We start from the raw sequence: 72,089 nt of genomic DNA on the forward strand, positions 1-72,089 counted from the left end.
ACGCTACCGCGAGACCACGAGCGGCGGACTCTAGCACCTGGGGCACGCCGCTTGGTCAGTACAGTAACAGCAACCTCATCAATAACTTCCAACTGTATAGGATGCCTTCCTCTTCCAGCTGTCACACCAAGATTACTCATGTTTTCCCATTTCATTATACATTCTTTAAACGGTTTAACGACATCGGACGCCTCTCCTAAGATCTTTCAGTCAGCGATACTCACTCAGTGCTACACTGTAATTGCTGCCGTCCCAGAAAACAGTTTCACTAACAGCGCATGGTTTCTCTTCTCCATAGCCGTAGCATACTGTTCACTTAAGTTGTTGTTAATGTGGTCTTCAGTCCAGAGACTGGTTTGATGCAGCTCTCCATGCTACTCTATCCTGTGCAAGCTTCTTCATCTCCCAGTACCTACTGCAACCTACATCCTTCCGAATCTGTTTAGTGTATTCATCTCTTGGTCTCCCTCTACGATATTTACTCTCCACGCTTCCCTCCAATACTAATTTGGTGATCCGTTGATGTCTCAGATAATGCCCTACCAATCCATCCCCTCTTCTAGTGAAGTTGTGCCATAAACTCCTCTTCTCTCCAATTCTATTCAATACCTCCTCATTAGTTATGTGATCTACCCATCAAGTCTTCAGCATTCTTCTGTAACACCACATTTCGAAAGCTTCTATTCTCTTATTGTCTAAACTATTTATCGTCCACGTTTCACTTCCATACAAGGCTACACTCCATAAAAAATACTTTCAGAAACGACTTCCTGACAAATCTATACTCGATGTTAACAAATTTCTCTCCTTCAGAAATGCTTTCCTTGCCATTGACAGTCTAAATTTTATATCCTCCGACCATCATCAGTTATTCTGCTCCCGAAATAGCAAAAGTCCTTTACTACTTTAAGCGTCTCATTTCCTAATCTAATTCCCGCAGCATCACCTCATTTAATTCGACTACATTCCATTATCTTCGTTTTGCTTTTGTTGATGTTCATCTTATATCCTCCTTTCAAGACACTGTCCATTCCGTTCAGCTGCTCTTCCAGGTCCTTTGCTGTCTGACAGAATTACAATGTCATCGGCGAACCTCAAAGTTTTTATTTCTTCTCCATGGATTTTAATTCCTACTCCGAATTTTTCTTTTGTTTCTGTGGTGTCACCGCGAGACACTACACTTGCTAGGTGGTAGCCTTTAAATCGGCCGCGGTCCATTAGTATACGTCGGACCCGCGTGTCGCCACTGTCAGTGATAGCAGACCGAGCGCCACCACACGGCAGGTCTAGAGAGAGCCTTCCTAGCACTCGCCCCAGTTGTACAGCCGACGTTCATAGCAAAGGTTCACTGACAACTACGCTCTCATTTGCCGAGACGATAGTTAGCATAGCCTTCAGCTACGTCATTTGCTACGACCTAGCAAGGCGCCGTATTCAATTGATATTTATTATGTAAAGCATGTATCATCAAGAGCGATATTCTACAATTGTGGATTAAAGTTAAGTATTACATCATGTACGTACTTTATTTGCAATTCTATAGATATTGTCCTGTTCCAGACCTCACACCAGTCAGCGTGTAATTAAACGCGTGCATTTCGGCCTCCTCTAGAAAAACAGTGTTGGCTCTTCTGCCAACACTACAGTTTCCTTCAGTGCTTGCTCAATATACAGATTGAATAACATCGGGGATGGGCTACAACCCTGTATCACTCCCTTCCCAACTACTGCTTCCCTTTCATGCCCCTCGGCTCTTATAACTGTCATCTTGTTTCTGTACTAATTGTAAATAGCTTTTCGTTCCCTGTATTTGACCCCTGCCACCTTCAGAATTTGAAAGAGAGTATTCCAGTCAACGTTGTAAAAGCTTTCTCTAAGTCTACAAATGCTAGAAACGTAGGTTTGCCCTTCCTTAATCTGTTTTCTAAGATAAGTCGTAAGGTCAGTATTGCCTCACGTGTTCCAACATTTCTACGGAATCCAAACTGATCTTCCCCGAGGTCGGCTTCTACCAGTTTTTCCATTCGTCTGTAAAGAATTCGTGTTAGTATTTTGCAGCCGTGGCTTATTAAACTGATAGTTCGGTAGTTTTCACATCTGTCAACACCTGCTTTCTTTGGGATTGGAATTATTATATTCTTCTTGAAGTCTGAGGGTATTTCGCTTGTCTCATACATCTTGCTCACTAGATGGTTATGGGTTGTCAAATGGGAGGGTGGATGTTACACCGTTATAGAAATAATCGACAACCAAGATTTGTACCTGGTGGTGAAAATTGGAACTAACATCTCTCCAGTGTAAAATGGTTCCGCATTAAAGCATTAGAAAATTTATCATGTTTCGTTGCCACACGATAATTACATTCCACACTGTACCTCCACGAGTAGCTGCAGTTCAATTATAATCACTCAGTATCTATGATTGTCTGTTCTACATCTGTGATTCTCCTTTTCAGAGATGTCCACTTTCCTCGACTGAGCTGTCTACGCTGTTGTTCCTTATCGCACTGTTCACATCACTAGCGAACTTAAAGAGAGTCTCGTCAGAACCTGACCCAGTGCTGAACAACGTCGGGATTGGTGCCAAACATGCACCGGATCTAACGCTACACTTCACTTTATACTCCACCCTCCCCCACCCCTCCCTCACAGCTATTGGAAAGCTTTCCACCGACTCACTGCTTCACAGTAATCAACCCCTATCACACGCCCTAAGCACAGTATAGCGGCGTCACCGCATAACGCACTTAAGCGTGAATTTGCAGCAGTGGATTGCAGCCGTATGCATGTCAGGGGGGCTTGTTGATAATACGAGGGTGGTTTGAAAAGTTCTCGGAACGGAATAGAAAAAAGGCACTTACGTCATTGAAACTTTTTTGATTTCCAGTGTAGTCTCCTTGTAGACTGATGCATTTGGTCCAACGACGTTCCAGTGCCTGCAGAAATTGTCAAGTGCGGGTATCAATTCTTCGCTTGAAGTGAATCTTCGTTCACCAAGAAAAATTTTCAGTTTTGGGGAGAGATGGAGGTCTGACGGAGCTATACCAGGTGATTAAGGGGGATATGGCAACAATTCATTCCTTAGTTCGTGTAACTTTACCATGGCGACGGCAAACGTGTGCTGGCGCACGTCAAGAGTCGCGGCACCCATCTTGCAGATAATTTTTACATTTCTAATTCTTCAGTTGACATGTGGCAAGATGACATTTGGCAAGGTGAGCAGTTTCACACACTTTCAATTGGCGATCCTCCATGACCATTTTGCGCACTTTTGCAATGATTTCTGGAGTAGTGACACACCTTGGCCGACCACTGCGCGGATCATCATCTAAGCTCTCCCGACCAACTTTAAATTCATTTGCCCATTTCGCAACAGTTGAATATGAAGTTGCAGAGTCCCCCAGTGTATTCAGGAAATCGGCATGAATATCCTCTGCTTTCATACTTTTCTTTACGAAGTACGAGTAATCACCGCTGGAATCTCGATTTTTTCCATCTTCGCAAATCACTACGCCGGAACATCAACAGAGTCGCGTCACCGCCTTAGTTCTCTTCCAAGAGCACTGACGTGGCACTTGTTTACAGGCAACAGTCCAATGAATATCACGTGAACAACTCGTTGCACTAGCGCTGTCCTCTCGTGGTGATTCCGAGAATTTTTCAAACCAGCATCGTAACTGTGTGCAAAGTGTGTCCTGCCGACATGGACGCTAGAGCTCCCGAAATGGCCTGCTCAGCGGGATTGCGAGTAAAGCTTACAGCAAACCGCCGTCAGAGCCAACTCACTTCTGCTAACTTAATTGTGTCAGTACGTGACTTGAAGAGGCACTTTCACAAAACGTATGCGCGCTACCGAGTATAAATAGGGGGCAGTGAAGTAATACTCGTTGCCGCCGCCTTCACACCCCTCCCCCCCCCCCCCCCCGCCCATTCGCCGGCTGGGGTGGCCGAGCGGTTATAGGCGCTACAGTCTGGAACCTCGCGATCGCTACAATCGCAGGTTCGAATTCTGCCTCGGGCATGGGTGTGTGCGATGTCCTTAGGTTAGTTAGGTTTACGTAGTTCTATGTTCTAGGGGACTGATGACCTCAGAAGTTAAGTCCCATAGTGCTCAAAGCCATTTGAACCATTTGAACCCCACATTCACCTTCTCCAGTACGCCGATGACACAGCCTTCCTTACCCTCGCCCCCACCCTGCAACGCTCTCAGCACCTTCTCCAATCCCATATTAACCGGTTCACCACTTGGTGTAACCAGTGGCTGCTCAAGATCAATCGTTCCGAGACCCGGACGATCATTGTAGGCAAAAGCACCCCTTTCTTCCGTCTCCTCGATTTCTGTCTCACCATCCTCGGCTGTCCTATCAGCCTCACCCCCACCCTCAAGTACCTTGGTGTCACCCTTGACCGTCGCCTTTCCTGGAACCTCCATCTCCGAATGATCCATGCCGAGGCACATTCCCAAGTCCGCCTCCTCAAGCTCCTTTCTGGCCGCAAATGGGGTCTGGAGCCCTCCACCGTCCTCCACACTTATAAAGCCCTCATCCGCCCCATCCTCTGCTATGCCCATCCCACCTGGATCTCCGCCCCGAGCGGTCTAAGGCGCTGCAGTCACGGACTGTGCGGCTGATCCTGGCAGAGGTTCGAGTCCTCCCTTGGGCATGGGTGTGTGTGTTTGTCCTTAGGATAAATTAGGTTAAGTAGTTTGTAAGCTTAGGGACTGATGACCTTAGGAGTTAAGTCCCATAAGATTTCACACACATTTGAACATTTGATTTGATCTCTGCCCCTCGCAACTGCTATAAGTCCCTCCAAATTCTTGAATGCCACACACTCTGCCTCACCTATTGCATCCCTCTCCCATCCACCATGCAGATCCTATAAGACTTGATTCCCTTCCCACACCTTCTACTTTTCCTCAAATGGATACGGATCCTTTACACTCCCCACAAGATTGATGCCCCACACCTGCTTGTCTCTCCCATCCTCGCCCATCCCCGCCCACTGCTGCGCCGGTATTCTTGCATCCCACCTGCTTTCCATCTTCACACCCTCCATACCCTTTCCAAAGGTGGCTTCCTCCAACTCCCCCTCCCTGATGACATCCTTGTCCTGTCCATCTAACCCTCCTACCAGCTCTGACTGTCCCCTCCTGTCCCCCCTTTTTCCCCCCAGGGCTCCTTCTCTCCCTCCTCACCTTCCTTTCCCCCCCTCCTCACTCCCATGTCTCCCACTTCCAACCCTTTCCCAGGGCTTCCCCCCTCCTCTCTCCTCTCCCATCCTTTCTGCTTTCCCTTCTTTCTCCCACTGGCTCCACCCCCCTTCCCGCCCTCCCACCCACCTACCTCTCCCTTTGACCTGGAGGCAGGCCTCCCCCCCCTTCATCAGTGTGAGTGCTTCGCCGATGATTGTCGCCAGTGTTTTTCGTGCGTCAATGTCTCTCTGTTTGTGTACAGTGTCTTCATCAGTGTTTTCTACTACGTTTATGTGTCCACCTGGATGTCTTCATCTGTTCAACTGGTGCCACCCCTCATTACAGTGCCTTCCGTCGAACGACTTCTGATTTCTTGTGCAGTGTTCATCTTTACCATGTTTTTTTATGTTTTCTATGCCTTCCGTGTATTTATGTTGTGTCTTTTGGCCGAAGAGCGGCGTATGTATGCCGCTGCCGGCCCCCCTCAGCTGAGGCATGAAATCACAATAAAGGAAAATAAAGGAATACTAGTGTCTTTAGCGTCACGACGGTGCTGTGCCACATGAACCTTCCGACGGAGGGCCACCGCTCGACCTCTTGAGTTCGCAATGGACTTCGAGCCAGCCAATAGCGGGCCGCACCAGGACTTCCAGCAGCATTGTCGACTCCTACCGGGAGAAAACGGGGGTAGGGAACGGGGCTGCATCCCAGATGTTGCAGGGGACATCTTCCGAGCAGTATCCGCCTTCCGTCGTCGCGGATAGTAGGTTAGCATGGCGCGAGTGCCACTTGTCACAGGAGGCGTGCGCGAAACCGTCATCGAAGAGTTCGCTATGAGGTAGCATGTCTCGTCTTGGCTGTCGCAACCGGGCCACGGCCAACGGGGCTGTGTCCTCAGTAAAGCAGAGCGACCAAACCACCGAGTGAGCGGAATTCGACGAGAGCGCCTCGACGGACAGCCGTACAGCCTGAGGCAAGAGCAAATAAAATGTTTGCAGACTGCCGTAGCGTCTCTCTGCAGCCTTTGGCTATCCTATGCCCCACCCCACAGCGCCCACTCTAGTAACCCCGTACCTCTGCTGACTTCGAAAGCTAATCAATTCTCTCTGATGAAAAATTGTTTACGAAGTTACAAAATTTGGTTAAGATTGGCACTACCTTTCCTAATTTGGGATTTAGCTGTTATAGTTTCCTTAAATTCATGCTTGGTATTATTTCTTAACGTTAGTTCCCGCCTGCGTGTACAATGAAAAAGGGTTTCAGTTCTGTAAGGTTTAGTCCTTGCAAGGGTTATTGTATCCAGTCAAGTCACATGTGTACCTTGTAACACTCCTGAACCTTTAGTTGTAGTGTGAAGTGTGGTTTAATTCTACTGCTATATGAGCTATAGGTATTGGAATCTCACTCACAGAAGAGTTTTGCGCTAATGATTTGTGAACAAGCCATTTTTTATAATTACCGTGCTCATTGCAATTAGTCTTTTTGAAACCCTCTTACTGTGTTTGGTGATAGTGGCTATAAGAAGTGTTGAGAATAAACTGTCACCACTCCCTGCACACAGGTCATGTTGCTGCTACGCCACCGTAAAAGTACTATCCTGTGCTGTTGACACCACAGCCTGACTTCTAAGTGGAGTATCGTTGTCCCAGATTTCTTTCCAAGGTCGCTCTTAACTCGTCTGTTCAATATTAAGAAACAGTTGTAGATTGCAGATTGTACTTTATCAACTCAAGAACGACGCGTTTGTCCCAGGTAGAGCATCATCAGGTAATCTGAAGATATTAGGGGGCGAAGACATTACAATAATTCCGGCGTGGTCGCATCCTGAACTACTATAAAAGCAAAATAAGATTCAGAAACCGACCGAAAAAAATTACAAAGAGAAACGTAACGTAGCTCACGTTTAAAAAAAAAAAATCAGAATTTTTTCTGCGTGAAAGCATCCGCCGGGAAGGTATGATACCGAATAAAACGTACTAAAAGGCAAGCAGAAAACTATCATGCCTGAACCCGGTGACTTTTTTTAAAATATTTTTTCGATATGAATTGCCTTTCAGTACGTTATATTCGCTGTCATACCTTCTTGATGGATGATTTTTGGCAGTAAATTTCTGAATTTTTAACGTGAGTTACGTTACGTATCTCGTTGTAATTTTATTCGATCGGTTTCTGCAGCTTATTGTGCATTTGTAGTAGTTCAGGAGAGGACCATGCCGGATTTTTTGTAAAAATCATCGTCCCTTGTATTTTCAGATAACCTGCTGGTCCCATATTCGGGCGAAACTCATCGTTTTTGGGTAAGTAAAGAACTTGTGTAACGTATGACTTTTTTTTTTATAAATAGTAGCAATAGATGGTTGTTGTACCACCACCACCACAACGTGGAATGGAATAAATAATTTTTCGTGTGGTTAAGCTACGACACGCCTCATGCGGTAGTGCGAGAAAAGGGCCAAAGTGTACTTTCCGTGCAGAACTAGCCACAGTGCTTGCGCCATACGTGAAACGCATGTAATATGATTTTAGAGGACCCTCTAATGTAACAGTACGTGTCTTACATTAAATCGTTTGAGGAGAGGTAAAGAAGATTCAAATATAAGGTTTCATAATCGTGGTGGTCGTTATAGGAGGGAAATAACTCATTTGTAAATTCCTTTCTTCTATGGAGAACGTAGCCGTTACAAGTCGTGCATATATCCAGATCTTCTTCTTCGTCTTCTCCTTCTTCTGGAAACATTTCTGCTCATGCAGGTGGTTGACTGATTCTCTTCCGAGCTTCCTTTTGCTCTCACAGTCTATCATTCAGATCCTCCTAGCATTGCAGGCCGGTTCACAACATCCTTCACCTGGTCTCTCCATCTTGTTCGTGGTTTTCCAGTTGGTTTTCGTCCAAGTTCTCTCCATTCCAGGGTTCTTCTCAGAAGTCCTGCTGGTTCCAATGTGGCTTTATTATATAAGCCTTTCACTGCCCATAATTTCTTTTAGGGGATTGGTCCTTAGAGTATTTGGTATAGTTTCCTTGCTCTTACCCAGGATCCCTCGTACAAAGCGCATCTCTGTTGCTTGTATTATGCTCAGATTTTTCTTCGTCCAGGTCGAAAATTCTGATCCGTTGGTCAAATCAGGCACATGGCGTGACTTGTACATCATGGTCTTTACTTTGGCAGGTATTTTTAAATTTCTAATTATGTCCGTCGACCAATAATAAAATTTCGAACAATTTTCTATACTCTCCAAAATTTCATCATCGATGTTTCCCTTTGTGGATAATCTATTTCCTAAGCACTCGAAAGAATCAACTACTTTAATAATTTTTTCCACTGCAACTTACATCCTTCATTTTTTCATTTTTCCTGTTGATTTTCATTAATTCACTCTTCGTTGTGTTTGTTCGCAAGCCTGCTTCTTCAGCTACTCTCTGTCAGGTATTCAGTTGTTCTTCCAGTTTCTGCTCAGTTTCTTCCCAAATCATCACAGCATCCGCATATGTTTACATCTGCTGTTCACCCTTGTCGAACTTTCCTTATGATGTTGTTCATGACTATATTAAAAAACACTCCTGAGAGCACACTTCCTTGCCGAACCCTTCTGCCCATTATAAACGATTCTGGTTTTCTACCGTTTATTATAACACAATTCAAGCATTTTTTGAACGTGTTCTTGACTCTTAGTTGCATTCCTTTTGACGATTGCAGTCTATTCAGGCTTTCCTTCGAAAGGTGTGATAAGCCATTTGAATATCTACAAATGCAGCTAGAATGTCTTTTGCAAATTCCCATTTCATTTCTACACCCTTTCTGGCTGTAAATATTGCATCTATAACTGATCTTCCAGATATAAATACTTGTTGTTCTTCTCTTAATCGTGGTTCTGTTTTATTACTGATTTTCTGTAAAATTATCTTTTCATAAATCTTCAGTGGCAAAATAGTGCCATTCTTCCGTAATTTTCACAGAGCACCTTGCTACCCTTCTTAAAGATAAGCACAATAATTGCCTGTGTACAATAATCAGGAATGTTAACATGTTAATACTATCCTCATTGTTGTAGGTCATGAGGTTTTGATCATTTCCACCGAGATGTCTACTCCGGGAGCTTTGCCATTTTTCATTTCTGATACGGCTTTCTTTACATCCAACATCAGCAGATCTCCTCTTTCTGTTCGTCGGTGATGGTAATATCTCTCTCGTTTGCCTCTATCTCAGCGCTTGTATTTATTTCGTACTATCCTTCATATAGTTTTTGGAACCATACTTCTCATATTTTCAAAACTTTTTCTCTCTCCTACACTCGGTTTCCTTCTTTGTTGAGGACTTTTTAAGTATTCTCTTTTCGCTTCCTTCTTTTATCTTATGTGCAACCGCGCTGCTGCTACGTTGGGAGGTTCGAATCCTGCCTCGGCCATGGATGTGTGTGATGTCCTTAGGTTAGTTAGGTTTAATTAGTTCTACGTTCTAGGCGACTGATGACTTTAGATGTTAAGTCCCATAGTGCTTAGCGCCATCTGAACCTTATGTGCGGTATACATCTTCTTGTCAGCCTTAAAATTCTATTTTGTAAATTTATCACTAGACATGTTCTTAGCCATTGCTGTCAATTTCCTTGCTGGTCTGCTTAGTAGTCTCCATTCCTCTCTGTTATGTTTCGACTTGTTTTTGGACCATTCTCTCCTCGTCTTACTCTTCTTCTTGACAGCTTCTGCAGTTCTCTCACTCCACCACGGAGTTATTCAGATAACAACTGGAATTGAAACAAAACAAGAGATCTGCCACCCCACTTGACAAAATTCAGTACCAGTTGTCGGCGTCAGAAAACAAATTGCAGTGCGGCTTACAAGACTCCCCTCGCGGACGGAACACTAGGCCCGGGCACCGTATAAAATTGTCCGACCTCTTACAGCGCGTTACAGATGGCTGATAGCTGGCACGAGGGCAATTCGTTCTCACCCCCACTACACGCTTTTCCCACGCCGCGAGGGGTGGGGGCAGCAAGTTCCCCGCGATTTAGTGGCCTGTGTGGGCGGGACCGGGGGTCGTTTCTCAGCCGCCCTGCTGCCCCCCTGCCGCCCCCAACAACGCCTGCCCCCGACACACCGAGCTGCCTCCTGCTGGAACTACCACTGGCCCACAACCGCGCCCCAGCGTCGCTTCCAGCGGCGTAGAAAATCTCAGCCTAGCAACTCTCCCTGTATAGGCTCATCCGTCTTCCTATTACACGAAACTGGAGCTGTACTTGTTCCACAATGGGTTTCATAAATTAGGAACATCAGTAACTCGTGAAATTATACAGTAATTGAAATTAAAGTTCTGTGTACTGGTTCCACGTGCGTTCTGGTTTCAAAATCTCCGATTTCCTTTTACACAAAATAGTTAAACACAAAAATTTGAAACTTCCGTCATTTCTGTGCATAATCTCAATGTAACTGTTCTCGCTTTCCACGCCCTCGACGTCTTGATTCCACGGTCACGGCGAATGCTGCTGAAGGAGAAACACAAAAATTTGAAACTTCCGTCATTTCTGTGCATAGTCTCAATGTAACTGTTCTCGCTTTCCACGCCCTCGACGTCTTGATTCCACGGTCACGGCGAATGCTGCTGAAGGAGTCTGCGTTGACCAGTGGGGAAAAAAAAACAAAAAAAAAACTGCTGCAGTAGCAGCACGACCAGAGAATGTAAAATCAGGGATGTGTGATTCATCACTGAAAAAAGCCAAAAATCGCCGGGAACCGCCTCAAGTGAATGAAGAGGATAACGCACTTCCAAGTTGTTTTCTTGAAGAATGCGCAGTGTCACGTTCGCACGATGCGGTGGTGCGTTGCTTCGGAAAGGCTGGAAGCAGCTTGTTCTTAAGAAAATGAAAGGAGGGACAGAGACTGACAGAAAGAGAACAGATTGATAGCTTGCTGTTGTCACCGTCGTCCCCTCTGGAAGATAATGCGTAACGATTACGCCAGTGCTGTCCCAAAAAACGTTTTAGTGGTAGTGTCTGCGTGTGCTACATCTGAGCTGATGCGCTCCATTTTAGGTAAGAAAAAAAAAAAAAGAAAGACATCCCTGTTTCATCTATCGTCAAATGGCTCTATGCACTATGAGACTTAACATCTGAGGTCATCAGTCCCCTAGACTTAGAACTACTTAAACCTAACTAACCTAAGGACATAACACACATCCATGCCCGAGGCAGGATTCGAACCTGCGACCGTAGTAGCAGCGCGGTTCCGGACTGATGCGCCTAGAACCGCTCGGCCACAGCGGCCGGCTCATCTATTGTCACAGTTGAAAAGAAACTCCCATTCAGGCAGTCATCACGTGTCAACATCACGTGGCGAACTGCACCGCTCATAGACTTCGTCTGCATTTGTGATACCCTGCAGGAGGACATTTACCGCACTTTCAGGTCATTTAGGATATAGCGTGGGCAGATCCCATGGAAACGTCGTCTCAATTGTTGATCTTGCAAAACAGTTGTCTCCACTCGCGTAACCATATTGTTGCACCGACTGTTCCGTGTCCCATATTGTTGTGGTTCGTTGTCGCGTGACGTTCAGTCTTCTTTGACTTTTCGCAACAACGAACGCACATTCTGCACATTTATAACATCATTATCACTCTTCTCTCTAGAGTGCCGATGAATTTCAGTGCGCGTCACGCTACAAAAGTAGAGAAAAAGAATCATTACGTGCTTGTCATTTAATTACAATATCGCCATATTTAATATCAAAATACACTACTGGCCATTAAAATTGCTACACCACGAAGATGACGTGCTACAGACTCGAAATTTAACCGACAGGAAGAAGGTGCTGTGATATGCAAATGATTAACTTTTCAGAGCATTCACACAAGGTTGGCGCCGGTGGTGACACCTACAACGTGCTGACATGAGGAAAGTTTCCAACCGATTTCTCATACACAAACAGCAGTTGACCGGCGTTGCCTGGTGAAACGTTGTTGTGATGCCTCGTGTAAGGAGAAGAAATGCGTATCATAACGTTACCGACTTTGATAAAGGTCGGACTGTAGCCTATCGCGATTGCCGTGTATCGTATCGCGACATTGCTGCTCGCGTTGGTCGAGATCCAATGACTGTTAGCAGAATATGGAAACGGTGGGGTCAGGAGGGTAATACGGAACGCCGTGTTGGATCCCAACGGCCTCGTATCACTAGCAGTCGAGATGACAGGCATCTTATCTGCATGGCTGTAACGGGTGGTGCAGCCACGTCTCGATCCCTGAGTCAACAGATGGGGACGTTTGTAAGACAACAGCGATCTGCACAAACAGTTCGACGACGTTTGCAGCAGCATGGACTATCAGCTCGGAGACCATGACTGCTTTTACCCTTGACGCTGCGCCTGCGATGGTGTACTCAACGATGAACCTGGGTGCACGAATGGCAAAACGTCATTTTTTTCGGATGAATCCAGGTTCTGTTTGCAGAATCATGATGGTCGCACCCGTGTTTGGTGACATCGCGGTGAACGCACATTGGAAGCGAGTATTCGTCATCGCCACGCTGGCGTATCAACTGGTGTGATGGTATGGGGTGCCATTCGTTACACGTCTGGGTCAGCTCTTGTTCGCATTGACGGCACTTTGAACAGTGGACGTTACATTTCAGATGTGTTACGACCCGTGGCTCTACACTTCATTCGATCCCTGCGAAACCCTACATTTCAGCAGTATAATGCACGACCGCATATTGCAGGTCCTGTATGGGCCTTTCTGAATACAGACGATGTTCGACTGCTGCCCTGGCCAGCACATTCTCCAAATCTCTCACCAACTGAAAACGTCTGGTCAATGGTGGACGAGCAACTGGCTCGTCACAATACGCCAGTCACTACTCGTGATGAACTGTGGTATCGTGTTGAAGCTGCATGGGCAGCTGTACCAGTACACGTCATTCAAGCTCTGTTTGACTCAATGCCCGGGTGTATCAAGGCCGTTATTACGGCCAGTGGTGGTTGTTCTGGGTACTGATTTCTCAGGATCTATGCATCCAAATTGCGTGAAAATGTAATCACGTGTCTGTTCTAGTATAATATATTTGTCCAATGAATACCCGTTTATCATCTGCATTTCTTCTTGGTGTAGCAATTTTAATGGCCAATAGAGTAACTCCTAACTCTCGCCGCAGCCTCCAGCGTTCACTATGTCGTACAATGTTACACGGGCAAAAGACTTGTTTTAACCCAAACTGCATGCTCATATCTACTGGCAGTCCTGCGAAAGAAAATCAGAGGCGTTATGGCTCTGAGCACTATGGGACGCAACTGCTGAGGTCATTAGTCCCCTAGAACTTAGAACTAGTTAAACCTAACTAACCTAAGGACATCACAAACATCCATGCCCGAGGCAGGATTCGAACCTGCGACCGTAGCGGTCTTGCGGTTCCAGACTGCAGCGCCTTTAACCGGACGGCCACTTCGGCCGACCCAGAGGCGTTAGAATTTGTATGTAACCCGTAGTGATATATTGTTAGTAGACATGCCCCATCTGTGAATACCAAACAATGGCATGTATAAAATAGGAAACGTGCCTTATCAGTATATTTGTTTGATGAACTATGATGAAATGCGTTTGGGTAAATTGGTGCCAGATGTTCCACATCCGGATGTTCCTATGTGCGCTAATAACCTCTGACACATTCGTTAACCAGAAGAACGAGACAAGCAAGGCTTGAGGTTACTACATGTGGTAATCACAATGACAAACAGGTTTTCTTTTAGCAACGATAAGAGCGAATGCTTTCGTTTGAGAACGGGTGCAAATGGGCTCCAGTTTTAAGGTGGTACCACTAATTCATTTTGTAACATCACAACTTTGCACCAGAGTTTCTTTTATTTCTTGAATACCTCGTACACGTTTCAGATCAGAATGCAACCACACTCTCAGCGTCCACTACAGGTTAACTCTGCGCACTGTAAATGAAAGGGTTTTGTTCAGTCTTATCGCAGCGAAGGACACAGTTCGAGGACAAAAAGCATCGTGCAGCATAATGCGAGAAGCCTGTTCATTTGAGTCCTGGCAGTACACATGTGACAATCGCTTGTCACCCAGAGCTTTCGATTAATAATGGGGTAGCTACACTTCTGTTCAATTTGATATTTATTGCAAGTGCAAGAGAAATGTCTGAACTTTCTCATGTCCATGAGAAATATTTGAGAGAGCACAAGCGCAATGGAATGGGCAAGAAAAATGGTCGGGCCATTTTCAATGGAACCACCCAGACATTTGCCTTATTCAACTAAGAGAAAACCTCGATAAACCGAACACAGAATGGTTGGAGGGGGATTTGCACCGCCATCTTCTGGATACAAATCAAATGTCTTACTACTATACCACCTCTCTCAGTGTTTAATTTTGAACTAGCGCATGAAACTTTTTATTCCATTATGCTGGCAGGAAGATTAACTAGTGTGGCTGACTAACAAGCATTTATATCACTGTTTCTCGTTTGTATAATTTGCAACGATTTCAGGTGCTTTACTATTAACACTGGTGGTCATGTCATTTTGGGTCAGTGCACGTTTTGAGGTCAGCCCTCTGGTAGCATTTATTTGTACTGCAAGCTGTTGTTTAACGTTGTTACCAAAAATCTCGAAAAGGTCTTGACCGATTTTCCTCACACTTTTATGCCATACTCTAATAAACGCACGGACGGACACATGTTACATAGTATTTAAATGTAAATGCTATAAAAGTACATACGAGGTGTGGCTAGAAAAAAACCGGACTAGTACTGGTGAAACAATAAAACGAATGCAATAAGGCTGAAAGTCGCGTGGCCTGTCACGTGACTCTCGCTCCGCCTACTGCTCGAGTTTCATCTGCCTCCTGCACTCAGTCCGCCCGTGGCGTCTGTTTTAAGTAGTTGACGTTTTGTCTGTGCGTCGGAAAATGTTGAGTGTACAGAAAGAACAGCGTGTTAACATCAAATTTTGTTTCAAACTACGAAAATCTGCAAGTGAAACGTTTGTAATGTTACAACAAGTGTACGGCGATGATTGTTTATCGCGAACACAAGTGTCTGAGTGGTTTAAACGATTTAAAGATGGCCGCGAAGACACCAGTGATGACACTCGCACTGGCAGACCATTGTCAGCAAAAACTGATGCAAACATTGAAAAAATCGGTAAACTTGTTCGACAAGATCGCCGTTTAACAATCAGAGCAGTGTCTGAGTTAACAGGAGTTGACAAGGAAAGATTCTTCATGAAAGTTTCAACATGAACAAAGTGTGTTCAAAAATGGTTCCAAAGTGTCTCACAATTGAACAGAAGGAACGCCGAAGAATGATTTGTTCTGACATCCTGGAAAACATTGAAAGTGATCCCACCTTCTTACAAAATGTTATTACTTGAGATGAATCGTGGTTTTTTACTTACGATCCCGAAACTAAACGCCAATCGATGCATTGGAAAACTCCTGGTTCTCCACGACAAAAAAAAGCACGAATGTCAAAATCGAAATTCAAGGCAATGATGATTGTTTTTTTTTTTGACATCAAAGGGATTGTGCACATTGATTGGGTACCAGAGGGACAAACAGTGAATCAGCATTACTACATTAGCGTCCTGGCTACCCTACGTGAGCTAGTACGGAGAAAACGGAACGATTTGTGGAGAAAAAAGTCATGGATCCTTCACCAAGACAATGCCCCAGCTCACAGTGCGTTGTTAGTGAAGACGTTTTTGGCAAAACACAACATTTCCATCTTAGATCATCCACCCTATTCACCTGATTTGGCCCCATGTGACTTTTTTTTTCCCTAAAGTCAAGTCAGCTTTGAAAGGAACTAGATTTGAGACTGTTGAAGCAGTAAAAGAAAAAGCGACGGAAGTAATGTATAGACTTACCGAAAATGATCTGCAGCATTTCTATGAACAGTGGAAAATTCGTATGGAGCGGTGTAGAGACCGAGGAGGAGAGTACATTGAAGGAGATAACATGAAATTGTAAATAATTGTAAATAAATGTTTTTTCCAGCATCAGTCCGGTTTTTTTCTAGCCGCACCTCGTATGTACTATACAAATGGGAAAGATTGTTAGAAAAAATATATGAATGATCTATAGCATGCAAATCATGCATTTCAGGACACAAGTTCATTATACGTTTTTTGTTCCATATCCTCTCAAAAAAATGGCTCTGAGCACTATGGGACTTAACTGCTGAGGTCGTCAGTCCCCTACAACTTAGAACTACTTAAACCTAACTAACCTAAGGACGTCACACACATATCCATGCCCAAGGCAGGATTCGAACCTGCGACCGTAGCGGTCGCGCGTTTCCAGACTGTAGCGCCTAGAACCGCTCGGCCACCCCGGCCGGCTATCCTCTCATCGATCAACCCCTAGAGATTGTACTCATGTATGCAGGGTGATTCTTTTCGTTGAGTGCAAACTTGTAGGGGTTGATTGATGAGACGATACGGAACAAAAAAACTCTAATGAAATTATGTCCGGAAATGCATGGGTTCCATGATACAGACTGCTCAATCATACTTTGTTACAGAGACGCGCTGTGCCATGCAGCCACTGTTACAGTATGCATGGTTTCCTCCTAGAGGGTGGTACTGTTCCTCACGCGTCATGCCCTAGCACCCTCTCCTACCATGGTAATTGGTACTGTAGTGTCCGATTCACTTCTCTTTCTGTCTCACCTTGTAGTGGATGTGATACAGCTTAGTACACAATGGTTCTGTATTCGAATCGAGAGCTTGCTGACATGGTGTTTATTTACGGATAGGCAAATGGCAACGGGCGGTGGGCAGCAAGTTGTATCAGGAGACCTCTCCCCGTCGACAACAACCACAGCATTCAATGTTTGCAACAGTATTTCGCCGTTTGTCTGAGACAGGGCCATTTCAGGGAGCAGGAAATCATGAAGGACATACCTGAAATGTTGGGACACAAGACTTGGAGGAAAATGTGATCAACACTGTAGAAGGTGACTGCCTTGTCAGCACCAGGCAGTTGGCCCGCCAGGAGAGGGTAAGCCAGACGACCGTGTGGAACATTCTCCATGACAGTTATTACTACCCTCACCACTTACAGCGTGTGCAGGTCTTACTAGGACAGACTTTCCACACCGGGAGTACTTTTGCCACTGGTTCATTCACCAGGCGACCACGATTCCGAGATTTGTGTCATCTGTCCTATTCACAAATGATGCCACTTTTACGCAGAGTGGTATCTTCAACTTTCGTAACAGTCATCTGTGGGATAGTATGTCGAACCCCTATGGTACGGTGACAGCGAATCATCAGTATCGGTGCAGCCGGATTATGTGGGTCGGGATAACTGACGCTCGTGTTTCTAGTAATTAGATTGTGACTATTGGTATAGAAAGTGCTGTTTAGTTTGTATCTGATTTCGTGTGGCGGGGTTGACATTAGCTGGCAACAGGGTTAGACCAAACACTAGGCGTAACCGTGCATACGTGGAAAATTACGAGAGCGACGAACAGCTTGAGAATATTCCTGGATCGTTGGTAGGAGGAAATGTAGTTACTGAGGCTGAACAAACCACGATCCCACCGGATAATGTAGGACCGCAGGCTGATATTTGTCAACAGAATTTACAATCGCTGGGGGGACAAGAGACGGTCGTACCCGCGCGCGAAACCAGCTGCGACAGATCAGACGAAAGTGAACATACGCTGCTGGAGCTAGTGAATCCAAGCGGTATGCTTGGAGTGCTGTTCCAGAGTTCGGAAATAATGGAACAGCAGAGAAAAAAAGAGCAGGAAATAATGGAACAGAAGAGAAAAATAGAGCGCGAGGAGGATGTCCAACGTCAGACTGAGTTTTTTTGAAAAGGTTGAGACTAACATAATCGCCAAAGTGGACACGATGTTAGTGAAACTCGAACAAGCGGTAATACAGAAACTTAATCGTGCTCTAGATAACAGGGATCAACGTCTATTAGAAGACGTTAACAAAGAAATAGAAAAGGTAGAGTCTGAAGTATCTGAAGTTAAGAAAACTTTGCAGGATTTACCCGACAAAGTAAATAATTTGGCCGGAGAGGTATCTGAGGTCAAAAAGGTGCAGGAATCTCTAGATACCAAGGTCAAGCAATTAACTAAGGGCATCGAGGAGATTTCTTTAAATACTGAACGAAAGGTAGAAGCGGAGGTGAAATTAGTAATGCTTGACCAAGTTAGACATAAGAGACGTGAAGGTACGAGCATAAATCACGAACCTTTAAGACTCGAGATTATAGAAAAACCATTGAGTGACTGTATAATAGGATCACGAACTGTGTCGCTCCTAGTCCAAGCGGCAGTAGTTCATGTAATGTGCAGCAGGGCGGAAACAATGTGTCAAACCGAGACGCGTACGGAAATTCACCAGCAAATAATGTGACCGTTGGTACATATGCACCGAATACATGTAGAAATAATCCGTTAGTTGTTCGCAATGAAGTACCTACTCTTGATACCCTAAAACAGGAAGAGTCATTGTTGAAACACAGACAATCTCAAGTATTTTCCGAAGAAAAGAGGTCTGTTCATCCGGTAATATTCATAAAGAGTTTTAAGAATGTGTTACCTACATCGTGGCAGGAAAGGCAAAAGATACAGTTTGTTATCTCATATATTACCGGAGATGCAGCATTATGGGCGTCAGAGGCTGCAGATAACTGACATTCTCTTAGTGAGTTCGAGCAACATTTTTTGGCCAGATTTTGGTCAGTTAGCATACAAGAGGGACTACGGAAACAGGTATACAATCCTCAGATGTACAACTGCAAGCTAGGAACGTCAGAAAATACTTTGAGAAGTATGTAAACAAAACAAGGTACTGGTCAGAGCCGATCGCCACACGCGACGTGCTTAGGATATTGAAGTCCAAGTTGTCTATCACAATACGCAGAGAACTGGTATGACTTAGAGACATTCATGTTGGTCGTGGATTCTTTGGATCTGATACAAGAGGAATCCCGACAACAAAATAATAACGATGAGGGAACAAGTAATAACTACAAACATAGGAATAACGGCTCTGGTAATCAAAACCAGAATAATAACTGGGCACACGAATGTGGTTGTTATAATTATGAGAAACCAAATGGAAATAGAAGAAATAGTATGTCGCGCGGTAATAGCTCTCCCAGTACGAATAGCAACGATATGATGAGTAGGAAAAGGAGGAATGAGGAAAATTACGGAAGTAATTTTCAGCCTAAAAGTACGAAACAAGGAGGTGGCCACTGGCGGCAAAATACGGCTGCTAACTGGTCGGCACCGTCAAATAGGAACAGAGAGTCCCGATCAATAATGTCGAAGCTATTCCCTTGCCGTCGAATATTTTATCAGCATGGGTTAATAACCCAGGAATCACACAGAATAATACGAACAGACAGCACAATGTGCAGATAGTAGAGGTTACCGAGGACAAACAGCCAACAAACTACAGGGGGTCGATGTAAGCCTTCGGCACCCGACCTCTCTGAGCGGAAGCGAAGGCAAACTAGAAAAGGACAATAATCAGATTGCTATGCTGCGGTATAATGATGGCCAGGATTTACGGGAGGAATTAATTACCGAACCTCATAAATGTTCTGACCCACAAACTGAGATCGTGCAAGCTGCGGTACACCTAAAAGTAAATGGTGTACTCTCGAAAGTTTTAATTGACACAAGAGCGGCTGTGTCGGTGACGTCTGAAAGTTTCTTCGGTGTTATTAATGAAAAGAAAAGACTGCCTATATCGCCGGTTCAAAATTTCGTAATTACGGGGGCACTAAAGGGGAAGTCACAAAATGTCAAAGCCCAGGTGCAGGCAGGAATGGAAGTAGGAAATGATGCGATATTATGCACATTGCTCATTGTTAAGAATTTAACTGCAACTTGCTTCCTGGGATGGGACATACTGAGGGAAAAAAGCGCTATGATCGACATCCCTCAGGGCTTGTGTTTCCTACGAACGCCTACCAAAAATTTGCAATTACCATTGATTAAAACATTGGCAAGGCACAATAGGTATTGTTGGTGGTCTGCACACATAGAGGTGGAACCATTTCTACTTAGTATACACGGTAATGTACCACTGAAGGCGTACCCTGAAATAAATGAGCAGTGTGATGAAGAAATAGGTAAAATACAACAAGAGATTCAATTGAAGATTAGGGAGTCAGAATATTTAACGCGGGAACAGCAGCATGAGCTTTCTCGATTATTGAGTACATATACAAGCACATTTTCGGAAAAACTCGGAATAATTCAAGGATATATATATATATATATATATATATATATATATATATATATATATATATATATGATTTGCAGGTATATCCGCTTCCGCACCAGATGTTCTGTCATGCTTCCTATTCCGTGCAGTGGAGTGAACGTGAAGCTGTGTGGAAGGAAATAAGGAAAATGCTGGATTGGGGAATCTCTGAACCTTCCCTTTCTCCCTATAGTAGTTCCTTACTAGATGTGGGAAAAGCGGATGGTAGTATCAGATTGGTACTTGATGCTAGGGACATCGATAAAATAATAACACCGGTAAGAACAAGATCAGAAAACCTTGACGAACAAATACAAAGATTTCACGGAGTGAAGTTTCTTTCAAGTATCGATTTGAAACTGTCATATTGGCAGGATCACTTAACGGAACAGTGCCGAAAAATATACTGCATTTATCTTTGGTGGAAGGATGTACCAATTTCGTATGCTTCCCTTCGGTTTGAATGTTAGCGCGGGTGTATTTATCTCAGCATTAGACCCCGTGCTATGCCCAGCATTGTTGGATCAAGTAACGCTCTATGTGGACGATGTGTTGATTGCCACAAGTACCTGGGAGAAACATTTGACCCTCATTAAGCGAGTTTTAGATAAATTCCTACAGGTGGGCGTTACAATTAATTTAAAGAAATCAACATTTGGGTGGCACCAACTAAAGTATCTGGGATATATCATATCACCAACCGGTATTTCTCCCGAACCAGGGAAATCAGAAGCAATAAAGAGTATGTCGCACCCCACGAACCGGAAACAACTGAATACATATCTGGGTATCGCTTCCTTTTCTGGAAGGTTCACACCAGCGCAGTTGATGAACAGTGCCGCCTTACTGTCATTACTGAGAAAAAATAATCAGCGGTGTTTACCGATCAATGCAAGCGCGATTTTGATCAAATTAGAGAAGCCTTGTTAAATTCTATAATACTGCACCATCCAGATATGTCGAGATTTTTGTATTGCGACAAATGATTCTACTACGGGCCTGTGGGCGTGCTTATTTCAAGTGGACAACTGCTCAGGAACTACTGAAATAAAGATTATTGGTTTCGCTAGTCGTGTTCTGTCACAATGCGAGCGAGCATACTCAGCCACAGAGCTAAAAGCTCTGACAGTAGTCTGAGCTATCCGCAAATATTATTATTATGTATATGGAAAGAAGATACTAGTGTTTTGTGATCACCAAGCACTTAATTCCCTATTGTCATGTAAATTGCTACATGTTCTATTAGCTCGGTGGGTTTTGGCATTACAGGAATATCTATTTGAGATATGACATGTGAAAGGAAGTAAAAATGTGGTGGAGGTTGCATTATCGCCGCTACCACAAGATATCGTGTTGTTAAAGGCGCACCCGAAAGCTTCGGTATTAAAGAAAACAAATCGGAAATGCCAGATGATCTATACAGGACGTTAGAGAATAATGAGAATTCCGAATGAAGGTTGCTATATTCTTGGGTATCCCGAATCAGGAAAAATACGCGGGTTATACCCACACAATGATTTAAAAATGTACGTACAGGGAAGGATAAACAGTTAAAAATAATATTGGTTCTTGAAATGTAAATAGTAAAATACTTTAGTGAATAAGGAATTTTTATATTCATGTGTTGTAAAATAGTTTGTACTTGTATAATAAGGAATGGCCTTAATAAGATCTTCAGTCTTAAGAGTGAACCTAACTCAGAAACAAAGTAGAAGTAGAATGAAATGATTGCATTAAAGAATTAAATAAGAGACAGCTTTCAAGTTCATGAGTGTATAGTAGGATAAGAATTTATTTTGTAATTTTGTGCGATCAACCAGTTTGCCTAAGTAGGGGAATAGTGATATAATGATGTGACCAAGTACTCACAGGAGCGCATATGATGTGCCAATGTGTAGTTGTGATGATGGATTGTTTGCTCGGAGTGTGAAAGTAAACAGGCATGTTTTAAATACTTAAGAACACAATTGAGATTTGTGTAATAGTTTTGTTTCCTCAAGAAGTGACCTTCAGCCATGTAGTTGCATGCGACCGGGGGGCACTATTGAGAATTAATGGAATAGAAGTTCTCGTGTGGAGAAAGTAACTTCATGGCATAAAGAATTATACGCGAGAAAGCATGAAATGTACACATGCAGTTGAGACCTGGTCTTTGCGCAGACGGTTCCTCACTTAAAATCTAAAATAATTAAAAGTGTGGATCTGTGATGAATGACGAATAACTCAGATGTAACTGCCTGAGGATTGATAGCCTAGATGACCAAAGGTCTACTATCGGCACGAAAGGTTGAGGAAAGTCCATGACATAGAATGTAAGCAATTAACATCAAATCCTAATGTGGACTAAATGTTAATCTCGTGACTTCTGAAACTAAAGGATGTAATGTTAACGACAAAGCCTTTATAGCGAACAATGTTGCGATAGAAACAATATGTAAAGCAATTCAGTTTGCAAAAGCAGCAGCGTGTGCTATGAAAGTGAAAAAAATTCTAGCAAACGCTCAAAGAGATTGACGTAGTAATTTGTTTCTTAGTGTATTAAAATTATGGCTGTGCAGCAAAGGAGTCTCCACGGAACAATATGAATATGAATATCGTGTGAAGCTTAAATGTTTTACACTGTGGACACCATAGTGAATGTGTACAAATGGTGAATCTACCCTTTGACACCAACCATGGTGACAGGGTAGATAAGCTTAGTGTATTATGCAACTGTGTACGCGCGTGTTGTGAATACCAGTACAGAGTTGGAACTTGTGTAAAGTGACTACATGAGTTTGCAGGACGCTCGAAGAGTTCCAAACTTGACTAGCCGTGAAACAATAGATGGTGTATTCATCCAAGGGATGAAATAGAAATACATCGTGTTCCGAATACTGGACTTAAGGTTACTCGGAAACTTAAATACATTCCAAAACATTAAAACGAAGATTCATGTGTGAATATCGACTGAGTGGAACATTAATAATTCTCTTTTTCCACTTAACTAGTCTGTTAAGTAAACAGTTAAAATTAATGCTAGAATGGGTTATTTCATGTTGACGTGTCTGTCACTGACAGAGGTGAAACAGCTGATCGGAGAGCCAACGACCGCCGCACAACAGTCGCCTGTCCGTACGCGGTGGAGGGGCCGCCTCGCAGCTACGTCACTCGCAGTATCGTCGCAACACCGTCTACGTCACACCGGCGGCGCAACTGCTAAAAAATCGGCGATTGACAACGGATATTACGGGTGATGAGTGGGCATGTGTTGTTGTTAAAGGTCTCATTAGTACCATTAGAAATATGTCTCCCTCTATAAGTCAAAAGGTGCTCAGATTAACATCTCCAAGATTGTTTTTAATTTTATGTATGTAACCAGAATTTACTGTGTTTTTTCCGATTATTTTCTTTGATGTGATTTACTTGAGGAATATTCAGTCAACATATCATTGCCTTGTGATTGTTAGAGACATTGGATAAATGTGACCATACAGTCTGAAGACCCTGGGTTTGGTTTTAACTCCCGGTTTTTCCATTCCCGTGAACCCAAAGGGGGGTTAACTTATATTATTATCCAGTGAGAATTGTCAACACCTTTCCGGACTGAAACATCTACCACACGAGTAGGGAAGTGTTGTAATTACCTTTTCTTACGATTAGGAAAAGGACATATGTGTATTGCTATTAAGCGCAACCTATATTCGAAAATTGATTTCACAAACATGTATTTGTAGTGTTATGAAAGAGTCGAACAGTACTGTGGTATGACTGGTACACTTTAACAGCCACTCCAGGGGGTGGACATACATGTGAAATGTATAGATTACATGTTTTTACGATTAGTATTGCATGAGTAACTTGCGATTTTAACCAAGGAACAATATACTATGCTGCAATGTAAGCCTATTCCATGGGATTGAGATTCTGTATTTGAACTCTGACCTCTTTTGTCATTACTAATTTCCCTCCTATCTTATGATCTGGACGCGAACCGTAAGGAGCGTTTAACGAAGGTTCATCTTGCTATATCGGCCAATGTAATTTATTAAAAAAACTGAAAATAGAGATGTTTGTGACTTAAAAAATTGTGTCCGTGTTGAAATCATTTGTAATCTTAAAGCTTGCTTATCTAGAGTAGACATGGGCCTTAAGAGAACTTCTTCAAAATGGTTCAAATGGCTCTGAGCACTATGGGACTTAACATCGGAGGGCATCAGTCCCCTAGAACTTAGAACTACTTAAACCTAACTAACCTAAGGACATCACACATACCAATGCCGGATACAGGATTCGAACCTGCGACCGTAGCAGTCTCGCGGTTCCGGTCTGAAGCGCCTAGAACCGCTCGGCCACCGCGGCCGATAGAACTTCTGCATTGTTAGGCACCATATTAAAAAAATAACTAACAACTTTCTTTTAGCTCATCGTAGAGACGTGCCGCCGGTTAGAAAACTAAAACTTTCTGTCAGATTCTACGAACCTGGCGGTCGCTGCAAATAATTTAATAAGATTCACTTTCAGATTTTCTCAAAGTTGCGAGATAACATCCCAGTCAGGAAAGCCTGGTCACAGGATTCTAGTTTTGATATAAGATTTTATTTGCAAAAGCTACGCTTGTTATCTTATATTGGGAATGAAGACGAAACCACGATTTTGAGTTACGGAATTTATTGTTGTACAGTGAAGGGACTGGCTGCTATAAGCACACGACTTTTAACTTGACGTCGACTAGGCATATATTGAGGAATGTCCGTGGTGTTTTGATAGTTAAACAAATGAGTATTTACAATTCCGTAACCCCTGAGAACTGAGCTAGTTTACTGAGTGCTTATACGTGTCGGGCTAAATTAAACAACATATTGGACTGTTAATAATATTTCTATACTAATTATTTCTCTTTTATGCTGAGCCATTGCATTAATGTGTGTTTCTTTTTTACTTAAGTTACGGCTCATATTCATTCTCTTACATTACACGGATAGTAAAGAAAAGGAGTCACAACTATTTTTAATTTATTACATTACATGCAGTGATATACTGTACCCATTCATAGAAGAACTTGTTAAGTGAAATACTGAACGGTTATGTTCAACAAGATGGCGCAACTGTGCATACAGCTCCCGTTTCAATGTCACGACTTGCTGATGTTTTTAGTGATTGTATAATTTCACAGGGACTTTGGCCTCCACGCTCGCCGGACCTAACACCAACTGACTTTTTCTTGTGGGGTGCAGCGAAAGCAACTATTTATAAAAACCGTCCAAAATCCATCGATGAAGCCGGCTAGGGTGGCCGAGGGGTTCTAGGCGCTACAGGCTGCCTCGGGCATGGATGTGTGTGCTGTCCCTAGGTTAGATAGGTTTAAGTAATTCCAAGTTCTAGGGGACTGATGACCTTAGAAGTTAAGTCCCAGTGCTCAGAGCCATTTGAACCATTTTTTCCATCGATGAATTGAAAACTGCAATGTCCACTTTCACTGCTTCTGTTCCTGGGAAATGTTACTGCTTGTGTTTGGAAACGTGCTTAGACGTATTGAATTATGTATTCAACAACAGGGGGGACACTTTTAACATGTAATGTGAAAATTTTGTAAGTAAAAATGAATATTCAATAAATTAATAACTTGTATTTTACTGAGTTTCATTTCGGTATATTCACTGCGGCATATGACACTGCGGAGAGACTTTTTGTACATCCTCTATATTTACGTTGCTCTTAAATTGTAATACCGAGATATGTTCAATATCCTTTTAAACGTGATTTATGGGCGAATAGAACTACTAATTCTTCAACCACTACTACTACTACTACTACTACTACTGCAACTGCCTGCTGCCGGCGCTGCCATTCAGAGTTTCCAGTTTCCCAATTTTGAAATTTCACTGGGTTCTCCTGATCGATGGCTGATATAAACAATAGCTCATTCCTTCACGCTTACTATTCAATCCGTCCTTATGATAATTAATTGGTATAATCGTGGCGCCAAAATATATTTTGTATGATCACAAACCCACTGAGCGCAAATTTAACAAAAGCTAGTGCCTTTACGGTTTTACACTTCGTACAATTCATGGTTATTGTTGGCCTCATAAAAGGCATGTGCGAATGGACATCCTTTTACAGCGTTTCGCAATTCCCATTTACCACCAACAAAATATCATGTACTTGATCGTATACCCTGTTGTCAACAGATTACAGTGTCCCTCGCGGTTCTGCAAATTGCTGCCTGGAAAGCCAGATCCACGGGGACGTGCTTTGAGCTACAACCTGGTTCTGTCCGTTAACATGTGGCGATGGATAATCACGAGCAGTGTGGGCCCTATAATGCACGTTGTCTTCGCGAGTTTGTAGCTCTGAACTGCTTCGTCTCCATCTTCAATAGAATCCTTTTTTTCCTTCTCTGATCATACTGGTTTCGTCTTTTGTAGTCTTTGTTCGTCATGCCTTCAAGCTAACTGTTAGATCCGCAGTTGTGGAAGTTCTTCAACCTTTTCATCTATGTCTTCTACCTTTTAATGACTATTGGTGTCACAAGTTCTTGCCATCTGAGGAGTTACGTAAAGTACTGTTGAGATCCAAGTACCTGCTAAAAAGTCCTTGAGACCTGATACTTTGTAACTCTGAAATAACGATATAGAAGGAGTATATTGCAAATGACCGTTTCATTCAGAGTTATCAAGAGATGAAACTTTTGCCACATTAACATGTGTTGTGGGCCAGGGTATGAACTCGGAATTTTGCGTTCCAATAGTTTAGCGGGGAAATTTCTATGTAGTATGGAGATAGGTAGTAGCAGAATCGAAGATGTGAAGGAATATTGTTAATTCGTGCTTAGATACCTCAGACGGTAAAATCGTAGCCATGGTAACGCAACGTTCTGGATTAGGGTCCAGTCCAACACAAAGTTTGAGTCTATCAAGAAATTACAAATAAGGCATACAATCCACTGCAGCGTGAAACATTCATTCTAGGTACCAAGGAATGACTGCTCGAGTCTGTGGTGCGTATTGCAGACATCAACCACTCATAATCTCCATGTTAACAAAGCCACTTGCATCCGATTTACTGCACATTCAGTTCGCTGTTATCACAGCGCCAAGGCAATACGACTTCTTTCACTCACGCCCTGTCTGAGCTAACAGTGGCCACCTCTTATCGCCCTGTGGGTGTCCTGTCACGGTTACCTTTGTGCTGTGCCGCGGATACGGTTCTGGAGCCAGATAAAGTATCTTTTTACTGCGTTGGCCCATCTGCCGATCTGTCCCTACAATTTAACGGCGCTTTCCGCTTCGCACTGGGAGATAAACTTTTCGGTCGCGGCCCTCCACATCCGCAATTTGCAGAGTGTTTTGTGTTTGGCTAGCGTGAACTTACTCGCCTACCTCCATCTGCAAATTTTCTGGTTGTTACCGTCGATGGGAAAGTTCTGTTTGCTCTCGTTTTTGTTTGTTTGAGCTATGCGCCCAGCAATCGTATCTTGTATTTCTATCTTCTACTTCGCAACTTTTGTGCGTATTTCCCTCGCTAAACTATTAACTCCGTCCGTCAATTTCTTGGCCGCTTCGTGCATCTTCCTGTAACTTCCATCTGATTCATAGCGCATTCCTTTTAGATTTTCTCATGTCATATGCCTTAACGGAAAAAAATCTGTCGAATCAACACTGATTAGGCAAACAACGATCGTCTGAAACTCAGTTCCCTCTGTTCATCCACGAAACTCTCACGGCAGTAGATTTCGGCGCCCAATTTATGCTGCGTTCCTTGAGATCCTGAACTCGTTTGATACTGTCTCAAAAAATACGCAGAAAGAGCATACGGAATTACAGGTCAGTTGTGTGATTGGGATTAAGAGTTCCTAGCAAATAGAACACAGCATGCCAAACTTGTTGGAGAGAAAATATTCAAACCTAAAAATAAATTCGGGTGTACGCGAAGGATGTATAAAAGGGCCACTAGTGTTCGAAGTATACAAAAATGCATTGTGTAGTGTAGGAAGCTATTATGAAGCCATTGACTGATGATGCTGTTGTCTGTAGACATCTTGAAACGCTAGAAAATTGTAGCGAAAAGCAGGAAGACCTGGACAGGACCGACAGGGGTTGGTAATTGAAACTCAACGTAAGCAGATGTAACGTATTGTGCATAAAGAAGCAGAGAGGCAAGTGGTTGTTGAAGGGTGAATGTTTAAGTGGAAAGTGATTTGCAAACAGAAAGTGCGGAAGTTAGCCAGTGTGGAACTCTGTAGTCTACTGTAAGTTTCGTGTGACAAAATATTTTGCTGGGTCACCACCCAGTTTAATTGAAATTTGGAAAATTTAATGTAAGACCTGAATTAATCCCTGAATTCTTAAGCATTAATAGCGCGTTAGCATTTATAAAAAGAGCCAAGTGAATAGATGGAATGAGCATACGGGAACAATGTAAGAACATATGTTATAACAGATAATTCAGAGCAAGGAGGAACTTAAGCCTCAGCAAAAATCCTTAGTTAATCAGGCACAATTCTAGATTAAGTCCTGCCTTTTGCGCTTCAGAAACAACAGGTTGGATGTATTACAAATAATCTTACAAAGGGGGAGGGGTTTATTTGAGAAACTTTCATCACAGTTTAATATAGTCTGTCGTAACGGCAGACACTGAGCCGAGCAGATGCGCCAGCAGCGGTAGCAGAGCACCAGTTGTGTGATGCACAGTAATTTAGTTTAGTACTTTTTTCTTTTTTTCACGTGCTTTCGCAAAGGAGTGTATTCTACTGTGTAGACTAGTGGTTAACAAATTACATTATTTTCTATTTTTGAGTAAATCTTTGTACATATCCTTGTGTAAGGTGACTTCCTAGTGTAATTCCCCCACCACCAGACCGCCAAGTCACGCCTCTAAGTTTAAATCTCGTGCTGGTACACAGCATGTGGTTTAGATCAGTTATTCTAGTTTCCATCCGTACCTAGTGCAGTAGCTTTCCGGTAAGCAGAGTTTCTAGTAACAAGTACATGTATATACATCTGCTTCAGTAGAGAAATTTGTTTCTGTTCAAGAGTTCGCCTTCTCAGAGCACAGTAGGAAATCTGCAGAGCAGTTTTTAGTGTTTCTTTATTGGCACCGTCATATTTTGCGTACATTCGAAACTCAGTATCGCCATTTGAGATCTTATATCTATTTTTACACATTGCGATATTGTTAAGGACTGTCCTTGTTATGAGCGGACACAAGGAGAGTTGGCTGCTGTCCGTAAACCGCAGGAAGCAGCACTGGCTACCGTCGACACGCTTCTGGCTAATGTTCCAAGTTGCGGCGACATCGGGGCGCTGGAAACGAGACCTGTGACACCTTTGGTGCTGTTGGAATCCCATAATGACCCGGGTGTCGCTGAATTTTTTGATACATAACATCTGGCCAGTCTGTCCTCACTCGAGAGTGTGTGGCAGACAGTGATGGGTTCGCGTGTCACTGGGCGGTAGGCGAAAGAGGGAGCAGGTCGCGCGGCTGGCTCCCTACGTCTTAGCAACAGGTATGAGGTGATACCCACTGTTGATAACCGAGCCAGCACGGGATACCTCTCCTGTTGGGCCAGCGGCCGATTTTCTTGCCCAGTCCGGACAAGTGCAGAGGGTGGATATGCTTATTCTTTAGATCTCCAATGTTAGGAGAGTGATGGGACCCCCCCTGGAAAACAGCATGTAAGGCGGGAAGGAATGCCAGTGTGAACTCGGTATGTTTCCCGGGAGGGGGGTTATCCTCCGTGTTGTGGAAGAGGCCCTGCCTGCGGCCATTGAACGCACTGGGTGCAACCGGCTGCATATAGTGGCACATGCTGGCACGAATGTCACTTAGTTTCTGAGGGCATCCTCGGATCCTTTCGGCGGATGGCCGATTTGGTGAAGGAAGGTGCAAGGTGCAGGCTAAGCTGTCTATATGTAGCACCGTAATCAGGGTTCATCGCGGTCCTCTGGTTTGGAGCAGAGTGGAAGGTCTAAACGAGAGGCTCAGACGACCTTGCGACGGTACTGGAACCGAATTTCTCGACCTCCGCTAAAGGGTACAGAATTTTAACGTTCGCGTGGACTAAAAGCAGAAAGTGGTTACTACGATAGTGGAGCGCGTGTGGGGTGCACATGGCGTTTTTCTTAGGTTAGAGAAACCCTCCCTTGGTAACAAAGACAGTTTCAGACAGAGAAGCTTACTATGATTTTAGTAAACTGGAGAAGCGTACAAGAAAAGATCCTAGGGTTATAACGCCCAAATAGTATTAGGAAGAGAAAGTTGGTTGAAACCAGACGATAATGACAACGAAATCCTTAGTTCAAATTGGAATGTTTATCGTAAGGCTAGGTTAGTCGCTAATAGTGGTGGCGTGTTTGTTGCAATAAAGAATTCGACAAAATCTAGCGAGGTTATCACGGATTTCGATTGGGAATTAATCTGGGTGAAGTTAAGTATCGGTCAGAAAGAGTAATTGGATGCTTTTACGAGTATAGACCACCTGGTTCAGGAGCCCTAGTGGTAGAGCGCTTCAGACAAAACATGCAGAATAACGTTAGTAATTTTCCTGATCATCATCTTGTGATAGGCGGTGACTTCAACTTGGCAGGTACAGAATGGGACTGTTATGCTGTCAAAACTGATGCCAGAGACAGGGATTCGTGTGACATTGTTCTGGATCTCTTTGATGTCTTGTCCGAAAATTACCTTGAGCAGACAGTTTGAGAACCAACTCGTGAGGGTAGCGTCTTAGACCTCCTGGCAACAAACAGACCTTAACTTTTCGAAACAGCTGACGCATAGGAAGGTATCAGTGATCATAAGGCTGTGTTAATATATATGACAACGGGCATGTCAAAGAATGTTAAGATAGGTAGGAAGATATTTTTGTGTAGCCAAAGTGATGAGGACGAAGATGTGGCAAACAAATGGAGAAAAATTCAAAGGAATCGTGCAATATGCCCTAGACAAGTATATTCCAAGTAAGGTCTTAAGGGATGGGAAAGACCAAACATGGTTTAATAGCAGTGTTAGAAAACTGCCACGTAAAGAAAGAGACTACGATCGCAGCTTCGAATCCTGCCTCGTGCATGGATGTGCGTGATGTCCTTAGCTTAGTTAGGTTTAAGTAGTTCTAAGTCTAGGGTACTGATGACCTCAGATGACAAGTCCCATGGTGCTTAGAGCCATTTGAACCAAAGAAAGAGAACTTCATGCCAAATTCAAGAGAAGTGAAAACATAGCTAACAAACAAAAGCTGAATGAAGCGAAAATGAGCGTAAAGAGAACAGTGACAGAAGCGTACAGAAGTACAACTTTGCCAACCGAACTGAGCAAAAATCCTAAAAGATTTCGGTCGTAAGGAAACTGAGTTAGTGGGTCAAAATCATGTGTTCATTAACTCAATGACCATACAAGCTCCGAAACGGAAAACGGTCTTTCGAAACTGTTTCACCACGGAAGATTGTACACGGTCCCCCTTATTAATCGTCGTTCGAACGTCGAAATGGCAGATATTGAGGTAACCGATTGCGGAATAGGAAAACAACTACAATCGCTTATTAGTGGAAAGGCGTTATGACCAGATGGCATACCTATAAGATTTTTAAAAGATTATGCGAAAGATCTTGCTCCTCTTCTAGCAGTAAGTTATCGTAGATCGCTTGAGCAACGAAGGGCACCTAGCGAGTGGTAGAAAGAGCAGGTCATTTCCCTTTTTAACAACGACCGTACGACAGATGCACATAATTATAGAGTTGTATCATTGACGACAATATGTTCTAGAATTATTGAGTTTTATGCTCAAGAATTGTGACCTTGAAGAAAGAAAATCTCCCCTATAGGAATCAACATGGTTTCCGCAAACAGAGATCCTGTGTAACTCGGCTAGCTCTGTTCCCCCATAAGATCCACAGCGTCGTAGACAATGGCGCTCAGGCTGACGCCGTGTTCCTTGACTTTATGAAGACGTTTGACTCCGTCCCGCACTGCCGTTTAGTGAAAGAAATACAACTACAGGAGCAGATTTGCGACTGGTTTCAAGACTTCCTTGCATACAGAACTCAACACATCACTCTTAACGGCACAAAATCGACAGATGTAAAGGTAATTGTCGGTGCCCTATAAGGCTGTTCGCAGATGATGCGGTTGTCTATAACAAAGCAGCAACACCAGAAGATAGTAAAAGTTTGCAGATTGACCTCCAGAGAACTGATGATTGGTGCAGACTCTGGCAGTTGACCATGAACGTAATCTACTGCTGCACAGCAACACTATTGATGACAAACCGCTGGAAACAGAATCTGCCGTAAAATATCTGCAGTAACTATCCAGAGCAACCTTAAGTGAAACGACCACAATATATATATATATATATATATATATATATATATATATATATATATATATATACACTCCTGGAAATTGAAATAAGAACACCGTGAATTCATTGCCCCAGGAAGGGGAAACTTTATTGACACATTCCTGGGGTCAGATACATCTCATGATCACACTGACAGAACCACAGGCACATAGACACAGGCAACAGAGCATGCACAATGTCGGCACTAGTACAGTGTATATCCACCTTTCGCAGCAATGCAGGCTGCTATTCTCCCATGGAGACGATCGTAGAGATGCTGGATGTAGTCCTGTGGAACGGCTTGCCATGCCATTTCCACCTGGCGCCTCAGTTGGACCAGCGTTCGTACTGGACGTGCAGACCGCGTGAGACGACGCTTCATCCAGTCCCAAACATGCTCAATGGGGGACAGATCCGGAGATCTTGCTGGCCAGGGTAGGTGACTTACACCTTCTAGAGCACGTTGGGTGGCACGGGATACATGCGGACGTGCATTGTCCTGTTGGAACAGCAAGTTCCCTTGCCGGTCTAGGAATGGTAGAACGATGGGTTCGATGACGGTTTGGATGTACCGTGCACTATTCAGTGTCCTCTCGACGATCACCAGTGGTGTACGGCCAGTGTAGGAGATCGCTCCCCACACCATGATGCCGGGTGTTAGCCCTGTGTGCCTCGGTCGTATGCAGTCCTGATTGTGGCGCTCACCTGCACGGCGCCAAACACGCATACGACCATCATTGGCACCAAGGCAGAAGCGACTCTCATCGCTGAAGACGACACGTCTCCATTCGTCCCTCCATTCACGCCTGTCGCGACACCACTGGAGGCGGGCTGCACGATGTTGGGGCGTGAGCGGAAGACGGCCTAATGGTGTGCGGGACCGTAGCCCAGCTTCATGGAAACGGTTGCGAATGGTCCTCGCCGATACCCCAGGAGCAACAGTGTCCCTAATTTGCTGGGAAGTGGCGGTGCGGTCCCCTACGGCACTGCGTAGGATCCTACGGTCTTGGCGTGCATCCGTGCGTCGCTGCGGTCCGGTCCCAGGTCGACGGGCACGTGCACCTTCCGCCGACCACTGGCGACAACATCGATGTACTGTGGAGACCTCACGCCCCACGTGTTGAGCAATTCGGCGGTACGTCCACCCGGCCTCCCGCATGCCCACTATACGCCCTCGCTCAAAGTCCGTCAACTGCACATACGGTTCACGTCCACGCTGTCGCGGCATGCTACCAGAGTTAAAGACTGCGATGGAGCTCCGTATGCCACGGCGAACTGGCTGACACTGACGGCGGCGGTGCACAAATGCTGCGCAGCTAGCGCCATTCGACGGCCAACACCGCGGTTCCTGGTGTGTCCGCTGTGCCCTGCGTGTGATCATTGCTTGTACAGCCCACTCGCAGTGTCCGGAGCAAGTATGGTGGGTCTGACACACCGGTGTCAATGTGTTCTTTTTTCCATTTCCAGGAGTGTATATATATATATATATATTCCTGGGGTCAGATATATATATATATGGAAAAGCAGATGCCACACTCAGATGCAAAAGAAAAATCTTACGTAAATGTAACTCATCCACGGAGAAAATGGCTTATAAGACGCTTGTTCGACGGATTCTTGATGAATACCAGATCGGACTGACAGATCAAAGAAGAGCGGTACTTTTCGTCATGGGACCGTTTAGTCGGCACGGCACGACAGCTTTACAGAGATGGTCAGCGAACTCAATTGGCAGACATTACAAGAGAGGCGCTGCGCATCACGGAGAGATTTAGTATTTGAACTTCGAGAGAGCACTTTCCGGAAACAGTCGGACAAGATATTACTTCCCGCACCCCCGCCCCCCCTCCCCACCCCAACCCACATGTTTCTCACGTAATGACCACGAGGAGAAAATTCGAGAAGTTAGAGGCAATACAGAGGCTTACCGACAGTCATTCTTCCCACTCGCTATTCGTGAGTGGAACAGGGTTGGACGCCTCAGTTACTGTTACAAAAAGTACCCTCCGCCACAACCAATAGGTGGCTTGGGGAGTGTGATGTAGATGTAGATGTAGAAATAAAACATCATATGAAAATTTCATACAGTAATTTTAAACTATGTGTTTTCGTTGCCTGTTATTTGATTATTCAACTCACTTATTACTATACTGAGTGCTGAGATACATTGCAGTGATAAATGAAAAGAAATCCTGAGGCGACCATGGGAGGAGTTCACACAAACATACACGATTCACACACACAAGAATACAGATAAAAGTACTTTGCCCATCACCGTAAATCAAAGGCTCAGAGGTTCATCCTTAACACTATGGTTTAATTATTATGAATACGAATACTATGGAACACTTTCCGACAAAGAAATTAATCGGCATCATCTTCCAGATGAAGCGAAGGTACGCTGGCGTGAAACAACCGCAGATGTCTTAAATATTCAACAAAATTACTAAGCCTTGTAAAAACTTCAAGAACACAAAATATGTAAACCGTAGAGATTCATTTGTTGTTGTTGTTGTTGTTGTGGTCTTCAGTCCTGAGGCTGGTTTGATGCAACTCTCCATGTTACTCTATCCTGTGCAAGCTTCTTCATCCCTAGTACCTACCGCAGCCTACATCCTTCTGAATCTGCTTTGCGTATGCATCTCTTGGTCTCCCTCTACGATTTGTACCCTCTACGCTGCCCTCAAATACTAAATTGGTGATCGCTTGATGCCTCAGAACAGGTCCTACCAACCGATCCCTTCTTCTAGTCAAGTTGTGCCACAAGCTCCTCTTCTCCCCAATTCTATTCAATACCTCCTCAATAGTTATGAGATCTACCCATCTAATCTTCAGCATTCTTCTGTAGCACCACATTTCGAAAGCTTCTATTCTCTTCTTGTCCAAACTATTTATGGTTCATGATTCACTTCCATACATGGCTACATTCCATACAAATACTTTCAGAAACGACTTCCTGACACTTAAATCTATACTCGATGTTAGCAAATTTCTCTTCTTCAGAAACGCTTTCCTTGATATTGCCAGTCTACATTTTATATCCTCTCTACTTCGACCGTCATCAGTTATTTTGCTCCCCAAATAGCAAAACTCCTTTCCTACTTTAAGTGTCTCATTTCCTAATCTAATTCTCTTAGTATCACCCGACTTAATTCGAATACATTCCATTATCCTGGTTTTGCTTTTGTTGATGTTCGTATTATATCCTCCTTTCAAGACACTGTCCATTCCGTTCAACTGCTCTTGCATGCCGTTTGCTGTCTCTGACAGAATTAAAATGTTATCGGCAAACCTCAAAGTTTTTATTTCTTCTCCATGGATTTTAATACCTACTCCGAATTTTTCTTTTGTTTCCTTCATTGCTTGCTCAATATACAGATTGAATGACATCGGGGATAGGCTACAACCCTGTCTCACTCCCTTCCCAACCATTGCTTCCCTTTCATGTCCCAAGAATCTTATAACTGCCATCTGGTTTCTGTACAAATTGTACTTAGCCTTTCGCTCCCTGTATTTTACCCCTGCCACCTTCAGAATTTGAAAGAGAGTATTCCAGTCAACATTGTCAAAACCTTTCTCTAACTCTACAAATGCTAGAAACCTATGTTTGCCTTTCTATAATCTATTTTCTAAGAAAAGTCGTAGGGTCAGTATTGCCTCACGTATTCCAATATTTATACGGAATCGAAATTGATCTTCCCCGAGGTTGCCTTCTACCAGTTTTTCTATTTGTCTGTGAAGAATTCGCGTTAGTATTTCGCAGCCGTGACTTATTAAGCTCATAGTTCGGTAATTTTCACATCTGTCAACACCTGATTTCTTTGGGATTGGAATTATAATATTCTTCTTGAAGTCTGAGGGTATTTCGCCTGTCTCATACATCTTGTTCACCAGATGGTAGAGCTTTGTCAGGACTGGCTCTCCCAAGGCTGTCAGTAGTTCTAATGTAATTTTTTCTACTTCCGGAGCCTTGTTTCGACTTAGGTCTTTCAGTGCTCTGTCAAACTCTTCACGCAGTATCATATCTCCCATGTAATTTTCATCTACATCGTCTTCCATTTCCATAATATTGTTCTCTAGTACATCGCCTTCGTATAGACCCTCTATATACTCCTTCCACCTTTCTGCTTTCCCTTCTTTGCTTAGCACTGGGTTTTCATCTGAGCTCTTGATATTCATAGAAGTGGTTCTCTTTTCTCCAAATGTCTCTTTAATTTTCCTGTAGGCAGTATCTATCTTACCCCCAGTGAGATGAGCCTCTGCATCCTTACATTTGTCCTCTAGCCATCCCTGCTTAGCCATTTTGCACTTACTGTCGATCTCATTTTTGAGACGTTTGTATTCCTTTTTTATATTTTCTTCTTTCAATTAAATTCAATATTTCTTCTGTTACCCAAGGATTTCTGCTAGTCCTCGTCTTTTTACCAACTTGATCCTCTGCTGCCTTCACTATTTCATCTCTCAAAGCTACCCATTCTTCTTCTACTGTAATTCTTTCCCCCATTCCTGTCAATTGTTCCCATATTCTCTCCCTGGAACTCTGTACAACCTCTTGCTTAGTCAGTTTATCCAGGTCCCATCTCCTTAAATTCCCACCTTTTTGCAGTTTCTTCAGTTTTAATCTACAGTTAATAACCAATAGATTGTGGTCAGAGTCCACATATGCCCCTGGAAATGTCTTACAGTTGAAAACCTGGTTCCTAAATCTCTGTCTTACCATTACATAATCTATCTGATACCTTCTAGTATCTCCAGGTTTCTTCCATGTATACAACCTTTTTTCATGGTTCTTGAACCAAGTGTTAGCTATGATTAAGTTACGCTCTGTGCAAAATTCTTAACCCCAATCCATATTCATCTACTACGTTTCTTTCTCTTCCTTTCCGTGCTATCGATTTCCAGTCACCCATGACTATTAAATTTTCGTCTCCCTTCACTATCTGAATAATTTCTTTTATCTCATTACACATTTCATCAATTTGTTCGTCATCAGCAGAGCTAGTTGGCATATAAACTTGTACTACTGTAGTAGGAGTGGGCTTCGTGTCTATCTTGGCCATAATAATGCGTTCGCTATGCTGTTTGTAGTAGCTTCCCAGAACTCCTATTTCTTTTATTCATTATTAAATCTACCCCTGCATTACCCTTATTTGATTTTGTATTTTCACCTGACCAAATGGCTTGTCCCTCCTGCCACCGAACTTCACTAATTCCCACTATGTCTAACTTTAACCTATCCATTTCCCTTTTTAAATTTTCTAACCCACCTGCCCTATTAAGGGATCTGGCATACCACGCTCCGATCCGTAGAACGCCAGTTTTCTTTCTCCTGATAACAACGTATTCTTGAGTAGTCCCCGCCCGGAGATCCGAATGGGGGACTATTTTACAGCAAGGCCGTTTTGGTTAGTGTTACAAGGCCATATCAGTCAATCATCCAGACTGTTGCCCCTGCAAATACTGAGAAGGCTGCTGCCCCTCTTCAGGAACCACACGTTTGTCTGAACTCTCAACAGATACCCATCCGTTGTGGTCGCACCTACGGTACGGCTACCTGTCTCGCTGAGGCACGCAAGCCTCGGTTCGTGGCGTGGGGGGACAGATTCAGAGAGCAGTAAAATATCATGCGGAAGTAAGAGTAAAACTTATATAAAGTGGTGCTGAAGTTAGACACAGTGAAATTACCACCACGTAATACCAAGAAAGCTACCAAATTTTAAAACCTGAACATAATGAAAAGTAGAAAAAATAGTAAACATATACACGAGAAAAGTTCACACATACATTTCAGTGAAAAGAGAAGTCAGACAATTCAAGAGTAACGAACTTCCTACACCACATATTCTGGATTACGCAAAGCAAGGACGAAAAACTTAGTAAATAAAGAAGGTATACTCGTGACGAATTTCTGAAAAATATAAGAATTCGACTATCGAACCTGAAGCAAATAAAATACGATAGTTACAATAGCCACATGCCATCACACATTAACACACTAACCAGCGCCAAATCGCTCTTATGACTATCGTCTTCATTCACCAAATGTTCAGTTCCGACTGACGAGAGCATGCTCTCCCTGTAACGAACTTCCCCAGGTAAACGAAACAGACCAGAGGAGTCCTTTCCACCTCCTACTGTCGAGTGACCACCGAAAGTGTACAAATCTCTTTGCCTTGGCCGAGAAAGTTACGTCGCGTATACTGTTGCTACCACAGCTGGTAGCGAGATGCTGTAATGCTACCAGACAGAAGGCAAATTGAACATACACTCACTCACTCACTCACTCGTATGAACTATAAAGAGGGAATAGAAAGTTGGAAGCACAAAATGTATTGGGTACTTACTGGAAATAATGTAGCTCTATATCACTGAATGGTAACAAACACGAAGTACAAAACTAAATCACAAATGATGGGTGCAGTAGTTCCACAATGCATTTCCATGTAACCTCTCAGACTCTTTTCAACGAGTCATTCACACACAAACACACACATGCGCGCGCACACACACACAACATCCACATAATACGTATGACTGCGAACGTAATTGGAAATTACCGTAAACAGATTACAAATATTTGATTTTACTTTTGCTTAAAGGGATACATAGAAAGTGTGCAGAAAATGACAGCGTCATTCGTCGTTCACATATATTAATACGTGTAGATAACAGTGTTTGTGCTATCCACTTTTCCTTGCTATCGCCTTAACCTTTTGTCATTGTAAAGTGAAATGTAAAGCAGAAAGTGAGACTGTGTTATTGGCAAAGGGCTGGAAACAATTGTAAGTAATGTAAAATTTACGCACTGTGCAAGTAATGCGCCAACAGTCATATAACAACGTATCATTAGTACTCTATGAAAAATGGGGATGAATAATTTTTCCTTGTTTTTCAATTTGTAGAAGAGAGAGGAAGGACTAAAACCTTTTTTGAGAGTAACGACTAAGAATACACATGAAGTCATTCGATCCACCGTAATCATTGATTGTGGCCCCGACGATTGAATAAAATTTTCTTGAATAACGAAGAAAGACGTCGTCTTGTGGAAGACTTTAGTAATTTTTCTCCTATCAGTTGTTAGGGAATATGCATATGATTTTAAACAGAATATCTCTGTATCTGCATATTATTTAAGGTACGTTCCACGCATTTTCCTTAACTTCCTCGATCCTGTATCTATCATATACTGCATTTATCCTTTACATAAGTTTTGGGGATGTGTGTAACATGATAGGATAGAAGGCCTACGAACTTGCACTACTTGAATTCACGCAACTAGCCTATCAACCTCCATGCAGTGAGTCGTCCTAGCACATCGGCGCCCCCCCCCCCCCCCCCCCCTCACCGCTGGAAATGACGAAAGACTGCAAGTTCTTACAGCTGCGCATAATAAGGCTCTGCTCCCCGTGCTTTTCACATTTAAGCAGAAAACTATGCTGAAGTCGCCTAAGGTTACATGATTGTAACTTCTTCTGCTAACGGAAATCCTTACTTCACTGCGAAATGAAGACTAATATCAGGTTATCGAAGCACAGTACCTCATATGTGCAATCAAATTAGTAATAATTAATATTCATCGTAACTGAATGTTAAAAACTGGTTTTGAAAGGGTATTTGAAGTGTTTGACCGTTTTTGTTCTTGCGTGCGCTGTTCTGTATTTGTTGCATCTCAGTACCGGTATGCAGTTTAGTTTGCTTGTCAGTGCTGGCTGTTCTACTGGCTGGTAGAGATATGCCTCATGGAGCGGTGTGTTTCTAGCATGATGCAGCGGAAGCGGAGCTCCAACCCATATAAATCCGACAGTGATATAATCGGTGCTAAAAATGAAAAAAGGTAAAACATTTCAAAACAAAGGATGTTGTCGCCATTGGGTGAAACCCTGAATGTGATATTACGCTGCTGAAATGCTGTGTAAACGCTTTTATCATATAATCGTGTGACAAAATTTTGGAGCTGTGGTACTGATAAACGGATAGAGTGATTGTATGCAGAAGGTCCATATGTTTTCATATTGTTGCACATAAAATTCTGTTTCGTTTCAACTTTAAATACATTTGCATATTTGGATATCAGTGAATTAATTCAAATTGCAATTACATTCTCTGTTTTGCATTTGTGCTAAATTTCTCTAACAAAGTCTCACAGTACTCCAGTCATATAATGGTGTTTGAGACGCATTCTTTCGTTGAGGTACTTCATCACACCTGAAATGTAACGATTTGCCTGTGACTCATTACATGACTTTGGTTAGTCTACATAGTATATCAGGCAAAGCATGCATTTCAGCACGTTGCAGGGTCAAAGTGCGTCAATATATGCAATCGAATGAAATCAAATGGATATATTTTAATTAACGTTGAATTAATTATTATTTTCTAATAAAACACCAATGATAGTTACTCATTCGCATTTCGTTTGATTTCCGTTATACTGAAGGTCAAATGGCAGTCCCTACATCATCGATCATCTGCAGATTTTCCTGAATTTCGCTGTAGTTTTCTGACTGTGGCGTCGATATTTACGATGCCACAACGTAGGTGCACGCTCTTGTAAGTTGGCACTACGAGAGAAGACTGACTACGCCGACCACAGCTCCCTCTGGCCGACGCTGTGGAGCTCAGGGAGTGCCGTCTTGATTTCTGCCCCATTTCATCAAGAGCAGACGGCCTGGAAATATCGCTTCTACTACCGAGTGGGCTAGCTTGTTACTGAGGCTTTGTATTAGTTACGTTCAGTTAAAGTTTGGACAGCAACGAGTATTTGTTAGTTTTGAGATTATACAGAACAGTCATCCTAACTTCACAGCATTTGACATGGGCTACGGCTTCACATCTACGTGCTCATCCCAGCCAAAGTGATGTATGCATTTGATATTTACTTGTGTTTTTTGACTCTATTAAAAGTGCTGAAAGTCACCTGCAGTACCGAAGTGCTTTACCTTCTCCTGCTCCTACTCGCTTCCTTCACTCTCGGCCTACATTACAGAAGCAGCTCACAGGAGCAGACCCACGTACCACCTATCTAGGCGCGATACAAAACTGACTTTGCAACTTTATTATATGCAACAACATCGTCAGCAAACATCTTATCGGAGCTTCATACATGTCCAATAGATCACGCCGTATGGAGCTTATAGTTACACTTATCGTTATTAAACGCATCGACCATCACTGTATGTATAATAAGATGAAAGAAAATTTTTGGATTATTAAGGAAGGCCAAAATTTGATTACGACGGCCGAGTAGAAGCTGATAGTAGAAAAAATAGTACGAGAACGTGGAAGTGAGAAGAGAAAGGAAACGAATGGGAAAGCTACCTTGTAAACCTTTGCACAGAACAGAGTTTAATAATTCCTAATACTTATGTTAAGAATCGTGAAAGTGTATTGTGTACGTAGAAGAAACCTAGAGACACCGAAACGTTTCAGGTAGGTTACATGATGGTAAGAGAGTGATTTGTGAACCAGATTTTGAACTACAAATCATTTTCACGGGCAAGTGTGTACTCTGGCCATAATTTATTGGTTATGAAATGAAGAAATTGCAGAAAGTTAGGAAATAAAGGAAATGAGCCATGAAGTAACTGAAAGAAACGCAGTGAAGCATTAGGCAATGTTCGTCTTAAATGAGGGAAAGGAGTATGTCAGAAGATGAATGGGTATCATTGAGTGATGAAGTAGGAAAGAAAGCAGAGATGAAGTAGGCAAAAAGACAAGTCTTAGAAAGAAAATCCCTGGATAACACACGAGCTACCGTACTTAATCGACGATAGGAGACTATATAAAAATGCAACAAATGAAGCAGGCAAAAGTATATGCAGACGTCAAAATAACAGGACTAGTAAAGAGCGCGTAATAGCAAAGAAAATATGGTCAGAGGAGAAATGGAAGCATGCCTCACCATGGGAAAGATACATGCCACCAGTAGGAATCTTATAGAGATTTCTGTAGAAATGAGTAGGTGTTAAACTACATAAATTTTGATGTCAGCGATACGCCAGAAGCGTGACGATCGATTACTTTCAGTCGAGAGTGTTGGCATTGCCAGAGACAGTCTCATAGCTGACGCCACGTGATGGACAGCCCTCATCACCACCTATATAATCAGCGCTTCCTCGAGTTCTCTTCGCAGTTCGCCGCTTTACCTCCGAGGATGTCTCCCGCAGTCAGAGACGAAACGTTGGGGGAGAGTTTTATACATCGACCATGGCCTATCAGCCCGGAAGCATGGAACTATTAAATGTTTTCCTTTCTTCCCAGTGTTTCTAAAAGGAAACACTAGCTGTGTTTCTCAGACGGTGTTTCGTGCATTTATTATTTCAGATGGCAAGACAGCTTTTAGCAAAGAACGTGCATGAAGACAACGGAAGGGAAGAAGATGAAGATGGGAAATATGATACAGCTGTAAGAATTTGGCAGGGGGACCTAAGTCGAAACAAGGCGCCAAATCTAGACCACATTCTCTAAGAACTGTTAATGTCCTTGGAAGAGCCAGCCATGACAGAATTATTTCACCCGGTGTGCAATACAGATTGAGCGAAGTACCCTCAGATGTCAAGAACAATACAATAACTGCAGTTCCAAAGTTAGGAGGTGCTGATAGGTGTGAGTTCTACCGAACCAAATGTTTTATAAACCATTGTTGCAACAGTATGACACGAATTATTTACAGAAAACTTGAAAAAGGGCAATACGCTTCCCTGACAAAAAAAAATTTGAAATTTGTGGTAAGGTCGTATGGGACCAAACTGCTGAGGGCATCGGTCCCTAAGCTTACACACTTCTTAATCTAACTTACATTAACTTAAAGGACAACACACACATCCATGCCAGAGGGAGGACACGAACCTCCGACGAGAGGAACCGCGCGAACCGTGACAAGACACCTCAGACCGCGAGGCTATCCGGTGCTGCTTGACCTCAGGGAAGATCAGTTTGCACTTCAGAGAAATAGTGGAGCAGTTGATTGACGTTAGACAAGAACGCCTTTAAGACACAGCAGGTATGTAGCCATTGTGCATGATTGCCGGTAGCGGTGGTCATAGGAATGTGTGGTTGCAAGAAGACCAGGCTACAGACGGCAACGTGGCACTACCGAAACGGAAGACCATCGTGTTCGGCTCTCATAGTGCATCTGCAGCAGCAATTTGAGCAGCAGTTGGAACCACAGCGTGAAACGTCCCCTTTTGAAAATTTATACAAGACTGTGCTTAAACTGACACACAATATTTTTAGCGCAATGCAATCTGACTTTCAAAAATCCGTACAAAAGAATGGCCCTGACTAACATTAACCTATACCTTTCACAAATCACTTACCTCACAAAAATCTTCATTACTCGAACTACTGCAATACAGCGAGCGCCACTACTGCCATCTAAATAAAAGATTCAAACTACGGAAGGCATACAGGAATTATGAGTACCTACATAAAAGATCAGAATAACGTTTGAAACATCAACTTCACCCATGAGCAACAAAACAGAACAGATAAATAATGTCTAAACAGCTTTACAAAGTAAATAACATATTATTAATGCAAATTATATTTGAGGATAACAGTATTCCTCATCATAGTGAATGTTGCTGAGTATTAGAAAAATTCTACAACATAAATCGTATCAGATAAAGACATAAAGACAGGATGAACACAAATTCACAAGGGTACACAAACATATAGCGGAATAATACAAAAGGAAAGGACAGGGTTTGTTTTACTGCAGTATTTTGCAAACAAAACTTTCTTTGCTTCTTGGAGATCTCCCTTCATTCATCATTATTCCCAAAAAGTCCTATCTATACCTGTTTTCTGTATTCTATTCATATTTATTTCAAAATAATTATTTCTCAGTGTACAATACTCATTTTGGCCCAAATCTTTTTCGTATAACTTCTCAATGCATTCTTTCCCTGTTGTCCATAGTCAGTTTCTTATATAGTCTACCCCCTCTTAAGCTAACTTAAATCTACTGAGCTCAGATGCATAAACTAAGGGACGAGGCAATGCAGCACCACAAAACAATTAACGCAAACAGCAACGAAAAAAAATGCCAATTTGCAAAGCAAGCAGCAGTAAATCTAAATTAACAGATAATATGCAAAATTACAACTAATATGAGTCAATGTGCAGCAACAAGAAAAATAAATCAGTAGTAAAACTGGCTTAACAGGGTAATGTAAAGTGAAATATAGTAGCACTATGCCTGGCAAACAGCAGCAGCAAATGCAATAACTTATATTTAATCATGACAGAGCTCAAGCACAAAAAATATTACAGTAAAAATGGCCATGTTTAATACCTATGTCACATCTTAACACTAGGGTGATGCATCACGAGAACTTACGCTAGCAGATAAGTTACCAAATCGTTAAAAAAATTATTTATGCAGTTCTGGTGAAGGGAAATGGTCTATTTATGTTCCCTCGTTTTCTTGGAAGTAGATCATATTTTTTTTTTTTACTGGATCTGTAGGCATACAATAACTATATTAGTACATCTATAAAATTTTATTTTAACCAATGCTGCAGTGCAGCTAGAAACTAGATATTAAACAAAATAGGCAAAGCAAGGCGTGAAACGTCATTCACTAGCCATAAGGCATTTCATAATGCAGTAAACAATCTTCCAACTAGCAAGACAATAGACATGAAATGTTTCTCATCATTTCATTGCAGTAAATATCATAAATTAAGAACTCTACAGTGTAATCATGTTTTCAAGTTTGAGGGTGTCGTATTTACGATGCTTTCTACAAAGGAATGTCAATAGCGAGGATAATGGCCTTCTTTTTTTTTCTCCACCTGTGTCTCTGAAAGGCATACACTAATGGCTTTTTTCCAGGCGTCTGTCACGCCGCTGGGTGCCCACGACGCATTACGTGAAGGTAGTCACTTAACTTTCTTACCGAAATATTTACAACAGCAGTTTGCGCTACAGTGACGGTCTCATATAAAAATATTTCACAGGTCAAGAATTTGCATTACAAATCTGTAGAAACAAAATCCTACTGATATAACAATGTCCAAAAAATTTTCGTCGGCATTGTAATACATTCATGCATTTACATACATTTCATAACTCTTGAAGTACGTTTCTTGGTTTCCAACAACCTTTTTCACAAACCAGAGTCTCTAACCACTACTCATATTCCTTACCTTATTCGTCGACACTTCTTCAATATTTCATCATAACAGATACGTAGCATAATCAAATAACTCATATAGCATCAGCATATTGATCATAAACATACTGCAACAGCATAATACACATAGTCATCGTAATAGTAACATCATAACACCTCAGTCAACTCTCAAAATCGTCGTAGCTTCCTCCAATAATTTCAAAACCTAAAAAAAATTCTCTGCTCATGTCAAAAGTGTCATCTGCCTTAATCGTACTTTAAAAATCATGATCCCATACCAAATACGTCATTCAAAGCTCTCATAGTATCACAATGGTTCCAAAAAAATAAGAACATTTCACAAAGTACAGACAAAATACAATTTCATAAGTGTGAAGTTATCCAACCGTGTAATTACGTAAACATCTCTCACTGTAAATGATCAGATAGCTGTGTAATTAATGTGTTAGAGAAATATGGTACCGATGTGTAAAGTTGTAAAAGGAAATACCATATTAGCTAGGGCTCCTTGTGCTTGCCAGACACATGGTACACAAAGTAGGCGTGTACCCCCCTGAGGATTAATGTAATTATACCCTCAGGTGTTACAGATTACAGCAATGGAATGAAATGTATCACGGAAAACTTTCTTTGTAATTCAAAAATCTTTAAAAATAAATGTTTTAAGTATAAAGTTAATCACTCAAATACGTATACTGTAGCGCTAAACTGTGCGTCTTGTAGCAACATAATCTCTGTGGAAGTGTCGTAGTTATCGTCCTCTGAAAGCTAAGTTCCGCAGAAGTCAATGTACTTACCTCATGATAAACAAAAGTGAAATGCTTTGCGTATAGATATTGGCGTGATGAAGAAAGTACTGTACAGTAACGTATTGTTTTTCCACGAAAAAGGCTGTCTCATTGTTGCTATACCACAAAAGTTACTACTAAAACATGTTTTACTTTCCAGAATAATACAGAAAAACTGTGCAGATATAAAACAGAAACACCGCAAAAGCAACATTGTAAATTGTCACTCATTAGTAGCGTCGTGATAAAATCGTGTAGTTGTCACATAAACTAACCACTGTGTCATCTGGTATATCACAGAAAGTACTTTAAATCCAGAATGTATTTTCAAGTAAACCAAAATGTTGCATTAAAATCTCATTAGCAGTACTGGTAAATGTTCTAAGTAAGTGAGCCTTATAGTCGTTACGTAATCGTGCAACTAACAAACAAGAATGCACACACACAATTACACTGTGTTGTCTGTTCACCATAACAATGCAGTCGTAATTTCTGTTTAAATAAGTTCTCTTGGTTCTTGACTGGATATTTAACTTCAAACATTGTTGCATGTCAACAGATTCTAAGTCTGACAAAGCATACTAGCGATGTAAAGTGAAAAGTTATATGGCAAAGACAAAGTTAAAAAGCAGATTATCTTTCAATAAACGGTTTTACATGTGAAATGTGGTGCAATCTTTACTCTTCCTAGCACGCAGAGTTTCAACTTCAACGCAGTTATCATGCGGTATACGTCGGTGAGGAATGCTAAAATTTTTCTCAAGGTTAGCGTCTATGTTATTTTTCACTGAGCCAGCGGGCGCACGTGGCTGCCTGCGGTGCGAGTCATTGTCTGTTTCTTTGTTGGCGCACGTCGTTACTGGGACTAGGAGACCTAACTTCTACAAATTCACCTTGTCGAGAGTGCCCTGCTCTGTTTGAATCTCGCCAGTTCTGATGCAATTCAAGTCTGTCGTTACGATTATATCGTCTGTCGTCATGTCGGTAGTTCCTGTAATTTCTTTCTTGTCGGTTAAGTGGTGGAGAATTTCTCCCTGAATTATCACTGCACGGTGGACCGTTGCGTCTGAAGTTATTCTGTCTCCCGTGATAATAATAGTTCTGGTTGCCATATTGTCTGTTTCTATGATTGTTTCTGTCATATTCATTACTACGGAGATGCCATCTTTTTCTGTAACTATTACTCTGCCAGTGGTTGTCATATGGGTGGTGTCTGTTTTGTTCACGATTTGCATTGTAAGAATAGCCTTGTTGTGTCCAGTTATTATTTCTTTCATCACGGAATTGTGACGGATGTGATCTGTAATTGTTGTGCTCCTGTTTTCGAGTTCCGCGATTGTCAGTGTCAATTTCCAATTCTTGTAACAGTCCCTGAAAAGCTTCAATGTCGTCTTTGCAACGTCCTGCCAAAATAATATGTCGTAAATGTTCAGGTAATTTGATTAAGCAAATGCGGATGAGTTCTGAGGGGCTGTATGGGTTTGACAGGTACTAATTCATGTGCAACATGTCTTCAAAATATTTCACAAGACTGGAAAATTCAGATTGCTCGAAATGTTTCATCATTATGATGCTATATTTTACTCCGTCTTGTGTAGCTTGAGACCAATATGCTGAGAGGAAGGCATGATAAAATTCTCCTTCACTGTGACAATGGTGAATGACCGATCGCATTCTTACAGCTGATTCATTCTCTAAATAGCCACACATAAATTCTAATCTGTGCTCTAATGACCAGTTGGGAGGAAAACAATGAGAGAATTGATGGAGCCACGCTTGTGGATGAATGTCATTGCCAGAATTCTTAAATGTTTTGAATTTACGTGTAGTAATAAACAGCTTATAGTCAAAATCATCATGTCGGCGAGTCGCATGTCAGTCTTTGTTACGTCGTTTCGGCGGTACCATCTCAAAATTCGGTGTGCCTTGCCAATTTCTTTCATAATTTCCGAAGTGTCCTGTGTTATTATTTTGTGGTTGTTCCGTATTTCTAAGTCCCTCTTCCCATGTTGGAGCGCGAGTGTCCTCTGAAATATGTAATTTTTGTATTGCTTGTGCCAACTGATCTTGTACTTCCCGGATTTCTCTTTTGTGTTGCGTATTAATTTGATTCTGATTTTTTTTGAATTTCTTAATTTGTTCATACTCTTCTGAGTCAGTGATGGCTACAGGTCTTGCGTCATCCAGATCATCATCTACCTTTGTAGATAAGTTAGTGAACTGATCTGAAAGTTCGGCTACTTTATCCGTTAGTGAAATTATTTCCTCTGTGTGTTTTTCTGAACTAAGTTTCAGAGTGTCCATTTGTGTTGAAATCGTATCTACTGTGTCCTTTAAGTTTTCCTGAGTTTTTGCAAGTTGCATAACCGAATCGGTAGATGCAACTGAGTCAATTTTAGGTTGCAAGGTGTCGTGATTTTCATGAACAATAGTTTGCAGTTCTTTTAAGGCTGCTTCGTGATTCTGTAATGCATTTTCATGACGCGAAAAAATAGGTTGGAAATGCTCACAAATTTGTGTTTTTGCGTCATTACAGACTTTTTGACATTTCGATTCGATTTTATGTAACTCAGTAGTTAAATCTTCACGTGTTTGTTCAAGTGTGGTGTCTAACTTTTGAAGATTTTGTTCCATTGCGTCTAACTGTTGCTGTGTTAGTCTCTGGTGTTGTTTCATTGTGTCTAACTTTTGAAGATTTTGTTCCATTGTGTCTAACTTTTGAAGCTTTTGCCGTGTTTGTCTCTGGTGTTGTTCCATTGTTTCTAACTTTTGAAGCTTTTCCTGTGTTTGTCTCTGATTTTGTTCCATTTGTTGCATTAGCTGTAATAACAATGCATTAGTGTTTGGAATCTGTTCCGCTACGCTTTTCGGCAGTGCATTTGCACCGGCAACATTCACATTTTGACAAGCAGAAAATGTGTCTTGACTTATTTGAGAAAATGGTGAGGACGCAAAACCTGAATCTACAGTATTTGCAAAATTGTGTCCTGTCATTTCGGATTCCTGAGGCGAGCTGTTGCTGAGCGATCGATCGATAATGCTTTCCTGTTCACTAAATGTTCCACTGCCTACACTATTGTTTGCCGCCTGCTCCATTTCCCTATGCACAATTACGAAATTACTATGTTGAACATTAGTTAATTCACTACACGGTGGCGCTAACACACTGCTTTCGTCTTCACTGTCATTTCTCAGTTTACTTTGGAGCCTAGTATTACGTTTTTCACACGCCATTATTGTCACAATATTTCACACGACAACACAGAAAAACACAATTTGAAGAGCAAAAATAAGAGAACACATTAACATAGCACTGAAAATAATATCTAGTTAATTGCAAGCGCAGCTTCGAAATACTTGCTGCAAATCTACATGCATTCCACAACTGTTTTACTGTACAACAATGAAAAACTACAGCTACAAAGGAAATTCTCTCTATAATTACGCGCTAGCAATAAACAAAAGGTACACTAATTACACAAATCACAAGAAAAAGTCAGTAGCTTCCAGTGAGGTATCCCCAACTAAGGGTCGACATATGAAACGTCCCCTTTTGAAAAATTATACAAGACTGTGCTTAAACTGACACACAATATTTTTAGCGCAACGCAATCTGACTTTCAAAAATCCGTACAAAAGAATGGCCCTGATTAACATTAACCTATAACTTTCACAAATCACTTACCTCACAAAAATCTTCATTACTCGAACTACTGCAATACAGCGAGCGCCACTACTGCCAGCTAAATAAAAGATTCAAACTACGGAAGGCACTAACTACTGATAGGCATAGTTAGCAAATGAAAGATTTTAATAGAGAACAAACAATGTATTTACCTTAATAGTGTTGAAAAGTCATAATATACATAGCAGTTCATGACATCCAGTCTTACAAATTTCAAAACTCCGCCATCTCTCTCCCCACATCCACCACTGCTGGCTGCTCACCTCCAACTGCGCAACGCTACGCACCGTTCACATCCAGCTGCCCAACACTACAATGGCAGACAACAATGCAAACTAGCCGCAGACTGCACACAGCACAACCAGTGATTTTCATACAGAGCGCTACGTGGCGTTACCATTAAGAAAACCTAAACAGCCTACTTACAAGCGGTACAAAGGTCTGTTAGAAATTGGTTACATCAAGGACAGCTCCGTGCCAGACGCGCTGTAGCGTGCATTCCAGTAACACAAAACCACAGCCATTTGCGACTTCACTGGTGTAAAATGAGAGCTCAGTGGAGAGCAGGGTGGAGGTCCGTTGCGTTTTCTGATCAAAGCTGGTTCTGTCTCACTGCCAGGGATTGTCGTGTGCCTACACCTGGACTGACGGCCCAGGGTGCGATTTCGTATGAGAGCAGGAGCACACTCGCGGTTACCACAAGCACCCTGATTGCAAATTTGTACGTCAGTCTGGTGGTTCGACCTGTTGTGCAGCCATTCATGAACAGCATTCCAGAGGGTGTTTTCCAACAGGATAACGCTAGCCCACATACCTTTGCGGTAACCCAACAGTGTGTCGACATGTTACCTTGGGCTTCTCGGTAACCAGATCTGTCTCCAATAGAGAACATATGGGACATCGTCGGGCAACTCCAGCGCCATCTACAACCAGCATTAGTCGCCCTTTTATTGACGGACAAGCGCAACAGGCACGGAACTCCGTCCCAAAAACTGACATCCGGCATCTTTACAAGACAATGCACGCAAAGTTGCATGCTTGCATTCGAATTTCTGGAGTTTTTTTTATTTTTTTTATTATTTATTTATTTTTTTTGTCATCAGTCTACTGACTGGTTTGATGTGGCCCGCCACGAATTCCTTTCCTGTGCTAACCTCTTCATCTCAGAGTAGCACTTACAACTTACATCCACAATTATTTGCTTGACGTATTCCTATCTCTGTCTTCCTCTACAGTTTTTGCCCTCTACGGCTCTCTCTAGTACCATGGAAGTCATTCCCTCATGTCTTAGCAGATGTCCTATCATCCTGTCCCTTCTCCTTATCAGTGTGTTCCACATATTCCTTTCCTCTCCGATGCTGCGCAGAACCTCCTCATTCCTTACCTTATCAGTCCACCTAATTTTCAATATTCGTCTATAGCACCACATCTCAAATGCTTCGATTCTCTTCTCTTTCGGTTTTCCCACAGTCCATGTTTCACTACCATACAATGCTGTACTTCAGACGTACATCCTCAGAAATTTCTTCCTCAAATTAAGGCCGGTATTTGATATTAGTAGACTTCTCTTGGTCAGAAATGCCTTTTTTGCCATAGCGAGTCTGCTTTTGATGTCCTCCGTGCTCCGTCCATCATTGGTTATTTTACTGCCTAGGTAGCAGAATTCCTTAACTTCATTGAATTCGTGACCATCAATCCTGATGTTAAGTTTCTCGCTGTTCTCATTTCTACTACTTCTCATTTCCTTCGTCTTTCTCCGATTTACTCTCAAACCATACTGTGTACTCATTAGACTGTTCATTCCGTTCAGCAGATCATTTAATTCTTCTTCACTTTCACTCAGGATAGCAATGTCATGAGCGAATCGTATCACTGATATCCTTTCACCTTGTATTTTAATTCCACTCCTGAACCTTTCTTTTATTTCCATCATTGCTTCCTCGATGTACAGATTGAAGAGTAGGGGCGAAAGGCTACAGCCTTGTCTTACACCCTTCTTAATACGAGCACTTCGTTCTTGATCGTCCACTGTTATTATTCCCTCTTGCTTGTTGTACATATTGTATATGACCCGTCTCTCCCTATAGCTTACCCCTACTTTTTTCAGAATCTCGAACAGCTTGCACCATTTTATATTGTCGAACGCTTTTTCCAGGTCGACAATTCCTTTGAAAGTGTCTTGATTTTTCTTTAGCCTTGCTTCCATTATTAGCCGTAACGTCAGAATTGCCTCTCTCGTCCCTTTACTTTTCCTAAAGCCAAACTGATCGTCACCTAGCGCATTCTCAATTTTCTTTTCCATTCTTCTGTATAATATTCTTGTAAGCAGCTTCAATGCATGAGCAGTTAAGCTGATTGTGCGATAATTCTCGCACTTGTCAGCTCTTGCCGTCTTCGGAATTGTGTGGATGATGCTTTTCCGAAAGTCAGATGGTATGTCGCCAGACTCATATATTCAACACACCAACGTGAATAGTCGTTTTGTTGCCACTTCCCCCAATGATTTTAGAAATTCTGATGGAATGTTATCTATCCCTTCTGCCTTATTTGACCGTAAGTCCTCCAAAGCTCTTTTAAATTCCGATTCTAATACTGGATCCCCTATCTCTTCTAAATCGACTCCTGTTTCTTCTTCTATCACATCAGACAAATCTTCACCCTCATAGAGGCTTTCAATGTATTCTTTCCACCTATCTGCTCTCTCCTCTGCATTTAACAGTGGAATTCCCGTTGCACTCTTAATGTTACCACCGTTGCTTTTAATGTCACCAAAGGTTGTTACGACTTTCCTGTATGCTGAGTCTGTCCTTCCGACAATCATATCTTTTTCGATGTTTTCACATTTTTCCTGCAGCCATTTCGTCTTAGCTTCCCTGCACTTCCTATTTATTTTATTCCTCAGCGACTTGTATTTCTGTATTCCTGATTTTCCCGGAACATGTTTGTACTTCCTCCTTTCATCAATCAACTGAAGTATTTCTTCTGTTACCCATGGTTTCTTCGCAGCTACCTTCTTTGTACCTATGTTTTCCTTCCCAACTTCTGTGATGGCTCTTTTTAGAGATGTCCATTCCTCTTCAACTGTACTGCCTATTGCGCTACTCCTTATTGCTGTATCTATAGCGTTAGAGAACTTCAAACGTATCTCGTCATTCCTTAGTACTTCGGTATCCCACTTCATTGCGTATTGATTCTTCCTGACTAATGTCTTGAACTTCAGCCTACTCTTCATCACTACTATATTGTGATCTGAGTCTACATCTGCTCCTGGGTACGCCTTACAATCCAGTATCTGATTTCGGAATCTCTGTCTGACCATGATGTAATCTAATTGAAATCTTCCCGTATCTCCCGGCCTTTTCCAAGTATACCTCCTCCTCTTGTGATTCTTGAACAGGGTATTCGCTATTACTTGCTGAAACTTGTTACAGAACTCAATTAGTCTTTCTCCTCTTTCATTCCTTGTTCCAAGCCCATATTCTCCTGTAACCATTTCTTCTACTCCTTCCCCTACAACTGCATTCCAGTCGCCCATGACTATCATATTTTCGTCGCCCTTTACATACTGCATTACCCTTTCAATATCCTCATACACCTTCTCTATCTGTTCATCTTCAGCTTGCGACGTCGGCATGTACACCTGAACTATCGTTGTCGGTGTTGGTCTGCTGTCGATTCTGATTAGAACAACCCGGTCACTGAACTGTTCACAGTAACACACCCTCTGCCTTACTTTCCTATTCATAACGAATACTACACCTGTTATACCATTTTCTGCTGCTGTTGATATTACCCGATACTCATCTGACCAGAAATCCTTGTCTTCCTTCCACTTCACTTCACTGACTCCTACTATATCTAGATTGAGCCTTTGCATTTCCCTTTTCAGATTTTCTAGTTTCCCTACCACGTTCAAGCTTCTGACATTCCACGCCCCGACTCGTAGAACGTTATCCTTTCGTTGATTATTCAATCTTTTTCTCATGGTAACCTCCCCCTTGGCAGTCCCCTCCCGGAGATCCGAATGGGGGACTATTCCGGAATCTTTTGCCAATGGAGAGATCATCATGACACTTCTTCAATTACAGGCCATATGTCCTGTGGATACACGTTACGTGTCTTTAATGCAGTGGTTTCCATTGCCTTCTGCATCCTCATGTCGTTGATCATTGCTGATTCTTCCGCCTTTAGGGGCAATTTCCTACCCCTTGGACAAGAGAGTGCCCTGAACCTCTATCCGTTTCTCCGCCCTCTTTGACAAGACCGTTGGCAGAATGAGGCTGACTTCTTATGCCGGAAGTCTTCGGCCGCCAATGCTGATTATTTATCAAAATTTAGGCAGTGGCAGGGATCGAACCCTGGACCGAAGACGTTTTGATTATGAATCAAAGACGCTACCCCTAGACATCGAGTTATTAATGTACCAGAATTTCACAATTGCAATGGCTTGTCTCGGGCTTGCATTAACGTGTGATCTTGAAATGCTAATTACTCGAAATTTTACTTACTTATTTACTCACTGGTCATACCGGACTCGAGAGTCCATTACCGCAGCAACGTATTTTCGCCATCTGTCCCTGTCTTGGGCTATTTCCTTCCATTCCCCTTCAATACCTAGGCTCCTCGAATCAGCCTTCACATTGTCCCATCTACGCCTCGATCTCCCCACAGGACGTTTTCCTTTTAGGTGCCGTACCAGTACTCTGCGCGCTGCCCTGCCCTCGTCCATTCGAGCTACGTGACCCGCCCATCGCAGCCTACGTGATTTAATAATACTGATTATGTCAGGGCTTGAATAGAGTTCGTGAACCTCTTCGTTATGCAGTTTTCGCCACTCTCCGCTAATGTCATCCCTTTTTGCTCCGAAAATTTTCCTCAAAATTTTGTTTTCAAATACTGGAAACGGCTTTTCATTTTGCACAGTGTGAGACCAAGTCTCACACCCATACAGCATAACTGGTAAAATAATAGTTTTGTATATTCTAATCTTTAATTTCTAGACAATATCCGTGATGAAAGCAATCTGTTCAGTGAGAAGTAGCACGCATTTCCCGCCCGTAATGTCTTCTTCTGTTCGGCTTCAATCTCATTTCTCGAAGTGGTGTCCACGCCTAGAATTTTAGCTATGCAAATGTATTTCCGAAATATCAATACTCTACATTAATTATTTTATTTTTGGGTTATGCGATTGTTTTCGTTATTGTAATTGTTATTGCACTGATTGTTTGTGGGTCCTTGTTGGAGTATTTTATACGCACTCAAACACAGTACTGTACAGTACTGTAGAATATTACACCAGTGTTATGTGTGTTTTCATACATAATTTAATTGTCATTCATAATATTTTCGTTAAAGACCTACAGAATATCTCCCGCTTTTGATGGCCTGTGGAGGTGATGGCTATACGTGTGCGACGAACTCCATAACCACAGGGAAATGAAAAAGTTGCCAAATAAGTTCATTAACTAAATGACCTCCCTCCATTTTACTGGAAACGATTTTATGTAGATGTGATGGCTTTACAGTATCGACCAAAATTCACAGTGGTGGCTAAGCTGTACAAGTGTTCATTCTGGCGGTTTATACTGAGGTTACTGTGGCCAATCAGGCGTCTGTCAGCTGTGATGGAACTACCTCCACTGGAGCACTAAGTTGGAATTTCCCAGGCGTCCTCTGCAGCGGCCTAGTTCCAGCCACTTTCAGCGACCGTTGGTATACGTTCCTGAGGGACCCATCCCACAGCCAGCACATTTCTCGTCTCCCACGCAGTAATTGCGACAGACATCACATAATTACCCTATGTTTATTTATAGATAGCCGTAGTGAGGTACCTTACGTTTATATTGTACAAATAAATGAGGCACCATGATTACTCATTTCTAGATACACAAATTAACAACTCACATTGGTATATTTACCTTTCTGACGTCGTAGTTCCGTTCCAGAGCCGCTTTTCATAGCTGACTGCATCACTGTTGCGTTATCAACGAAGGATGAATGAAAATTTATGTAATTCTTTTTTTCCAACTCCAACAGAAATGTTGATAAATTTTATTTCGAATTCTAAGATGGCTGACGTAATACGTAAATATCGTGTGATTAGGGCCTTCCGTCGGGTAGACCGTTCGCCGGGTGCATGTCTTTCTATTTGACGCCACTTTGGCGACTTGCGCGTCGACGGGGATGAAAGGATGATGATTAGGGAAACACAACACCCAGTCCCTGAGCGGAGAAAATCTCCCACCCAGCCGGGAATCGAACCCAGGCCCTTAGGATTGACGTTCTGTCGGGCTGACCACTCAGCTAAAGGGAGTGGACGCTGCCATCATGATGAACACCATAAAATTTCTTTCAAACGAAAATATTGCACACACACACACACACACACACACACACACACACACACACACACACGCATACACACACACACACACACACACACACACACACACACACACACGCACGCCCGCACGCGCTTGCTATGTGTCAACTTCCCTTTGATGCTGTCAAAAGACACTGTGCCTTCCAGCTGAAATAGCTTCTACTGAAATGGTGGCTTCTGATGTATCTATTATGGTGTCATACGAAGCTTTTATCATAGTGACAATAGGGCTTTCAATTTAATTTATATTTTATGTAATCTTAAGCTAAAATGAAGCACAATTTGCTTCTTTATCGGAGCATCGTAACAAAAATATGGGTCTGTTTGCATACAAATCAAATTTATATTGTATTGGTTCAACTGATTTTACTTAGAAAGACTAAAAACTTAAAAGGAGAAAATCATTATAAAACAGGCAATTTAAAAAATAATACAGAGTTAGTATCGTGTATATTACACTTCAGCATTTGATAAGGATAATGCAAAGCTGAAATCCAATTTTGTGAAGAGAATGTAGTTTGAATGTTGTCGACTTTTATTTGTTTTGAATTAATTAATATTGATCAAAGCATTGTATTTTACGCGAAATGTGTTATCTTATTGAAGATGTTTTCATTTCCTGCTGCGACTAAAATAACTCAATTGACAGGAAAAACTATTCTGAAAAAGCGTGAAAAAGTAAGTGGAGTACTGCTTATTGGGATTACTTCATGTATTATTTCTCTGCGAAAGAAAGGTGGTTTTGACTTTCCATAAATGGTTGTAACGTTAGACATAACTTCTACAAGAGAAATCCAAGGCGAAAACTTAAATTATATTTTAACAACTGATAGAGCGAACACTAGTAAAACGTATTGTCACTTAATTTCATGTTTAATTCAAAAGTGTCATTTATACAGGCTATAAGAATGAAAAGGGGGAGGACAATGAAACTAGAAAATGGTTTCCCATTACGACGTTTGTACAAGTGCAGTCTTGTCAACGTTATAACGTTATTAGTTTCTACGACTAAATTCTAGATGATTTTCCTTGTAGTAAAATGATTCATGTGCGGTACATGTGTGATTGTGCAGTAGGACACTTTAGTGAGGCTGTTCTCCAATAAGCAGCATAAATCTCCGTCAACAAGTGTATCGGTCGTGACTCGCCAGTAATGTGGCTTTCCAGATCCTCCACCTTGATCCCGTCCAATTTTTTTACGTGGGGATATTTAAAAGCTTTCGTGTATTCCATCGCTGTTAAGAATGTCTATGGACTCCGGAAAACGCACTGGGAATGTAGTGGCATCAACGAGGAGATGTGCTGAAACCTGTTTTCACACAAACGGTGGCCATGTTGAACGCTTACTGATGTGTGTTTGTCCTCAAGTCCATATCTGCTGTTTGCATCGAAAGGGACTCGGTTGTAAGGTGTTATGCACTCACACTTCATATTGGGGAAAACATTAGTTCCTGGACCTATGTTTACCAGGACTATTTTCTTGTTTCAGTATCCTCTGTTCGCCCCTTTCGTTTGCACCATTAACAGACAAACTGAATTGACCACGTGAAAACTTACGTTAAAGGAAACGAAATGTTCTCAGTCGGGAGCCCTCAGCTAAGTAGTATACTACTGAATCAACTACACCTTTCCATGCAGAGGCAGGAGCAGTGACATAATCAATGGCATCATCGTTCTTATCAGTAACATCATCAACTTTATCAGTGACATCATCGTCCTTGTCAGAAGTAAGCCACCCCTGATCCTTATCTCCTACCAATAACAACACAGTATTACAAAAACCCAAGATGGCAGAAATAATCCAGCTGTGTTAGTGGGAACCAGAAAAGCATCTCCACTCGGTAACGTGGGCTTTTATGGCCTGTTCGTGCAAAGTTTAGTTTTTACCCTCCTCCACTTCCAATCAATCACAGTACAGTACTCTTATCTCAGATCAAGCACAGCGTAATAGGAGAAATTCAAGACGGTGGAAATAGCGCAATTGTGTTAGTGTAAAATTATAAACCTCCTCCATGTCTCCAGCCAATCATAGCACAGTATTAAGTATGTCGCATGACGGAAACTGACAAACTGTGTGCTTTATTTCCTATACCTCTTCACCTCCCAGCCAGAATATAGTAGAACAAAATAGTCCAATTGTGTCAGTGGCAAATTTAAAAACACCTTCCCCTATCCTGTCCTTATATCCAATGAATCCTAGTGGAGAGTGAAAAATCCAAGATGATGGAAACAAACCTACTTTATACCTCATTTCCCCTTCTCACTCTTTCCAACCACTCAGAGTGAAGGTACTTCCATGAAAATCATATACGTCTGACTTAATACCAAAGTGATGCCAAAGTCAAAATTATGCATTATTTACATAGATACCTCTGACATAATATTCAAAAGGACTTCAAGTTCAATGCTATGCATTATACTGTACACATACATGCATGTCTCTGTATGTAATTGTGAAATACTGTGATCTCTAGCAATTTAGCCTTCCCCCCTCCCCCCCCCCCCCCCACACACACAACATATCTTTGTATATAATATGTGTAACAGTGCATTCTTAATCACTTCTCTCTGTATTTTATATGTCGTAAAGCACTGTGATCTCTCTCTCCCTCGTCCCCTCCTGCCCCCACCACATCTCTGTGTGGTGTCACCGCCAGACACCACACTTGCTAGGTGGTAGCTTTAAATCGGCCGCGGTCCATTAGTACATGTCGGACCTGCGTGTCACCACTGTCAGGGATCGCAGACCGAGCGCCACCACAAGGCAGGTCTCGAGATACGGACTAGCACTCGCTCCAGTTGTACGGACGACGTAGCTAGCGATGCACACTGACGAAGCCTCGCTCATTTGCAGAGCAGATAGTTAGAATAGCCTTCAGCTAAGTCAATGGCTATGACCTAGCAAGGCGCCATTAGTAACATTGCATGTATCTATGGAGTCTCACTTATATCTTCAAGAGCGATGTACCAAGGATGGATTAAAGTTAAGTATTCCAGAAGCTACGTACTTTTCTTATAGCATTCATTACGTATCCTGTTACAGACCTATCTCTTGCCTGCGTAAACTAAACGCATGCCTTTCGGCTACTTCCTTGGCGTGGCTGTCTTGCTACGCCACAACACTCTGTATTTCATACTCTCTTTCTCTCACACATGCACGTCTCTGTATTTTATACTTCAGATATGCTATAATCCTTAAACAAACAAAGATCACTAATCAGTTCTTGTCACTTTTCCCACAAACTGCAATCAATTTTCCGTTAAATTACCCCCTGTACTATCTCATATTTAAATTAAAATATTTCCTCGTTAAATTTTATCGCGCACATGTTTTGCTCATCTTTAAACCTCTGCCTCGTGATGAAATGTCGTCCTACAAAGTCTTTTTAGCGAAAAAGTAAAAATACTAGAACTCACGAATAGTTTTTTTCATCACTAATTCACAGATGTTACTTAGCGTCAGTTCATCTTCCCACCTGCCACTTCCAGATAGAGAGAAGAGTTAATTGCATGTTTCAGTTACCATCTTACAAGAAAAACTATTCGGGTGGTTATGTGTAATCAGTTTTTTCAAGTTTTTACATTTTTATACATTTTCAAGTATTTAAATTTTTGCAGTCAAAACCTATTAGGTATTTTACATACATACGTATAAATGCATTATTTTTCAAGTAATTATATTTAAATATTCAATTTTTTGCTTTATTTACAATCATAATTTTTGATAGGGTACTTTCTTCAGGAAGCATATATCGTTTTTCAGCCTGAGCATATAAAGCTTTCGCTAAATTACGTCAGGCAAGGCAGGGATGGTTCTTACTGATAAGGCCACTGCTGACAATTTTCATATCCTTGTCAAACTAAGCCTGAATATCCCAACTGGTGAACAATTGTGACAGCACTACCAACAGAGATTTCAAGTTGAGCACTGAGTTGTTTGATGGTGATCCGTCGATCATCTTGAACGAGTGTGTTCGCACGCTCCGCCATTAAGTTCTGTAACAGTCAAAACAATATCATACTCAAAGTGAATGAAAACTGCTCAGTTGTTTTCACTTCAGAATCCAGGACGCACTGCTTCTAACCGTGAATGGTGAGCCTGTCTGCAGACGATTGTTTTACACTTTTTACTCTGCGCATTATGCGGCCAGACATTCAAGGGCGTACCTATTTGCGTACAGGCCCACACATTATTCTATAGGTTCTCCAGTCCGTTCGTCATTCATCAAGATAACAATTTTTTTTAATCGCCAGTTCAATATCGTATTTCTTATTCAGTGGGAAACAAAAGTCCAGAATCTGATATGCACGTCACTCTTGATATCCTCATAGAGATTTTATAGTCTAGATGTGGTATGTGAGGCTATCATTGTCTGTGTAGCACAGTTTCACACGTTTTGCTGGGAATGCATTCAGTGTATGTCCGTAATGGAAGTCGAAGACGAGCGTTTCCGAAATATCTAAAATCCCCATTCCAGCTGAGACTGATTTGTCGAATACTATATGTAGACAGAAATGGAGACAATATTTTCGTTAAAACGCCGCTCCTCTTCAAATCAGGTTTTGCAATTAATGCAGCCGTCACCAATCTGCCCTCCCATGAAGTTGTAAGTCTAATGCCCCGCCCATTTCGCATATTTTTTATGGTTTTGCCAAATGCACTATTCATGAGTTTGAAGAAATTTTTCTCAAACTCCTTTTGTGCATTCAAGGAGTTTTGCGATTTAATTTCTATGTAAGCTTCATCTACAGGGCTTGTCTAAAAGATAGGTATATTTTTTGTTAAAGCCAAGTTCACTAGATTTTAAGACTTTTATTCCAATTACCAGTTTCGATAGAATCACGTTGTCATTTTCAGATTGCCACTACACAGTACGAAAATAAAGTAGGTAATCGGTTATCTGCACAAGATGCAACAATCTTTTAGGATGACAAAAATTTTACAAAAGCTTTTTTTTTTTTTTTTCATTTATTGAATTTCAATTCCCCCCGAAGGGGGGCGGGCTGGCAGCAGCTTAGTATGCCGCTCTTCAGCCGACAGATTTTGTGACAAAGATCAAGAGAACAAATAATAAAAAACAGCCGATAAAATCGGAGACTTAGAGAGTAACAAGGCGAAAAGAAATCGTGGAACTTAAAACAACAACACAGGGATGATGACGCTAATAAAAATACATACGAAGCAGACAGGGAAAACAATAGACAATTAAAAAAAAAACACGGCGACAGTCTGGATTCTGTTCGCAAAGGACATAAAATTCACACCTAGCGACAGCATGGTTTCTGTTCGCAACACGAGAAAGACAAACAACACTGAATAGTCACTGGAACACTGCACTAAAAAGTTGGCAAATGTGACATCACAGTCGAGAGCAGGTGGGGGGAAACTGGACAGAAGATGGGAAAACAAAAAAGGGGGGAAAAGAGAGTAAAAGCGAAGGGGGGAGCCGGGAAGGGAGCTGAAGGAGGATGAGGACCCATAAGAGGGGTGGGGGGCAGACGTGACAGGGAGTGGGGTAGGCAGAGGAGGGGAATACAAAAGGACTGGGGGGGAGAAGGGAGGTAGGGAGAGGTTTAGTGGGGAGAAAAACAGGACGGAAGGGGGGGGGGGGGGGAAGAGGGAGCCCAGGGAAAGGACAGAGGAAAGGAGGGGGATTGAGGATCAGAGTTGATAGGAAGGATAAATGGAGGGAGAGAGGGCATCATCCGGGAGGGGGAGGGGGAGGGGGAAGCCACCTCGGGAAAGGAGATGGAGGGTGTAGAGATGGAGGGTAGGGGGGACACAACGGTGAAGATGTGGCAGGGGCGGGGATGGGAGAGGAGAGGAGCAACCAGGGGGTGAGGGGGTTCAAGACGGCGGGAGGTGTAGAGGATGCGGATATGTTCGAGGAATAGGAGCAGATGGGGGAAAGGAATGAGATCATAGAGGATCCGCGTGGGGGACGGGAGGCGGATACGGAAGGCGAGGCGGAGTGCATGACGGTCAAGGATCTGGGGGACTTATAGAATTTGGGGGAGGGGGCAGATATCCAGGCAGGACTGGCATAACAGAGGATGGGACGGATTAAGGATTTGTAGGTGTGGAGGATGTTAGAGGGGTGCAACCCCCATGTCCGGCCAGAGAGGAGTTTGAGGAGTCGGAGGCGGTTGTGGGCTTTGGAAAAAAAGCTTTTGCATATCTTTGCGTATATATTCACATATATGTGACGTCGATATTTTGAGAACAAAGTGTAAATACTTTAAAAAGTTTCCACATAGTTTGTCATTTACAAAACAGAGGGTACCTACACTCCTGGAAATGGAAAAAAGAACACATTGACACCGGTGTGTCAGACCCACCATACTTGCTCCGGACACTGCGAGAGGGCTGTACAAGCAATGATCACACGCACGGCACAGCGGACACACCAGGAACCGCGGTGTTGGCCGTCGAATGGCGCTAGCTGCGCAGCATTTGTGCACCGCCGCCGTCAGTGTCAGCCAGTTTGCCGTGGCATACGGAGCTCCATCGCAGTCTTTAACACTGGTAGCATGCCGCGACAGCGTGGACGTGAACCGTATGTGCAGTTCACGGACTTTGAGCGAGGGCGTATAGTGGGCATGCGGGAGGCCGGGTGGACGTACCGCCGAATTGCTCAACACGTGGGGCGTGAGGTCTCCACAGTACATCGATGTTGTCGCCAGTGGTCGGCGGAAGGTGCACGTGCCCGTCGACCTGGGACCGGACCGCAGCGATGCACGGATGCACGCCAAGACCGTAGGATCCTACGCAGTGCCGTAGGGGACCGCACCGCCACTTCCCAGCAAATTAGGGACACTGTTGCTCCTGAGGTATCGGCGAGGACCATTCGCAACCGTCTCCATGAAGCTGGGCTACGGTCCCGCACACCGTTAGGCCGTCTTCCGCTCACGCCCCAACATCGTGCAGCCCGCCTCCAGTGGTGTCGCGACAGGCGTGAATGGAGGGACGAATGGAGACGTGTCGTCTTCAGCGATGAGAGTCGCTTCTGCCTTGGTGCCAATGATGGTCGTATGCGTGTTTGGCGCCGTGCAGGTGAGCGCCACAATCAGGACTGCATACGACCGAGGCACACAGGGCCAACACCCGGCATCATGGTGTGGGGAGCGATCACCTACACTGGCCGTACACCACTGGTGATCGTCGAGGGGACACTAAATAGTGCACGGTACATCCAAACCGTCATCGAACCCATCGTTCTACCATTCCTAGACCGGCAAGGGAACTTGCTGTTCCAACAGGACAATGCACGTCCGCATGTATCCCGTGCCACCCAACGTGCTCTAGAAGGTGTAAGTCAACTACCCTGGCCAGCAAGATCTCCGGATCTGTCCCCCATTGAGCATGTTTGGGACTGGATGAAGCGTCGTCTCACGCGGTCTGCACGTCCAGCACGAACGCTGGTCCAACTGAGGCGCCAGGTGGAAATGGCATGGCAAGCCGTTCCACAGGACTACATCCAGCATCTCTACGATCGTCTCCATGGGAGAATAGCAGCCTGCATTGCTGCGAAAGGTGGATATACACTGTACTAGTGCCGACATTGTGCATGCTCTGTTGCCTGTGTCTATGTGCCTGTGGTTCTGTCAGTGTGATCATGTGATGTATCTGACTCCAGGAATGTGTCAATAAAGTTTCCCCTTCCTGGGACAATGAATTCACGGTGTTCTTATTTCAATTTCCAGGAGTGTAGATGGGTTGTCAAATAAATGAAACGTAAAAGCAGAACGTCCATGGCACTATAGAGTTAAAACCTTACGCAATGTCGATGACCTCACGTGTAACAAACCGAGGTACATCAGAGCTATTGTGACTTGGCATGCAGACGTCAGGTGGCGCCATCGTATTAACCGATGATATACTGAAATGTTTTGAAATAAATCTCATGAAAATTTTTACACAATTTAAAAACATATTGTGTACTATAAAAAAACCACTCCGTCTGCAGGCCACAAGTGGCCCATCGGGACAATCCGACCGCTGTGTCATCCTCGGGGGAAGATGCGGATAGGAGGGACATGGGGGTCAGCACACCGCTCTCCCGGTCGTTATGATGGTATTCTTGACCGAAGCCGCTACTATTCGGTCGAGTAGCTCCTTAATTGGCATCACGAGGCTGAATGCACCCTGAAAAATGGCAACAGCGCATGGCGGCCCGGATGGTCACCCATCCAAGTGCCGATCACGCACGACAGCGCTTAATGTCTGTGATCTCACGGGAACCGGTGCACCCACCTTAGCAAGGCCGTTGACCATACTGTATACTACAGTAATCACAAAGGTAAACTTTTTACCTGATTCATAAACAAGAATATGGCGGATTTCACCAATATAAATTACATTTATGGAAAGACGTAATGATAAAAAACATATGTAATCCTCCCAGACTGTCATTATGTGCTACAAGGCGCTCAATACACCGCAACAGTTGATTAGCTCGCCCACTGTGCACGACGATCTTTCTATTTATACCCTATACATACCACTTGATAATCCATAAATTATAGAAGAAACTAATGCACCCACCATGGAGCGATACATCAAAAAACCAAGGCGAGGAGGTGGAAGGATAAGAGGGAAAATGGGGGACGAGGGATGGAGGAAAGGGGGCGGTAAGAGGAAGGAAGACTAGACGGTTAGGAAAAACTATAGGGAAAGGGGACAGAAAGAGGAAGTGGAGAAGAAAAAGGATGGAGATGACTCCATGACACAGTTAAAAGTAATTTGTCAGGAAAAAAATAAAAACATTTGTATGTCAAATTGAATTCATAGTATGTTTATAAAGATCAATAGTAAAAATATGGTGCTTAAAAGGAAATAATAATATACTAGTGTCATAATGTACATGAAATAACGTAATCATAAGAGCAGGGTGATAGTCAAGCAGAATTAAAGTTCTATTGTTGAGGTAATACTCGCAGTCACCTAGGCTCGGGGAAGCATCCGAAAAATATAGGTGTATGGTAAGTGTTAGCAATGAGCATATTTTGATGAACCAGTGACGATACTGTCTAGCCAGTAGTGAACAGATTGCACAATCTGCTAATAAGATCACAGATTAACGTTTATAAAACAAAAAATGGCGTCAAGTGTAATAGTTATAATAATAATGATCATAATTATAATAATTCTGTAGCCAGTGGTAAACAGTATGTATAGCTGGGACCACTGTTCAAGTGACCATGTACTGTGTTGTTGACACCAGGCCATATGGGCTCTCCTGTGGCCAGGGGTCAGTGGAATGCACCTTGCAAGTCTCTGGGCGAATAAACCATGTCTGTTCAGTAGTCTGTAGACTGTGTGTCTGGAGACAACTGTTCCAGTGGCTGCGGTAACGCCCCGAGTAAGGCTACCTGCAGTACTCCATGGCTGTCTGCGGGCACTGATGGTGAGGTATCGGTCTTCTTGTGGTGTTGTACACTGTGGACGTCCCGTACTGTAGCGCCTGGACACGTTTCCCGTCTGCTGGAATCGTTGCCATAATCTTGAGATCACACTTTGTAGCACATGGAGGCCCTGTTCTACGACCTGCTGTGTTTGACCAGCCTCCAATCACCTTAGTGTTCTACCACTCATGTTGTTGTTGTTGTGGTCTTCAGTCCTGAGACTGGTTTGATGCAGCTCTCCATGCCACTCTATCCTGTGCAAGCTTTTTCATCTCCCAGTACCTACTGCAACCTACATCCTTCTGAATCTGCTTAGTGTATTCATCTCTTGGTCTCCCTCTACGATTTTTACCCTCCACGCTGCCCTCCAATACTAAATTGGTGATCCCTTGATGCCTCAGAAAATGTCCTACCAACCGATCCCTTCTTCTGGTCAAGTTGTGCCACAAACTTCTCTTCTCCCCAATCCTATTCAATACTTCCTCATTAGTTATGTGATCTACCCATCTAATCTTCAGCATTCTTCTGTAGCACCACATTTCGAAAGCTTCTATTCTATTCTTGTCCAAACTATTTATCGTCCATGTTTCACTTCCATACATGGCTACACTCCATACGAATACTTTCAGAAATGACTTCCTGACACTTAAATCAATACTGGATGTTAACCAATTTCTCTTCTTCAGAAACGCTTTCCTTGCCATTGCCAGCCTACATTTTATATCCTCTCCACTTCGACCATCATCAGTTATTTTGCTCCCCAAATAGCAAAACTCCTTTACTACTTTAAGTGCCTCATTTCCTAATCTAATTCCCTCAGCATCACCCGACTTAATTAGACTGCATTCCATTATCCTTGTTTTGCTTTTGTTGATGTTCATCTTATATCCTCCTTTCAAGACACTGTCCATTCCATTCAACTGCTCTTCCAAGTCCTTTGCTGTCTCTGACAGAATTACAATGTCATCGGCGAACCTCAAAGTTTTTATTTCTTCTCCATGAATTTTAATACCTACCCCGAATTTTTCTTTTGTTTCCTTTACTGCTTGCTCAATATACAGATTGAACAATATCGGGGAGAGGCTACAACCCTGTCTTACTCCCTTCCCAACCACTGCTTCCCTTTCATGTCCCTCGACTCTTATAACTGCCATCTGGTTTCTGTACAAATTGTAAATAGCCTTTCGCTCCCTGTATTTTACCCCTGCCACCTTCAGAATTTGAAAGAGAGTATTCCAGTCCACATTGTCAAAAGCTTTCTCTAAGTCTACAAATGCTAGAAACGTAGGTTTGCCTTTCCTTAATCGTTCTTCTAAGATAAGTCGTAAGGTCAGTATTGCCTCATGTGTTCCAGTGTTTCTGCGGAATCCAAACTGATCTTCCCCGAGGTTGGCTTCTATTAGTTTTTCCATTCGTCTGTAAAGAATTTGTGTTAGTATTTTGCAGTTGTGACTTATTAAGCTGATAGTTCAGTAATTTTCACATCTGTCAACACCTGCTTTCTTTGGGATTGGAATTATTATATTCTTCTTGAAGTCTGAGGGTATTTCGCCTGTTTCATACATCTTGCTCACCAGATGGTAGAGTTTTGTCAGGACTGGCTCTCCCACGGCCGTCAGTAGTTCCAATGGAATATCGTCTACTCCCGGGGCCTTGTTTCGACTCAGGTCTTTCAGTGCTCTGTCAAACTCTTCACGCAGTATCGTATCTCCCGTTTCATCTTCATCTACATCCTCTTCCATTTCCATAATATTGTCCTCAAGTACATCGCCCTTGTATAGACCCTCTATATACTCCTTTCACCTTTCTGCTTTCCCTTCTTTGCTTAGAACTGGGTTTCCATCTGAGCTCTTGATATTCATACCAGCCGTTCTCTTATCTCCAAAGGTCTCTTTAATTTTCCTGTAGGCGGTATCTATCTTACCCCTAGTGAGATAGGCCTCTACATCCTTACATTTGTCCTCTAGCCATCCCTGCTTAGCCATTTTGCACTTCCTGTCGATCTCATTTTTGAGACGTTTGTATTCCTTTTTGCCTGTTTCACTTACTGCATTTTTATATTTTCTCCTTTCATCAATTAAATTCAATATTTCTTCTGTTACCCAAGGATTTCTACTAGCCCTCGTCTTTTTACCTACTTGATCCTCTGCTGCCTTCACTACTTCATCCCTCAAAGCTACCCATTCTTCTTCTACTGTATTTATTTCCCCCATTCCTGTCAATTGCTCCCTTATGCTCTCCCTGAATCTCTGTACAACCTCTGGTTCTTTCAGTTTATCCAGGTCCCATCTCCTTAAATTCCCACCTTTTTGCAGTTTCTTCAGTTTCAATCTACAGGTCATAACCAATAGATTGTGGTCAGAGTCCACATCTGCCCTGGAAATGTCTTACAATTTAAAACCTGGTTCCTAAATCTCTGTCTTACCATTATATAATCTATCTGATACCTTTTAGTATCTCCAGGGTTCTTCCATGTATACAACCTTCTTTCATGATTCTTAAACCAAGTGTTAGTTATGATTATGTTGTGCTCTGTGCAAAATTCTACCAGGCGGCTTCCTCTTTCATTTCTGTCCCCCAATCCATATTCACCTACTATGTTTCCTTCTCTCCCTTTTCCTACACTCGAATTCCAGTCACCCATGACTATTAAATTTTCGTCTCCCTTCACAATCTGAATAATTTCTTTTATTTCATCATACATTTCTTCAATTTCTTCGTCATCTGCAGAGCTAGTTGGCATATAAACTTGTACTACTGTGGTAGGTGTGGGCTTCGTATCTATCTTGGCCACAATAATGCGTTCACTATGCTGTTTGTAGTAGCTTACCCGCATTCCTATTTTCCTATTCATTATTAAACCTACTCCTGCATTCCCCCTATTTGATTTTGTGTTTATAACCCTGTAGTCACCTGACCAGAAGTCTTGTTCCTCCTGCCACCGAACTTCACTAATTCCCACTATATCTAACTTCAACCTATCCATTTCCCTTTTTAAATTTTCTAACCTACCTGCCCGATTAAGGGATCTGACATTCCACGCTCCGATCCGTAGAATGCCAGTTTTCTTTCTCCTGATAACGACATCCTCTTGAGTAGTCCCCGCCCGGAGATCCGAATGGGGGACTATTTTACCTCCGGAATATTTTACCCAAGAGGACGCCATCATCATCTAATCATACAGTAAAGCTGCATGCCCTCGGGAAAAATTACGGCTGTAGTTTCCCCTTGCTTTCAGCCGCTCGCAGTACCAGCACAGCAAGGCCGTTTTGGTTATTGTTACAAGGCCAGATCAGTCAATCATCCAGACTGTTGCCCTTGCAACTACTGAAAAGGCTGCTGCCCCTCTTCAGGAACCACACGTTTGTCTGGCCTCTCAACAGATACCCCTCCGTTGTGGTTGCACCTACGGTACGGCTATCTGTATCGCTGATGCACGCAAGCCTCCCCACCAACGGCAAGGTCCATGGTTCACTCATAACACCATCAATATGTGTTCTTTGAGCCATTTTCAACACACAGTCACCATTAACTCGTCTGAAAACATCTGCACACTTAGTCGCTGCACTGTACTCTGACGTGCACCAAAACACCTCTGCGTATGTGGACTACTGCCAGCACCACCGTGCGACTAACGCAGGTCAAATGCACCGCATGGTCATACCCCGAGGTGATATAAACCCGCAAACCGCCCACCAGAGCGTTATTTCACCATGTATCAGCATTATCCTTAATTTATGAGTATATATATATATATATATATATATATATATATATATATATATATATATATATATATATGAGTATATATATATAGTATTTATCCAGTCACCATATATATATATGTGTGTATATATATATATATATATATATATATATATATATATATATATATATGGTGACTGGATAAATACAAATCAGGGTGTTTAAAGAAAAGGTATAAACTTCTCACATTACCAAAAACAAGTAATCATACAGTAATGTACACATGTGAGGAAGGGAAATCGATGAGGGAGGTGAGGGGAGGATGGTTGTAGTCGGTTGAGGAGAGGTAGAAGGTGTTAGACCCATTGAGTACATTTTAAACGATGCATACAGCAGCAGTATTAAATAACAATACATAGTAATAACACAGTATAGCTTAAGACAAGTATATACTTATTGATAGGTCTTCAGCAACCATATTGAACTAAGGGCAATATATATAAAAAAGCCATACTAACTGTACTAAAATAACTAAGGTAACAGGGAACGGCGGAAGGGGGCAGTGGAAAGGGGAAGGAATCGTAGAGGGTAAGGGAAAATGTATAGCCAAAGGGTGAAAGAGGAAGGGGGAGGAAAAAGGATATGGGGGGAGAGGAAAAGAAAAAGGGGGAGGTAGGGTGGCACATGATTAAATTTATGTTTCGTTGAAAAGAATATAATCTTTTTTTGTCCCACTGAATGTGTAGTATGTTTGTAGAGATCAATAATTAAACTATCATGCTTAAAAGGAATAACACACTAATGCCATTGGAATGCGTGAGCTAGCAGGACAGCGTGGGTTAGGTTGTGGAAAGGGGCCAAAATAGGTTGCTGTCAGTTGCACTCAACATACCAACTTTATTTGTCCACATACCATATTACACAAGAATTCAAAACACTCAAAACCTTAATCGACCTCCTTTAACTTTAGTTCGGCTGAAGGCCACACTGAAAATGCAAGACGCAAAGCCTAAGCAAAAAATTTAAAATACAGGGTTCTTCTCGAGGTTTGACCCAGAATATTGTCTAAATCTTTAATCTAAACAGGCTAAAGGCCTTAGCACTTTAATTTAAACGGAACTCGGCTGGAGGCCGCAGTTTAAACAATAAGAAGTGTTTCAGTCAAACGGCAGAAGGCCTTATCTTAAAAAATTTCAAGAAAACTCAGCTGAAGGCCTTATAGCAGAGCATCATAATCTTAGGAACATCAGTTTAAGAGATATTATACTCGGCCGAAGGCCACACATCAACAAAATAATGTAACGGCTTGAAGCCTTAAAAGATTTCATGTAAAATTCGGGAGAAAATGGCTCTGAGCACTATGCGATTTAACTTCTGAGGTCATCAGTCGCCTAGAACTTAGAACTAATTAAACCTAACTAATCTAAGGACATCACACACATCCATGCCCGAGGCAGGATTCGAACCTGCAAACGTAGCGCTCGCTCGGCTCCAGACTGTAGCGTCTAGAGCCGCACGTCCACTCCAGCCGTGTTCGGCAGAAAGCCCCATATAAAAAATAACCTTATCCTTAAGGTCAAGACAAGAACATTAATTCAGGACATATTAAAACTCGGCTGAAGGCCACACATTAACCAAAATACTAAAACTCAAACAGGGAAGTTACTATGTAACAGACACGGAACGGCGCTCAGAAGTTTCCAAGTGTTGGCCTGAAACAGTACCACTAGCCCCCGTTTAGGCGAGACACGCAGCCTGACCAACAATCTTATCGGAAGGCAACCCAAACGACAGACAGCCGACAAACCAACCAACTATGTGATTTCGGTCACCAGGCCAACGGCACTACAACCAAAATGCCAGCGAGGCGAAGAGACCAGTAACACTCGTCTTCAGATACTGGTGTGTTAATAAGCCAAGGCACGATAACCACTGGCATACATAAATATCGCAACGGCTGTGGAACTACATGCCGTGCCGGACAGCACCAAGACGGTAAGAAAACACTCAGTCTATGCTCTGTCGCAACTGACCAACTGGCTATTGCAGTACGCAGACAACATTACAGCATTTAAAGCATTCCTTAGTCGAACTGACACAGGGTACACACTGCCACGAGAAACTCGAACACTCGTAAAACGAATCACTGATGAACAACTCGAACAAATCACAGGCGGACACTCACACCAAACGGAAAGATGGTCGGTGACGAAACACATGTCGTCTG

Source organism: Schistocerca serialis, chromosome 4, assembly GCF_023864345.2.
Source record: "Schistocerca serialis cubense isolate TAMUIC-IGC-003099 chromosome 4, iqSchSeri2.2, whole genome shotgun sequence".
NCBI lineage: Eukaryota > Metazoa > Arthropoda > Insecta > Orthoptera > Acrididae > Schistocerca > Schistocerca serialis.